The 72,089-nt window shown below is 40.9% G+C and overlaps 1 protein-coding gene, 1 non-coding gene and 1 pseudogene across 2 annotated transcripts; 2 read left to right on the top strand and 1 right to left on the bottom strand.

Annotated features, from left to right (window-relative positions):
* Positions 1 to 26,981: 26,981 nt before the first annotated feature.
* LOC129497456 (G2/mitotic-specific cyclin-B1-like) lies at positions 26,982 to 28,222 on the bottom strand. The gene has a single exon (XM_055306355.1). The coding sequence runs from the start codon at positions 28,165 to 28,167 to the stop codon at positions 27,067 to 27,069; it is 1,101 nt and encodes a 366-aa protein (XP_055162330.1). The 5' UTR covers positions 28,168 to 28,222; the 3' UTR covers positions 26,982 to 27,066.
* Positions 28,223 to 34,384: 6,162 nt separating this feature from the next.
* On the top strand, positions 34,385 to 35,249 carry LOC129497840 (40S ribosomal protein S2-like; annotated as a pseudogene).
* A 9,753-nt stretch (positions 35,250 to 45,002) lies between these two features.
* Positions 45,003 to 45,150, top strand: LOC129498007 (U4 spliceosomal RNA). The gene has a single exon (XR_008662046.1). It is a non-coding gene; the product is annotated as a U4 spliceosomal RNA (small nuclear RNA).
* Positions 45,151 to 72,089: the final 26,939 nt, after the last annotated feature.

Below are 72,089 nucleotides of genomic sequence, written 5' to 3'. Positions count from 1 at the left end.
TCTCTTCCTGTGATATGCCAACTGGTGGATCAAAGCCTGTCTCTATTCTGTTTGGCAAGCTCCCTAAAGGGGAGGGTTGGGCTCTGGTCTTGGCACCTATAGACTTGACTGGGAAACGGAAGGATGAGTTTTGGTCCCTTGGAAGTGAAAGGGAATGAGGCTGGGGATGGTGGGTGCTCTCAAGTGGGCTTCATCTGGTTTTTCCTCAGGTACCTGAAAATCAAGTGCAACCATGAGGATAATTTCCTTCCAAAGACTGCTCTGCAGTCCATTATAAATTGGTATTTATTTAAAACATGTACATATTTAAAAACTCATGTTTTTATTTCTATCCATTTATTCATTTAACAAATATTAATCAAGCACTTACTCTATGTCCAGAATTTTCACTGGGCTCTGTGTGAATTCAATGGTGAATCCAAACTGACACAGTCCCTGGTGTAATGGAGCTTAAAATATCATGAGGAATAAAAATAATAACTCACATATAAAAATTAAATCATTACCATAGTTAAGTGTGATAAGGAGATGTATATGTAAATATGGGACAAGGAGCTGCTCACCTAATCTTGGGACTCAGGAAAGGCTTTCCTGAGGACACTATGTCTTGAGAAATACTAACCTTGCCTTCTCCACCCTCCCTGACCTCACTGCATTTCTTCTGGGTGCAGAGGGGGTTGTGGGTGCAAAAGGCTCTAGGCATGTCTAAATGGAAAATAAAGGTGAACTCGTTTTCTTTCTCTCTTCTCTGACTCTGAAAATGTCGAATTATCACAAAGATTCCAAAGGAACTTTTGTCACTAAACACATAGACTATCTTCCATAGCATGGGTGCTAGAGACTGTAGGCTTCTTTATTGCTTTAGGATATGTGTGAGAGCAGAGATGGGGCTGCACGTGCACAGGACTAGACAAACCAGAAAGTCCCATGGCTCCTCCCAGGAAAGAAGGGTGGAGAAACATCCTGAGGAAAGAAGAGAGGAAGGATCCCAGAGTGAGAACATAGGAAAAGACACAGAGACAGAGACACAGACCAAAGGCCTGATGCTGGTGGCCACCAATAAGACCAGGGAGACATCAAAGGGGAACTTGGGAGACAGAACAGCTGCTTCCTTCTCCAGTTTCTACTACAAAATCTTAAGTATGATCTATATTTCCCAAATACCTTGTGGAGAAAATTTATGAGGAAGAGTTAAGGTTACCTTAATGATCATTTAGAAAAATAGAAGCTGCACACAGCTGCTGCTGGCAGACTAGGGTGAGAATTGAAGGGACCCAAAGTGGTCACTCAGCCCTCCCACAGGAATCTCCTCCCCTGGTTCTTCAGAGAGACAACTGGCTACTGTTCGAACACAAAGTATCTGGGAGATCACCCCTTCCTAAGGCATCGGTCCTAACACTAAGTATTTCCTTGCACTGAGAGCAAATCTGCCTACAACAACTATCCAATGCCACAGATGAGATTGGCTACTTACTGTTTGAGAGCCCATTAGATACATGAAGACCTGCTTTATGGCACTGTCCTCATTCATTCGTGTGTTCGTTCCATCTCCAAATGCTAACTACAAGCCTGCTCTGGTCCAGTGATTGGACCTTGGCAAGAGAAGCTAGCCTTGGAGGCGCCTGGGAGGCTCAGTCAGTTAAGCATCTGACTCTTGATTTCAGCTCAGGTCATGATCTCAGGGTCATGAGATGAAATCCTGCATCAGGCTCCGTACTCAGCATTCAGTGTGGAGTCTGCTTGAGATTCTCTCTCCCTCCTTCTCCTCCTCCCTGCCACTCCCACTTTCTAAAAAATAAAATCTTTTTTTTTAAATAATAAAGCTAGCCTTGCCCTCAGCAGCCCAAAATTTTCTGTAAGAAATGCAGAGTAGGTGGACAGTTTCCAATCAGGGAGGTCAGAAACTGAGAGGAGAGCCTAGGCTTCTACAGAATTTTAAGAACCCACGAAATAAAATTAGCTGTATTTTTAGGGAGATTTTTTTTTCATGTACAAGATTCTAATTGTAGATTTTCCAGCCCAAGCCATGATCCTGAGAGACCTTAGTAAATGTGAGTGAGGGTGTCTGGCTGATTGGAATGAGAAGCACCAAGCTGCTGGGTAGACTCTACCTCTCAGATCCAGCCTTCCCACACAGCCAGTAAGAGACAATTCTTTGTATTTAAAAGAAACCTGAGCTATTACCTCAGGAGATTTACTCCATCAAAAGGAGTTGGAAAGAAGTGGTGGAAAATAGCTCCCTGGCCCTCTGGCCAAGTCAAGAAGGCAAAGGGCATCTGCTCAGTGTGTATGCCCTGAATTCTCTAGTCCCTCAGAGCCTTGGATTCTTTACCACAGAAACATCCCACTAAGCTCCATGAAGCACAGCACAACAGCTGGGATTTTTCTATACTGGAGACCCTTTGGATTTTGAACTGGTTCTCTCTCAGGTCTACCTCCAGACTTTGAGGTACATGTTTCTTGGCTGGCTGGGAAGCAGAGATGGGTGTTAGATGAGAGATAAGAAATTAGCCTGGAAACTGAATTTGATTAGACATAGGCTTACTAAACTCTTCTAAAGGGGTTCAAACCTTCCTCAGTTTGTCCCATGGGCAGTGTTCTAAGGGCCCTCAGCCTTCAACCTTGTGGAGGCGGCATGAGGGTGATACAGGCAGAAGGGCCAAGCATGGACCATTCTGGCTGTAGTGCAGATATGCATTGCCCAGGGAGCCTAGACTACGGCCCACAACCACTGCCACTCTTTGGCGTCTTGGAGGTTGGGATCTAAAATACCAAAACACTCAAATATTACAGTTAACTCCACTATTTGTTCTGGTATTGAGAATCAGCCATTGAATCAGAGTTGGGGGACCAAAAATAGTTTTGAGATAGTATCTTGTCTTTCCTCTACCTCCCTACTAAACTGTCTTAAACAAGGGAATATCTGTCCTCTGCTAGCATAAAAACAAACATAAGAATGTAAAATGGTGCAGTCATTTGGAGAACCTTTTGGCAGTTCCTCACAATGACAAACACAGAGTTTTGACCCATCAATGATACTCCTAGATATCAACACAAGAGAAATGAAAATTCACACAAAAACGTAGACATGACTGTTCATAGCAACATTACTCATAACAGCCAAAAATGGAAACAACCCAAATATCCATCATCTGATAAATGGATAAACAAAATGTGGTATACCTATCTAAACAATGGAATATTATTCATTTATAAAAGGAATGAAGTACTGATGCATGCTATAACCTTGATAAATTTTGGAAAGATGCTAAGCAAAAGAAGCTTGTGACAAAAGGCCACATACTGTATGATTTCATTTATGTGAAATGCCCAGAAAAGACAAATCTATAAAGAAAGAAAATAGATTGCCTATGGCTGGGGACAAGGAGAGTAAGGGTGAGGTAGGGGGTAGGTTCTACTGGATATAAGTGTTCATTGGGGAATAAAATATTCTAAAATTGGATTATGGTAAGGATCATAAAACCCTGTAAACTAAAAACCATTGAACTTTATACTTTAAATAGGTTGACTTTATGATATGTAAATAATATATCAAGAAAACTGATAGAGGAAGGAGAAGGAGGAGAAGAGGCATATTATAGAGCCACAGAGGATAGTTTTCTGGTGCCAAGAGTAACATGCTCTGGTTCCCCAGATAGTGCATACTTGTGTGTGTGTGTGTGTGTGTGTGTGTGTGTGTGTATACTTCCTAGGTTCAATTGGGAACACTCCTAGTAAAGAATTATTTTGGTGGCCACCAGCAAGCTATGCTTCCTTGTAATCATATCCTTTTTACATAGTCCTCTCTCATAGTGACGCTGGGCATGGCCATTGACTTGCTTTGGTCACTGTGACATTACAAAGCTTGACTCAAACACTCTAGATTAGTGCTTGCACTTGCACTGAGGTTTTTCCTCTTGGAATGCTCTCTCTCGTGTTCATAAGCCACTATGACAAAAGGCCCAGCAACATGGAAAGAGGGAAAAAGAAGGAGAATGTCCTGGCCATCCCAGCTGAGGCGACTCCATCATGTTCTGGCTCCAGCTGCCATTCATGGCACAAAAGAACCGCCCAGCTGAACCTCACCCCAAGTGCAGAATCATGAAAAATAAAATGTCACTATTGGTTAAGCCATGAAATTTTGCAGCAGCCTGTCATGCAGTACATACTGAAACCCCCCTGAAAGGCCTGGCAGCTTCCCCCCTGTCACTCACTGACCTGAGGATGGACTTTACTCTGATGCCCTTGAGTTCTAAGAGGGATCTAGGAAGAAACATGATTTTAATGTGTGTGTAACATGCCATTTGTCAGTGTTGTTTGGTGCAATTTAACACAATATTTATCTGATTGGCATATCAGTTAGCTCACTTCACTTGGAGCTGCTATATTCTGTGCTTGGCAATGAGAAGATTGATTATGGTTATTATACTAACGCTGGAAAAATGAATTTCATCAGGAAAGTTGTTTTGAAGCTGCAGTGACAGGCTTGGGTGTTGACTCATGGACATCATAGTGCATACAGAGTGCCAGTCCTAGAGCACCCCAGCAGTGAGATGTTGGAGCTGGCAGGACACACCCCATACCCAAAAAAGTACCACCAAGAGACACAAACACTATTTATTTAAATGTTTCCCCTAGAGTTGTATTGCTTTTCCCATTGACTGGGTCATCCTCCACAAGCAAAGTGTTTTGGAAAAAAATTCATGTATCTCTACTAATGGGCTGATCCACCCTCAGAAGATGACACGGGTGGGAACTTTCAGGAACACTTGACTTTACTAATGGCTCTGAAGCATCTGCTTGCATGTCCTCTGGTTGCTGCAGTGAGTATTCTGTTTCAAAAATATTAGCAGTACACGTGTTTTCTTGTGTAATGAAACATTTTGACAGCTAAGATTACGTCAAATAAAGGGTTTTGTGTGGAGTCTATGTGAAGGGTTGGAATTTAGTTGTGTATTTTAAAAGATAAACCTGAAAATCTGGAGGCTAAAAACAATGGTTTCTCTCTCTGTAGCAGGTCCTCACGAATTCAATTAATCGTCTTGTTTTCCCACTTTGTCTCATCACAGTTACAGGTTTGTACCTGAAGCACAGGGTCCTGGCAGAAGGGAAATCATCCTTTGACTCACGGAAGGCTTGTTTGAAATTCCTGACAGCAGTCAGAGGGACTGTGCACAACCACTGGTCTCCTCTCTGGACCCAGCTTCTCAATGCCCTCATTAGACTCACAGAGACCTCCCCAGACCTTTACCACACGAGAGAGAAAACGAGATTTGCCAGATGGTTTTTAGCAAGGGGCTGAGCTCTCACAATAACACAGCATTAATGAAATTCACCTTCTGAACCCTCTAATTGCTTCTAGTAGCACTTCACTTACAATCAGCATTCTTCTGTCCCTACTGCAATTTTCTTGTTTTGAAAAATAATCATGTGACACACGCTGTGATTAGAAGACACAGGACTGGCCACACTCCTTAGCACCCAGTGGATTGGCCCCACCTGAAAATGCTCACCAACCAGTGGTAAACAAATGGAAAGGACATAAAAGTTGAGAGGGAGTCTCTGTAATTGAGCTGCATAATGAGAGGAAACAGAAGAAGAGCTTCTATTAATAATGACACAGTAATTGGAGGTCACCCAAAGAGAGCCCTGGTACACTCAACATTCACATTAGCTTCACACAAAAACCATTGTAGATCTTTCTAAAGGACTAATGTGGGCAATAGTGAGGTTGTTTATCAGATTTATCTGGTACCAGCAGAACATTCTTCCACCTAGGGGGAATTGGGCCAGCCTAAAGCACTTCACGGAGAGAGAAAAAAATTTTGACTAGAGTCAGGGAGCAATTAATGTGAAGTTCAACTGAACATCAGAACAGACCCCATGAAGTCTAGAGCCATTTTCTCCTATACAAATTATGTGATTTCTTCCTAAGGAACAGGGGACATCATATATGTGCCAAGGGCAGAACTGATGGGCGCTGGGAGTTGGTTGGAGGCAGGTGGCAGATTGCAGGGAGTGTATCCAATCGGATGTTTGAGTCTCATCAATTCTATTTGAAAAACTAATTCCCAGCTCTTTCCTTCTGCCTATACCCCCACCCTCTGGGCTAGAGCGAGGGAAATTCATTATTGTATGATGAGTCAATATCAAATTCTAATAAAGAGGTAATTTTTTAAAATCCCATTGTGTGGATGGCTCATTATAACATCCAGATAACTCTTGGGTATATTAAAATTTTTCATTGCTGTAAATTATAATGGTATCAAAATAGATTTCCTTTGTAAAGGGACTTCCATTAGTCTGATTTCTATAGCTACCCAAAAAATGACATTTGTACAGGGATAATCTGGAAGTTATGAACACCTTGTCTGGGTCAGATTTTAAAGCTCCTTTAAGCATCTAAGGTAAGAAGACATCGTTCCAGCTAAGGGTTTGCTACAGGTGGGGCTCTGCCCACTGTAGGTGTGTTCCCTGAGCTCCTTGGCTCCACCACTCAGATTTCCTCCCTTATGTGCCTGTCTAAACTCCATAAATATGGAAGACAAGTGGGTTCTTGACTTACTCTCACCTCCCCCCCAAAAAACTGAAATTCATACATAGCCACAGGAGAGACTGCAAGGAGCTTAATTAAGGTCAAGGGCGGTGTCTATTCATCTTTATGCCACCCCTCCCCCCAGTGCCAACTACAGCTTCAGCATGTAAGTTGTGGACAAACTTTCTAAAATAAGCTAAGAAAATAGATGAAAATATAAGATCTATAGTTCTACTTGCATTAAACCAATAGGTGAGAGGCACTAAGTCAGGGACTGCTGACATGTCCTCCGCCTGCCCTCCAAATCCATGCCTAACTAGAACCTGTGACTAGGGTCTCTGCGGATGTAACAAAGTCAAGAGAAAGCCAAACTGGTTGAGAGTAAGCCCTAACTCCAATATGCCTGGTGTCCTTATTAAAAAGAGGGATATTTGGACACAGACTCAGGTGAAAAAGCCAGAAAGTAAAAGCGGAGATTGGAGTGCTGCACCTACAAGCCAAGGAATGCCAAGGATTGCCAGCCGCCAGAAGCTGGAAGAGGCAAGGAAGAATGCTTACCTGAAGTCTTCAGAGGAAGCAAGGCCCTACCTATCAACATCCTGATTTGGGACTTCTAGAATCCAAAATTCTAAGAGAATAAGTTTCTGTTGTTTGAAGGCATCTAATTTTTGGTACCTTGTTACAGTAGCCCTAGCAAACTAATAAAGGACTGTGGGGGGAAGACCTCAGGGTCTATAGGCAATCCCACTGAGAACTCAGTGAGAAAGTAGAGACAAGTTTAGAGTACCTTCTAAGACACTTGGGTATGAAGAAGGATCAATGTTAGTACCATCTGCTGGTTCTGCCCTCATCTCTTTTCTTCCTATCAAAAGAAAGGCAGAGGCACAAATCATGCATGGTGATTCACCGCTCTTGCTTTGCAGAGTTTGACCTCGTAATCCCTATAATCTTTATCTCCAGATCACACCAGCCTTTCACACCCTAGCTCCACGCTTCCCACCCAAAAATCTTAAAGCCCAATACCAGGGTTTCATCCTCCATCTGTAACCCTGATAGCCATCTTCTCCAGTAACCACAGGTATTCAGTCATTTGTTCAATTCATCAACCCAGAATCATGCCCCAAAACAATTCAAATATGACTTGGCATCCCAAATTTATCCCTTCTAAAGTCAACCTCTAAGTGAGCTGCTATTTGTTCTTCTAAGGGTCATGAGCAATGCTGTCCATACTACTCTCTGTAAGGATGAAATGTTCTCTATCTGTGCTGTCCAATACTATAGCCACTAGTCACTAATGTGACTAAGAAACTGAATTTTTAATTGTATTTAATTTTAACTTTAATTAATTTAAATTTAAATAGTAATATGTGGCTCATGGCTACTGTACTAGATAGTTCAAGTCTAGAAGTAATTTTTTAATCAAACATAAAGAGCCTCAAAGACATCTCTCTCTCTCTCTCTCTCTCTCTCTCTCTCTCTCACACACACACACACACACACACACACACACACACACACACCTCCCAAGGATGAGAATTCAGAGCATAAGGAGGAAAAGAAACCTTACCTATTCCATAATTGGCAAGTCCATCTTAGCTCACAATAGAGTTAATAGCCTACATCACTATGCAAATCAGTATTAGTTTAATTTCTCTCTCCCAAACCCCTTTCAAATTGTACCCCTTTGGGCCACTGAGAATAAAAAATGGGCCCATTACTGAACCTCCCACTCCTTAATGGCTGTTCCTCTAGCTACATAAAGACCCTGCTGGTGATTTGAAATCACCACTTACAAGAGCTTGATTAAGTAAATTCTTAAGCAAGGTACCATTCTTTTTCTCAGTCTGGGGGAGAGAGAATTGGAGGCAGGAGACTGTTCTTCCAGTTACTGTTATTCCATCAATAAGCCCTTGGCTCTATCTCCAGTTCTGCCAGAACTCCCCACCCCCACTTACCCCAACAACATAAAGTGGTCAGTTTAGAGCTCACCTCTGCTATTTGCCCAGATCTAATTCCAACCCTTATTTCTTACAAGTGTGTGACCTTGCATACATTCTAAGAGCATTTATAACATGGGTCAAATTCATAACTATCTATGCAGTGTATATGCAGTAAGGAATAGAAAATGCCTACTGCATATCCCTATTTCTCTCCTTTTCTAAACAGGCCTTTTTAAAAAAAGAAACCTACATGGGATCCCTGGGTGGCGCAGCGGTTTGGCGCCTGCCTTGGGCCTAGGGCGCGATCCTGGAGACCCGGGATCGAATCCCACATCAGGCTCCCAGTGCATGGAGCCTGCTTCTCCCTCTGCCTGTGTCTCTGCCTCTCTCTCTCTCTCTCTCTCTCTCTCTGTGTGTGTGTGTAACTATCATAAATAAATAAATAAATTTAAAAAAAAAGAAACCTACATACTCCTTATGAACAGATATTGAGAAGTTGGAAGACATTGTCTTTAAAATACATGCAGGAACAATAGCCCCATGCTGGCTCAGTGAGGACTCTGTCTACACAGTGCCAAACACCTAAATATTGACAACCATCCAAATGGCTGAAGTTTTTCCATGTTAACCCAGATATTGCTGAAAAAGAACACATGGTCTGGGAAGTGTATGTATGGTTTGCTCTGATCATCATAATGGCAGCATTACAGTGTGGGATTGTAGCTATGGAGCTCCTGACCTAGGGCAGTCAGATATAAGGGATTTTTTTTCAGGATCTATCTTGACACAGGTAGGCCTCTGGTTCTGAAATAAGTACAGGGCTTGTTTCTCTGACTTGAATCATAGCAGTCTGAGTTAGCTGAGAAAGCTTTTTAAGATTTTTCTCATCTCAGGGTGGCTCTCAGTAGAACCCTGTTTGATCAATAATAAAATAGCTATCCAGCCACTTTGGCTGAGCACAAAATGAAGTTTGATTTTGGCAGGGACACCAATGTGGAGGACAACTCCCAAGGGCACTGTGCATTGTGCAGATTCAAGGCTAAGATCTGGCCTGATGAGACCTCAGCTGAGTCCCCTAATGGAGGCACACGTGTCTGAGGCAATGGAAATGTCCATGTTGTCTGATGGTGATTGCACCCTTTGTGTGGTTTATCAGCTCCTGCCAAGAATGGCAGGAGTCTTCATACCTTCTGCATGTGCACAGGGCAAAGTTGGAGTGTCAGAACATACAAGGCTGCGTTCAGTGGTGCCCCCTTCCATCCTCCACCACCCTCAGCCTCCCTTGCTCCCTTCCCCTAACCCAAGAGAATATTAGTTTTTTAAAAAAACCCACAAACTATTTCATTTTCAATGCATATAAAAACTAAATAACAAAAAGGCCAGACTATGTCTCCTTTTTAAAATGCTTATTAGTTTATTCAATAAACATTTATTGAGTTTACTAAATGCCAGAATCTGTACCTGACCCAAGGATACAAGGAGGGAGATAAACATCAAAACAAGTCTTTGCACCAAGTGTTAAAATAGCTGCCTGATAGTTGAGTGTGATCTTCGGGGTCAGACAGACATGGGTGTGAATGTCAGCACTCCAGGACACCAGTCCACAGGGCTCCCTTCCTGTCTTACTAGCTGTTCTTTTTTTGGTATTTTGTGCTAGTTCCTCATCATCTTCCTCACCCTGAAGCAGAGAAGGATGCTGCCTTCTCTTTTCCATCTATACTCACCCTCTGGGTGATACCTAGGGCTTTAGATATTTTCTCTATGCTGTGACTCTCATTTGTTCCTTGAGCCTTGAGAAATTTATTTCTCAAGCCCTGGGCTATTCTCAAAACCCATACTCATTTATCCTACTGCCTGTCTTCCATCTCCCCTTTCAGTCTATGAGAGATCTCACACTTAGCTGCCCCCAAACTGAATCCTGATCTTCCCTAAGCCCAATCCCTCCAGCCTTCCAATCTCAGTTGAGAGCAACTACATCCCTCTAATGGCTTGGGCCAAGACCCATGGAGTCATCCAGGGCTCCTGCCCTGTTCTGAAATCCACATCCAATCCATCAGTGAATCCTTTTAGGTCTACCCTCAACATTCTTCCCTATGGCAGGAGTCATTTTAGTCCCAAGCTCCCCCCCATACTTGCCCCCTCTAGCCCTGCTGTACATTTTCAAAACTGGTTCCAGGTGCTCTCCCAAAACAGACCTGTACAAACCTTGCTAACACTGTGCTCCCTGCCCCTATGTTCTTCTATGGACCTGCTATCCCCACTAGGTCCCTGGCCAAAGCCCATTCAAAGTGGTGGCACAAGACTGGCATTGTGCACACAGCCCTGACAGGAGCTAGCATCAGTCCAGAATGACTCCTTCCCTGGGGAAGAGTGGAAGATAAACACACGTAACAGTTCAACTGTGACCAGAAGAGAGGGCTGGAAAAGACATCTGGTCTGACTACAAGCCATGTCTACCCATGAACACTTCTTAGAAGATGACACAGGAAGACCACCCTGTAGTGCTACTGAAGCTCTAGTGAATGCCTGGTCTGAGTCAACTCAACCCCAATGCAGCCCCATACTGGCCTACTAGTAACACAGAGATAAAATCCTGCCCACAATAGGCAAAGAGAGCCATCACAGATGACTGGACTGGAGGCAAAAGTGGCTTAGCCATGACAATATGGTTACATGTGCAACATACACCTGAAATGCCAGGTTCTATGAACAGGGGACAATGAACTGCAGAGCTCTATAAAACCTCTTAAGAAGGCCAGTACTTTCAAGACTAGGAGAAGGAGCCGACTTACTTAACATATACAGACAGACAAAGAGACAAAATGAGGAGACAGACGAAAATGCCCCAAAGTACAAAATTACAGTAAGAGAATTAAATGAAACAGATATAAGTAATATGCCTGATAAAGAATTTAAAGTAATGATCAAAAAGATACCACTGAACTTGAGCAAAGAGTGAAAGGCATCACTGAGACTCTCAACAAAGAGTGAGAAAACATAAAAAGAACCAATCAGAGATGAAGAACTCAATAACTGAAATTTAAAATAAACGAGATGGGATAAATAGAAGACTACAGAAAGCAGAAGAATGGATCTGTTACCTATAGGACAGAGTAATGGAAAGCAATAAAGCTGAGAGGAGAGAGAAAAAATAATAATAAAAAATGAAAATAGACTTAGGGAACTCAGAGACACCATCAAATGTAATAACATTTGCATTATAGGAAAACTGGAAGGATAAGAGAGATAAAAGAGGGAAGAAAATGTATTTGAAGAAATAAAGCTCAAAATAACCCAAATCTGGGAAAGGAAACAAAAATTTAGATCCAAGAGGCACAGAGTCCCCAACAAAATCAACCCAAAGATGTCCATACCAAGTTCCATACCATTCCATACATAGTAATTAAAATGGCAAAAAGTAGCAATAAAGACAGAATTTTAAAAGCAACAAGAGAAAAGAAAAATAGCTATATACAAGAGAAACCTCATAGGCTGTGAGCTGATTTTTCAGCAAAAACTCTGCAGCCAAAAGGAAGTCACAGGATATATTCAAAGTGCTAAAGGAAAAGAAAAAAAACATGCAGCCAAGAATATTCTATCCAGTAAGGCTATCATTCAGAATAGAAGGAGAAATAGTTTCCCAAACAAAATATGAAGGAATTCATTACCACTAAACCAGCCCTAAAAGGAATATTAAAAGGGGCTCTTTGAAGGGAAAGGAAAGATCATAAGTAGATGTAAAAAAAGTAGGAAGTACAAGGCAGTAAAACTAAGCCTATCTATAAAAATCAGTCAAGGGATTCACAGAATAAAAGCATGTAAAAGTATGACACCATATACCTAAACGTGGTGGGGGAAGGAGTAGGAATGGGTTCAAACTTAAATGACCATCAACTTAATATAGACTGCTATATGCATAAGATGTTATACACAAACCTAATGGTAACCACAAATCAAAAAGCAGTAACACAGTAACAGATATGCAAAAAATAGAGAGAAATCCAAGTACATCACTAAAGAAATCCAGCAAACTGTGAGAGAAGAGCACAAGAGAAAAAAGAGACAGAAAAGAACTACAAAAACAACCATAAAACAAGTAGCAAAATGGCAATAAATGCATACCTATTAATAATTACTATGTATGTAAATGGCCTGAACACTCCAAAAGACCCAGGTGACAGAATGGATAAAAAAGAAAGACCCATCTATATGTTGCCTACAAGAGATTTATTTCAGATGTAAAGACACATGAAGATTAAAAGTGAAGGGATTAAAAAGCAGTTATCATGCAAATAGAAATGAAAAGAGCACCTAGGTAGCAATATTTATATATGATAAAATATACTTTCAAACAAACACCATAATAAGAGACAAAGAAAGACACTATATAATCATGAAAGGAACAATCCCTAAGAATTTTTAACAATTGTAAATATTTATACACTCAGTGGGAGCACCCAAATACATAAATCAGCTAATATCAAACATAAAGTGATTGAGAGTAATACAATAATAGTAGGGGACTTAACACCCTACTTGTATCAATGGATCAACCATCCAGAAGAAACTCAACAAGGAATCATTGGCTTTGAATGACACGTTGAACAAGAAGGATCTAACAGATATATTCAGAACATGTCATCCTAAAATAGCAAAATACACATGCTTTTCAAGTACACATGGAACATTCTCCAGAACAGGCCACATGTTAGGCCACAAAACAAGTCTCAACAAACTTAAAAAAACTGAAGTCACACCATGCATCTTTCCTGACTACAATATATGAAACTAGAAATTGACTATAAGAAAAAATCTGGAAAGAACACAAATACGTGGTGGTTAAATAACATGATACTAAACAATGAATGGGTCAGCCAATACATGAAAAAGAAAAATTTTTAAATACATGAAGACAAATTATTATGAAAACATAACAGTCCAAAACCTTTGGGATGCAGCAAAAGCTCTTCTAAGAGGGAAGTCCATAGCAATAGGGGCCTATGTCAAAAAGCAAGAAACATCTCAAATATATAACCTAACCTTACACCTAAAGGAGCTATAAAAAGAAAAACAAAACCCAAAGCCAGTAGGAGGAAGGAAAGAATGAAGATGACACCAGAAATAAATGAAATAGAAAAAAAAAGAACAGATTAATGAAACCATGAGCTGATTTCTTGAAAAGATCAACAAAATGAATAAAACATTAGACTCATTACAAAAAAAAAGAGAGGACTTAAAATCAGAAAGGAAAGAGAAGTAACAACCTACATCACAAAAATACAGAGTAATAAGAATATTATGAAAAATTATATGCCAACAAATAAGACAACCTAGAAGAAATGGATACATTTCTCCAAACATATAACTTCCCAAAATCGAATCATAAAGAAATAGAAAATCTTAAAAGATCAATTGCCAGCAATAGAATTTAATCAGTAATCAAAGACTTCTGAACAAACAAAAGTCCAGGATCTAATGGCTTCACAGGTGAATTCTAACATTTAAAGAAGAGTTAATAGTTATTCTTCTCAAACTATTCCAAAAAATAGTCAAAAAAAACTTTCCAATTCATTGCAAAATGTCCATCAATAGATGAATGAACAAGGAAGAAATGGTATATATACAATGGAATATTAGTCATAAAAAAGAATAAAATCTTACCATTTGCAACAACAAAGAGCCAGAGAGTATTATGCTAAGTGAAAAAAGAGAAAAACAAATACCACATGATTTCATCCATATGTGGAATTTAAGAAACAAATGAGGGGCACTTGGTTTGCTCAGTGGGTTAAGCTTCTGCCTTTGGCTCAGGTGATGATCCCAGAGTTCTGGGATCGAGCTCTGCATGGGGCTCTCTGCTTAGCAGGGAGCCTGCTCTCCCCCTTCCTCTGCCCTCCCCTCCCCACCCCCATAACTCCTGTTCACTATCTTACATGCTCTGTCTCAAATAAATATTTTTAAAAAATAAATGAACAAAGGAGGAAAAGAGAGAGAGAAACCAAAACACAGACTCTTAACTATAGAGAACAAAAAGATGGTCACCAGAAGGGAGTTGGGTGGGGAGATGGGTGAAATAGGTGAACAGTATTAAGGGTACACTTACCTTGAGGGGCACTGGTAGTCATGTATAGAATTTTGAAATCACTATATTGTACCCCTGAAACTAATATAACACTATAGGTTAACTATACTGGAATTAAATTGAAAAATAAAATTCATACTTAACAGATAAATGCTATGTATGTTCTGACTACTCCACCAATCAGCTGCTTTCTCATCTCTCTCCCTCTTCTCATGCTTCCCTATTCCCTGATAGACAATATTGAAATTAGGACAATTAATAACTCCTACAATGGCCTCTAAGTCTTCAAGTTAAAGTAACTTGTCACAAGTCTCTCACTCTAAATCAGAAGCTAGAAATCATTAAGCTTAGTGAGGAGGGCATGTGGAAAGCTGAGATAGGCTGAAAACTAGGTCTCTTGCTGCCTTGTTTTGTGGCCTAACATGTGGCCTGTTCTGGAGAATGTTCCATGTGTACTTGAAAAGCATGTGTATTTTTCTGTTTTTGGATGAAATGTTTTGAATATATCTGTTAGATCCTTCTTGTTCGATGTGTCATTCAAAGCCAATGACTCCTTGTTGAGTTTCCTCTGATGATGGATCCACTGATATAAGTGGGGTGTTAAATACCCTACTAGCCAAGTTTTGAATGCAAAAGAAAACTCTTGAAGGAATTGTAAATTGCTATTCCAGTGAGCACAAAAATTATAAGAAAACAAAATAGTCTTATTGCTGATGTGAAGAAAGTTTCAGTGGTCCAGATAGAAAATTGAACCAACCACAACATTTCCTTAAACCAGAGCTTAATGCAGAATGGCCCTAACATTCTTCAATTCTATGAAAGCTGAGGGAGGTGAAGAAGCAGCAGAAGAAATGTCTGAAGCTGGCAGATGTGGGTTCATGAGGTTTAAGGAAATAAGTCATCTCTATAACATAAAAGTACAAGGCAAAGCAGCAAGTCTGATGTAGAGGCTACAGCAAGTTATCCAGAAAATCTAGCTAAGATAATTTAATGCAAGCACCTAAGCTAAAAAAAGATTTTTGAGGTAAATGAAATAGCCTTATATTGGAAGATGCTATCTAGGACTTTCATAGCTACAGATGGTAAGTCAGTGCCTGACCTCAAAACTTCAAAGGATAGGCTGACTCTCTTGTCAAGGGCTAATTCAGCTGGTGACTTTAAGTGGAAGTCAATGTTCATTTACCATTCCAAAAGTCCTAGGGCCTTTAAGAATCAGAATTATGCTAAACCTACTCTGCCTGTGCTCTATAAATGGAACAGCAAAGCCTGGATGACAGCACATCTGGTTTACTGAATGTTTTAAAGGCCACCGTCTAGATTTACTGCTCAGAAAAAAAATCCTTTCAAAATACTACTTCTCATTAAAAATGCACCTGGCCACCCAAGAGCTCTGATAGAGATAAGTAATGAGATTAATATCATTTTTCATGCCTGCTGACCGAACAACATTCATTCTGCAGCCTATGAATCAATGGGTAATTTCGACTTTCAAGTCTCATTATTTAAGAAATATATTTTGTGATTCCTCTGATGGATCTAGGAAAAGTAAATTGAAAATCTCCTGGAAAGGATCTACCAATCTAGATGCCATTAACAGCACTGTGATTCATAAGAAAAGGTCAAAATATCAGCTTTGACACGAGTTTGGAAGAAGTTGATTGCAACCCTCAGGGATGACTTTGAAGGCTTCAGGACTTCAATAGAGGAAATATCTGCAGATGTGGTGGAGACAGGAGGAGAACTAGAATCAGAAATGGAGCCTGAAGATGGGACTGAATTGCTGCAATCTTGTGATAAAACTTGAATGGATGAGGAGTTGCTTCTTACAGATGAGCAAGGAAAGTGGTTTACTGAGATGGAATCTACTCCTGGTGAAGACGCTGTGAAGATAGTTGAAATGACAACAAAGAATTCAGAATATTACTTAAACTCAGTTGATAAAGCAGTGGCAGGGTTTGAGAGGACTGACTTTAATTTTGAATGAAGTTCTACGGAAGGTAAAATACTATTAAACAGCAGCACATACTAAAGAGAATCATTTGTGAAAGGAAAACTCAATTAATGCAGCAAACTTCATTACTGTCTTAAGAAACTGCCACAGCCACCCCAGCCTTCAGCAACCACCATCTGATCTGCAGCCATTAGCATCGAGGCAGGACTTTCCACTAGCAAAAAGATTATGACTCACTGAAAGCCCAGGTGATGGTTAGCATTTTTTAGCCAGAGTACTTTCTAGTTAAAGTATATATATTGTTTTTTTAATATAATGCTATTTCAGACTAGAGTGTAAACATAACTTTTTATGCAATAGGAAACCAAAAAATTCATTTGACTTGCTTTGTTGCAGTATCTACTTTATTGCAGTGGTCTGGAGTCAAACCTGCAAATCTATCTCTAAGGTGCATCTGTAGTTGGTTCAATAAGCAGATCTGGCCTTTCAGGTGATACTGGATGTTTCCTATCCAGCAGGCCCATGTCCCTGAGTCAGGTCTGGCCTCCCTTCTCCACCTGAAACTGAGAAGATAGGGTTGGAGAAAAGGCAAAGAGATGGAAACCTCACTGAACTCTCCCACCTGAAGCCACATTTTCCAAGGCAATTTTTACCATTGTGTGTAGACAAAGTGATGCTTAATAAAAATAGTGCTTTGTTTTCCATTGGGCTCTTTTTCCTTCTAGTTGATCCTCTCAACAGGGAGTAGGAGGTGGAGAAGTAATCAATGTGTTGGATTCAGGCACCAAAACCCCATCTGCAAACCCAAACAGATTTCTGACTTAAAACACACACAATTTAGCAAGAAGATAAGGTTGAAAGAAGGTTCCATTCTGTGTGTTGTCTTTAATGACCCAAGGGTGTCCTCTGAGGTAGGTTGTAGAGAAGGGAGAAGTAGACATAGCCCAGGCAGAAAATAGAAAGCAGGATCCATGGGTTTTGAAGTTATGAGTGAAGAGCAGCCCAAGGAGGGGGAAAAGCTGAGACAGGGGAAGGACATCATAAGCTTTGAAGGAATAAGCTGCTGAAAAGAATGCAGAAGCCAAACCATAGGAAAAAGGGTGACTGAGTGGCTGCTGATTCTGGACAGCATCCCCAGTCTGCAGGAGGACTGCCTATAGCATTTTCTGTACTTCCTCACTTGCAATATGTCACCATCAGCTGAGGCACCCTGAATGTGCCCCTATTATTTACCACCCAGAATGGTTTACTCCTCCTTTTCCCCACAAACTTGTATATGACTCCGATATTCCTTGACCTCATTCTATTCCCAAACATCTCAGCTATTCAGGAAAATAGCCTTCCAGAGCCCCACTCTCTCCTTGTCTTCAAAAATATATGGACAGGCTGGAATGCTAGAGATGGACACACTTTCAGGCTGAGAACCTGTTTCAAATACTGGTAAGTATAGGGATAGAAATGAACAGCAAAAAAAAAAAAAAAACAACTCTGGCCTGTTGAGATTGCTCCACACTGCTTCCTTATTGCCCAACAGGATCCTGGACCAGGTCTCTCAGACTCCACTGCCAGATAGTGCCCTTCATAGTCAATTAATTAGCAGCACTTGGCTCCTCAGACAGATCTCACTCTGCAAAACTCATTATGGAACACTCATTAAGCATTTGCTTCTTAAAGTTTTGTACTAGGTGCTGTAACAGGAAGTTATGTGGATGTGGTTCTTTGCCCTCTGGGAGCTTGAAATTTTACTGTGAAGAGAAAATAAGAACATTCCATGTGGGAAGGAGGAGATAACATCATTCCCCATGGTTTAGACTTTGGTCTTGGAGGGCCTCTGTTGCATTTTCTTCCTAACACCATAATTGCTGCCATTGGAGTACACTCTACATTGCCAACACTTTCCTTGTGGATAATCTGTGCTAAGCCATCCTTTAAAGTTCTCTCTGCCATCATCACCTTCTCTACTTAATTAATTCCTTTAACACCCATGCAGTATTATCAACATGCTTAGTTCTATTCCCAAATGCAGAAAGGGTTGGAGAAAAAGAAAACAAAACACCTAATTGTCTTAAAGAGTTTTTCAGTTTCTTCTTCAGCACTTCAAGCCCTTCTACCTCTTTATCACCTTCACCCCAGCACTCACCCCTGATAAAGAGAAGAAAAAGAAAGATCTCCACAGGAAGGCAGCTCTCTTCTGTTCACAATATGGCCTATGTGAGACCTATGTCATCCATTCCCATGCCAGAGGCAAAGGGCAATAGTAAGAGGTGAGCAGTAATATTGGAAGTATGCCAAGAAGGGGGATCTAGATATTTGGCTACCACAAGTTGAGGACTCACCAGGTCTTATTTTGTTTTTCAGAATTTTTCAAATGTTGATACAAAATAAAAGTAATGAAAAGCAAAAAGTACTTTTAAGATTCTAGTTTCTATTTTCATGCTTCAGTTTCTACCTCCACTCCATATCACTATCATTAATGAATGGATGTAATATGCTCTAATGTGACCCTGCTCTTTGCTATAGCCAGAGCAAGGAGAGAATAATATGTTAGGGAATCTCCTAGTTTCTCCAAGTGTACTGTGAAAGTCTTTTTAAAAATCTATGCCAATCGGAGAAGGACAAACATTATATGGTCTCATTCATTTGGGGAATATAAAAAAAAGTGAAAGGGAATAAAGGGGAAAGCAGAAAAAATGAGTGGGAAATATCAGAAAGGGAGATAAAACATGAAAGACTCCTAACTTTGGGAAACGTACTAGGGGTGGTGGAAGGGGAGGTGGGTGGGGGTGGGGGTGACTGGATGACAGGCACTGAGGTGGGCATTTGACGGAATGAGCATTGGGTGTTATTCTATATATTGGCAAATTGAACACCAATAAAAAATAAATTTATAAAAAAATCTATGCCCAATCCATTTTAGTGATTTTGTTACAAAATTATCCATCTCTCAGTTCTTTTTGGAGAACAGAGAGTGATGGGAATTCTGAAATCAGCAAACAATAGCCATGCTGCTAGACTCAGTCTGGTGGCAAACACAATAATCATGATGATAATAATAATATGTGCTAGAATGTGTTCAGCTGCTCAAAACAGAGATCAGACCATGGTGGCTTGGCATCTAAGAGTTTATTCATGTCAAAGAAATATGGAAGCTGGTATGGTGCCTCCTTCCTTATCAAAGACCCAGAATCGTTTTCTCTTTCTCCTCAATCATCTTTGCTTCATGGCTTCCATTCTCAAAGTCCCAAGATGCTTACTGGAGCACCAACCATATGTCTATATTCTAAAGAGGAAGAAGGAAGGGGAAAGGGGCAAAAAATGCACTTGTCAGCCATACATACCATCTCCAAGGAGCTGTTCCAAATGTATTGCTTTATTTGTCTCCCTGCATCCACCCACCAAGTCATTTCTCATCCCATCTACCTTATACAGGTGCTGAAATTTCTAGTATATTCATCTTAACCAGAAAAGTCCCCATAGAGACTAAGGTTGTCTTTGTTGTTGGCTGTCCAACATCCGGTCTCCTTTTGGATACCTTCCTTTTTATGTCTCATCCTATGGGGAATAGGCCCCTGCTTCCCAATACAAAACTCAAAAGGATAATATCCTTTCCTCCCTGCCTTCTGGAAGTTGTGAAAACAGGGCACCCACCCAATCAGTCGTGATAATCAGAAACTACTCTAGCTTCAGTCCTTCAGAGATGACACATGAAAAAGGAATCAAGACAATTACAATGACAAAGCAGCAGCATCTAGCAGTGGAGTCCAGTGGTGGTGGTGGTAAAGTATCCAGCAACAAGACTAGAAGTGTTGTTGTCAGAGTCCCTCTAACTAAAAATAACTAAAAAATAGTGAAAAGGAATAAAGGGGAAAGGAGAGAAAATGAGTGGGAAATATCAGTGAGGGTGACAGAACATGAGAGACTCCTAACTCTGGGAAACGAACAAGGGGTAGTGGAAGGGGAGGTGGGCGGGGGGTTGGGGTGACTGGGTGATGGGCACTGAGGGGGCACTTGACAGGAAGAGCACTGGGTGTTATGCTATATGTTGGCAAATCGAACTCCACTAAAAAAAATACAAAAAAAAAAAAAAAAGAAAGAAAAGCTGACCCTTTGAGGCCACAAGGATTCTCTGTCTCTGCATAAATTACTTTCTTATCTCTGCTTTACTAATCAACTTCCTTTGGTTACTTAGTTTCTTCACCTCCATAACTTTTACTTCCTCTTCATGGACACTTACATAGAATCTACATGACCTTTCTATAGATATGATATTATTAAAACATTTCAAGCTCCATATATCTTAATTAAAAATCTTGATAAATGAAATGATTAGTGACTATATGAGGGGTACGCCCCAATTAAATCAGCTACAATAATAGATGAGGCTCATGGCCAGGCATATGCCTTCAGCAGGAGTGCCCAGATTAGGGATCTGTGGAAAAGACAAGCAGAACCTTTCTAATTCAGGGATGCAATGTAATGTAACATAAAACTGTGATATGAAGTGATATGGAGGCCAGGTATGGCACAATTTTTGAACAGCACACCTGAGATAGTCAATCTCATATATTTTGAATACCTACCATGTGCCAGGTAAGGGGATAGGAGCTGAGATTATAATGATGATAATGTGTATCTTCCTGCAGAACTTTACAATACACATACACAAATGTTGTTAACATATACCTGGTTAATGATTAAACCTGTATTTTCCACAAACTGATAGAAGAATTCAAAAGAAGGAAAGACCAGGGATCCCTGGGTGGCGCAGCGGTTTGGCGCCTGCCTTTGGCCCGGGGCGCGATCCTGGAGACCCGGGATCGAATCCCACGTCGGGCTCCCGGTGCATGGAGCCTGCTTCTCCCTCTGCCTGTGTCTCTGCCTTTCTCTCTCTCTGTATGACTATCGTAAATTAAAAAAAAATTTTTTTAAAAAAAAGAAGGAAAGACCATGTTGAACTACAGTGATCAAAGAAACCTGTACAAGAAGAGGGATTTTGTCATCTTGAGGAAAAAATAAGAGGTAGAGTGATATTAAGGTTGGACAAGAGGTAGAATGATATTAAAAGTCAGAATCCCAAGTTGATACCAGAGGTGGTACAGAGGTGGGGCATCTGAATCAAAGGATGAACACTGAGGTGCTGAGAGACGAAATTTGAAGAAGTCAGACCCATAAAATAAAGATCCATTTAAAAATGTTTACTTGTTACAATCATAATGCTATAGCAACCTGTAGTTTTATTAATGTAAACAAGGGGGAAAGGGAATAATATGTACATTTGAACTTGGGTAATGGAGATGGAAGATTTAAGATTCTGATAATGGCAAACTACATCATTAGACCAAACATGGTACTGAAAATCTGGGTAATATATAAGGACCTCTGTATGAAACATGAGAATGATACCAAAATAGGGGGAAATTACCACCCCATGACTGGGAAATAACAGAACCCTTGGAAAGTGAGCCTGGCATTTAGGGCTGCTTTTCCCATGGGGATGTTTACTAATTCCTGTGGAGGTGAACTAAAGGCTGATAAATTCCTCTGACAATCTTATGGGACAAAGATGAGAGACAGAGAATTAATTGTAGTCCAGAAACTGACAGGAAAAAGCCTAATGAATTGTTGTGGGTTGTTCCTCAGAAGTATATAGGCCATCTTAAGGGCCTATGGCTCAACGTCAAGCAATTTCATACCCTAAAATTCAATTAAAATGATCTCAAATCATTGGTATCTCCAAGCATCTAGCAATAACAAATATAAATCTTCTCTGGAAGGAGATAGTATTTTGAACCTAAAGAAATCCTGCAAATGCAATATCTAGCATACACTCAAAAATAAGGCACAAGAGGAAATAAAACTACATGGCAACATCAGCAAGAAAATCAAGCAATAAGATCAGGCCCACATGGGCTCCAGATACTAGTTGTATCACACTTAACCTTAAAACAACTTTGTTTCCCATGTTCACGAATATAAAAAAGAAGGGATGCCTGGGTGGCTCAGCGGCTAAGCATCTGCCTTCGGTTCAGGGCATGATCCTGGAGTCACAGGATTGAGTCCCATATCGGGCTCCCTGCGAGGAGCCTGCTTCTCTCTCTGCCTATGTCTCTGCCTCTCTCTCTCTCTCTGTATCTCTCATGAATAAATAAATAAAATCTTTAAAAAAAAAGAATATAAAAAAGAAGCCAAAAATACTGCAAAGAACTAAATATTTAACATGGAATTTATGAAAGTAAATTATAATTGAAAGTTAAAATTGAATAGGTGGGTTAAACAATGCTAGCAAAGATAATGAATAATAATGAAAATTTACATAAAGGAATAGAGACAAAGGGTTAAAAAGTACAAAAGAGGGGATAAGAGATATAGAGAATGAGAAGGTCTAATATGAACTTAAAGTCTCAAAAGAAGACAGAAAATAGGATAAAAGCAATAAGGGAGACAGAACATGGAAGACTCCTAACTCGGGGAAACGAACTAGGGGTGGTGGAAGGGGAGGTGGGTAGGGGGTGGGGGTGACTGGTTGGCGGGCACTGAGGGGGACACTTGACGGGATGAGCACTGGGTGTTACTCTGTATGTTGGCAAATTGAACACCAATAAAAAATAAATTTATTATTTTTAAAAAAGCAATAGTTGAAAAGAAAATGACTAAGAATTTTCCCAAACTAATGAAGATATCAAATCATGGATTTAAAATTCACATTAGGGGATCCCTGGGTGGCTCAGCAGTTTAACACCTGCCTTTGGCCCAAGGCATGATCCTGGAGTGCTAGGATCAAGTCCCACATCGGGCTCCCTGCATGGAGCCTGCTTCTCCTTCTGCCTGTGTCTCTGTCTCTGTCTCTCTCTCTCATGAATAAATAAAATCTTAAAAAAATAAATAAAATAAATAAAATTCACATTAAGGATTAATGAAAAGATACAACTAGGAATGCCATTATCAAACTGTTGAAAACTAAACACACAAAAAAATCTTAATACCAGCCAGAGAAAATATCAAGTTACTCCCGAAGAGTCTCTTACTCTTAATATCTGAAGAATATCTACACATCAGAAAATGCCTGGCTGGCCCAGTCATAAGAGCATATGACTCTTGATCAGCGATGTGAGTTTGAGCCCCACAATGGGTGTAGAGATTACTTGAATAAAAATCTAATAAGTAAAAGTTCATTGTACTGTACATAAGAATATCTACAAAACAACTGAAATTTAAAAGTAAAAAAACTCAATACAAGACAAAAAGTTCTTACAAGCAATTTATAAAACAGTGTCTTCAAATGACCATAAACTTACAAAACATGCTCAATTTTACTAATAATCGAGAAAATATGAATTGGTAGAGACAAAGAAGGCTATTACATAATGATAAAGGGAACAATTCAACAAGAAGATGTAATAATTCTAAATATCTATGCACCAAGTATAGGAGCACTTAAATATAACAAGCAAATATTAATATACACAATGGTAGAGACTGACAATAATGTAAAAATAGTAGGGGACTTTAAAACTTCACTATGCTGAGTGAAGTAAGTCAATCGGAGAAGGACAAACAGTGTATGTTCTCACTTATTTGGGGAATATGAATAATAGTGAAGGGGAATATAAGGGAAGGGAGAATAAATGTGTGGGAGATATCAGAAAGGGACACAGAACATAAAGACTTCTAACTCTGGGAAATGAACTAGGGGTGGTGGAAGGGGAGGAGGGCGGGGGGTGGGGGTGAATGGGTGACGGGCACGGAGGGGGACACTTGACGGGATGAGCACTGGGTGTTATTCTGTATGTTGGTAAATTGAACACCAATAAAAATTAATTTATAATAAAAAAAAAAAAAAAAAAACTTCACTTACATCAATGGGTATCATATAGACAAAAAAGTCAATTAGGAAACAGTGGCCTTAAACACCTTAGACCAGATGGACTGAATACTAGATATAGAACATCCATCCAACAGCAAAATACATATTCCTTAAGCAAAAATGGAACATTCTCCAGGATAGATCACATGTTTGGACACAGTACAAGCCTCAATAAATTTAAGAAGATTGAACCCATGTCAAAGCATGTTTTCTAACCACAATGTCTTAAACTAGAACTCAATTACAAGGGGAAAAAATGAAAAAAAAAAACAAAACACAAAAACATGGAAGCCAAACAACATACTACTAAACAACTAGTGGGTCAATGAAGGGATTAAAGAAGAATTTTTTTAAAAAACCTCAAGATAAATGAAACTGAAAATGAAATGTTCCAAAATCTATGGGATATCTCAAAAGCAAATCTAAGAGGGAAATTCACAGTGATACAAGCCTATATCAAGAAACAAGAAAAATCTTCAATAAACAATTTAGCCTTATTCCTAAAGGAACTAGAAGAGCAATGCCCCAAATTAGAATAAAGATCAGAGCACAAATAAATGTGAGACTTAAAAAAAACAACTAAAATTGGTTCTTTGAAAGGATAAACAAAATTGATAAATCTTTAGCCAGACTTCTTAAGAGAGAAGACCCAAATAAAGAAATTCAGAAAAAAACAAGAACTTATAACCAATGCCACAGAAATGCAAAGACTTATGAGACACTATTACAAGAATTACATGCCAGCAAATGTGATAATCTCAAAGAAATGGATAAGTTTCTAGAAATATACAATCTTCCAAGCCTGAATCAGAAAGAAAAAGCTTAATAGACCAATTACAAGTAATGAAATTAAATCTGTAATCCAAAAATTTCCTAGAGGGAAATTTATACCATTAAGTGCATTTATTTAAAAAAAAAAAAGATCTAAAACTGTTACCTATGATTTCACCTTAGGAAACTACGAAAAAAAAAAAAGAGCAAATGGAGCCTAAAGCAAGCAGAATTGAAATTATAAAATTTAGAGTAGAAGTCAATAAAATTGAAAAAAATGTAGTTCTTTCAAAAGATTCTTAAATCAGTAAGCCTCTAGCCAGATTAATAAGAGGGGAGAAAGAGTACACAAATTGCCATGATCAGAAATGAAAAGAAAAAAAAAAGAATACTAAGAACAATTCTATGCCCACAGATTTAATAATGACTTAAATGAAATGCATCAGTTCTTTAGCGGATCCAAACTACCAAACTCATAGAACAGAAAACCTGAATAGATCTATTATCTATTAAAGAAATCAAATCACTATTTAATAACCTTACAAAAAGAATTAGGGACACCTGGGTGGCTCAGCGGTTAAGCGTCTACCTTTAGTCCAGGATCGGGTCCCACATTGGGCTCTCTGCATGGAGCCTGCTTCTCTCTCTGCCTATGTCTCTGCCTCTATCTCCCTGTGTCTCCCATGAATAAATAAATTAATTTTTTAAAAAAAGAATTAAAAAGCACCAGGCCCAGGCTATTTCACTGGTTAATCCCACTAGACATTTAAAAAAGAAATAATATCAATTCTCCACAATCTTTTCCAGCAAAGAGAAGCAAAGGGAACACTTTCCTACTTGTTTTATGAGATCAATATTACTCTAACACTAAAACCAGTTTAAAGACATTAAAAGAAAATTACAGCCCAATGTCTCCAATTAACATAGATGCAAAAAAACCTCAACGAAATAGTAGCAAATCGAATTCCAGACCAAAGAATTATACTTCCAGACCAAAGAGCATCTATTTCATGCATGCAAGGCTAGTTCAACATTTAAAAATCAATCAGTGTTGGGATGCTGGGTGGCTCAGTCAGTTATGTGTCTGCCTTCAGTTTAGGTCATGATCCCAGGGTCCTGGGATAGAACCCCACATTGGGCTCGCTGCTCAGCGGGGAGTCTGCTTCTCCCTCTCCTCCCAGCTTGTGCTCTCTGTCACTATCTCTGCCTCTATCTCTCTCAAATAAATAAATAAAATCTTTAAAAAAATAAAAAATAAAAATCAATCAATGTAATCCAGTACATCAACAGGCTGAAGAAGAAAACTCATATCATCACATCAATTGATGTAGACAAAGCGCTGGACAAAATCCAACACCCAAAAATAAAAAATCTCTTCGCAAACTGGAATTAGGGCAAATTTCCTCAACTTGATAGAAAACATCTATAAAAACCTAGAGTTACCACCATACTTAACGGTAAAAGGCTAGATGTGTCCCCTCTAAGATGAGCAACAAGTCACGGATGTCCTTTGCTACCACTCCTGTTCAATATCATACTGGAAATCCTGGCCAATGCAGTAAGATAAAAAAAAGAAACAGAAGGTATAGAGATGTGGAAGGAAGGAAAGATAAAAAAGCAAATTATCTTTATTTACTAACATGATATGCTGTAAATACCAGATAACCTAAAATAAATAAGTAAATAATTCCTAGAACTTGTGAGCACAGCAAAGTCTTAGAACACAAGTTCACATGCTTTCCTATATACTAGCAATGAACTACTGGAATTTCAAATTTTTTATTTTTATTTTTATTTTTATTTTTTTAAAAAGGACCACAAGCTTTATTAAAAGTAAGTAAAGGTAACATATAATATATACAGATGGCACATGGTGCCAATTTTATTTGCAGATATTACAATACTCCAATGCATGTTTACAAGTTACACCTTTGCCACAGCCTTGGCTAAATCTTGAACTAGTGCAGAATTTAGCTGTGCCAGAGTGCTGATCTTAGCATGCTTAGAGGCGGCATACTTGTTCTTGATAGTCATGTGCTTTGTAAGCCCACGATTCACCATGACTATATTCTTAGCCAGGTGTTGCGTAAGGTTTAGAAGGGATTCTTCAGTGTAGGACAGATAATGCTGTAGAGTTGGTGTCCATTCACCATTATCGAGAATTTTCAGTGCTAAGCAAAAAGCTCCTGCTGCAATCTGAGAAGGAGGAAAGTGTACCATATCGTAGTCCAACATAGATAGCTCCATCAGGTATTTGGCCAAAGTATGTTGCTCAACATCAACCTCTCCAATCTTAGACGCTCTCCGAAGGAAATGCAGGGGTAGAGGGCGGCCCAGACCAAAATTTAAAGATCTTAGAATCTTCATTTCCATCTGTGTGATTTGGTGTTTAGTGTAAGTATTGTCAGTCACAAAGGCAAAGTCACCAATTTCTGGAGGGTACATTTCCTCATATTTGCTTGCAATAAACATGGCAGTGACACCAACCAGCTGCAGCATCTTCTTGGGCACACAGTTATTCTGCATGAACCGATCAATAATGGAAACAGTCATGTACATGGTCTCCTGCAGTAACCTGAATTTCATTTGAACCTGTACTAGCCAGTCAATTAGGATGGCTCTCATGTTTCCAGTGACTTCACGACCCAGTAGGTATTTTGGTTTGACTGCTTGTTCTTCCAAAATAGGCTCGGGCGAAAGTTTTTCTTCTTTAACCGGCTCAGGTTCCAGCTCTGGTTCCGGCACAGGGACAGGGACAGGCTCAGGTGCCTTCTCCAGAGGCTTTGGTATTTTTTTAGCAATGACTTTTCCAGGAACCGCAGTTTTTGCTTCCTTTTTCAGAGGCAGTTTGGCCTGTGGTTGTTCACTGACTTTGTTACCAATGTCTCCCAGAGCAGTTCTTGGCCTCAGGCCGGGCTTGGAGGCTGCAGCAGAGGCCAGAGGCACCCGCTTCGCCCCTGCCATACCGATCTTCGCCTTGTTTTCAACATTCACTTTTGTGTTCCTGGTGACCCGGAGCGCCATGGCCGTGTCTTCACGGGGGGGAGAGGAGAGAGCGGGAGCCGCCGACGAGCCGGGAGCCGGGAGCGAAGGCCCGCGGGTCAACAGCCGTTCCTCCGCAGCACGCCCCAAATTTTTTAAAAGATCATAAGAGCAGCAAAAATAAAAAAAAAAAGAAGAAAAAAAAGTACCTAAATATAAATCTAACAAGACACATACAGGATCTATATGTGGACTACAAAACACTAATGAAATAAATGAAAGATCTAAATAAATGGAGAAATAGTATTGTTAAGATATCAATTCTTTCCAACTTGACCTATAGATTCACTGAATTCCAGTCAAAATCCCAGCAAACTATTCTGTATATCAACAACCTATAAAATTTATGTGATGCCATGAACCATACTGAGTCCCTAACAAAATTCATCTGTCACGACCTTAACCCCAGTGTGGCTATATGTGAAGAAAGGACCTTTATGGATGTAATTAAGGTTAAATAAGGTCTTACATTAGAGTAGGGCCCTGGTCCAAAAGGACTAGTGTCCTTATAAGGAGAGACAACTGGGAACTTGCTCTCTGCCATCTGAAGACACAGTGAGAAGGCAGCTGCCTGTAAACCAGGAAGAGTGCTCTCACCAGATCCCAATCATGCTGGCACACCAATCTTGGACTCCCAGCCTCCAGAGCTGTGATAAGATAAATTTCTGTGTTTAAGCCACCAGGTTTATGGTATTTTCTTATGGTACCCAAGCTGATGAATAAATATGGAGAGGCAAACACAAAAGCAAAAAAACTCTAAAATAACAAATACAATCCTGAAAAAAAGTTGGGAGAACTCACTCTACCTGATTTTAAGACTTACCATAAATCTACAGGAATCAACACAGCATAATACTGATGAAAGAACATATCAGTGGAACAAAAGCAAGAGCCCAGAAATAAAGCCACACAATTAGAGTCAACTGTTTCTTCACAAAGTTGCAAAGGAATTCAAATGGAGAAAGAGAGCGAAATATAGATCCAGACACAGATCTTACACCTTACCCATAAATTAACTCAAAATGAATCATAAACCGAAATGGAATATGCAAAATTATAAAACTTGGGTTTGATGAGTATTTAGACACATCAAAAGCACAATCTATGAAAGAAAAAAACTGGTAAGCTGGACTTGCTTAAAATAAAAACTACTCTATGAAGGACACTATTCAGAAAATGAAAAAACAAGCCATAGACCTGGAAAAATATTTGCAAAACAAATCTGATAAATGACTTGTGTCCAAAATAGACAAAGAACTCTTCAAACTCAACGATAAGAAAACAAACAACCTAATTAAAACTAAAGCAAAAAGCCCAATAACAAAAGCTGGAATAATTTGAGCAGAAAAATAAATAATGTAGCATTGGATTATAACCTAAAATAAAATATCCATGAGTCCACACCGATATAAAGAAATAGGAAGAAAAGATAAATCCTAGTGCAGAAGAATCTCAAATAATTTATATAGATATATGGGAACTTTGCCCTCAAGGAGGTGAAGCTAACTCTCTGATTCTTAAGTGTAGGTTACACACAGTGACTTCCTTCCCAAGAGCTCAGTATGGAAAGGGAGCAAAGAGTATGATACAACTTCTTTCCACAGAAGCAACCTAGCATTAGTCAAGTAATCAAAGTCAACATCAACCGTGATCAGTCAGGGTAATAGTATGTACCCTTGCTATGACATGACGAAAATGTCATTTCATCTCTCTGGTCCTCCTCCCCAAACAACCCCACACTAATCATGAGTAAAACACCAGACAAATCTCAACTGAGGAACACTCCGCAAAATACCTCACCAGTCATCAAAAACAAAAACAAACCTGAACAACTATCACAGACAAGAAGAGATACAACTAAGTAAAATACAGGATCGGAAATATGAATGGAAAAAGGAACTTAGATAAAAACTAAAGAAATCTAAAGTATATCCCTGTCTCGTTCCCGATCTTAGGGGAAAGGCTCCCAGTGCTTCCCCATTGAGAATGATATTTGCTGTGGGGTTTTCGTAGATGGCTTTTAAGATGTTGAGGAATGTTCCCTCTATCCCTACACTCTGAAGAGTTTTGATCAGGAATGGATGCTGTATTTTGTCAAATGCTTTCTCTGCATCTATTGTGAGGATCATATGGTTCTTGTTTTTTCTCTTGCTATGAAAGACTCCTAACTCTGGGAAACGAACTAGGGGTGGTGGAAGGGGAGGTGGGCGGGGGGTGGGGGTGACTGGGTGACGGGCACTAAGGTGGGCACTTGACGGGATGAGCACTGGGTGTTATTCTATATGTTGGCAAATTGAACACCAATAAAAAATAAATTTATAAAAAAAAGGAAGAAAAAAGAAATCTAAAGTATGAGTTATAGCTAATAATATATCACTATTGGTTCACTGGTGACAAATGTATCATATCAGATATTAAGAGGAAAAACTGGGTGTTCAGATATATGGGTACTCTCTGTGCTACCTTACCAACTTTTCTGTAAACCGAAATCCATCCGAACATAAAAAGTTTGTTTTTAAAACCCTGGACATGGTTTTTATTCTTTTCCTCATTTTAAGATCAGGAAATAGACTCTGAAAATTTGAGTGACCGACTCAAGGCCACAGGGCTACCAAGATGGGCCTGGAAGCCAGCCAGGTCTGTTGGAATTCCAGATTCTATGCTTTACTTCTCCCTTGGGCTACCAAAAGTTTCTTATGTAACCATAACCAAAAGAAAGCAGTGCTGGAGAGTGCACAGGGCTTGAAGGTTACTAAAAAAATTCCCCAGGGGGAAATGGTGCTGTCCCACCTCTTCTACAACAGGTGACCAGTCCTGCAGCTATGTCCCAGCTGTGCTAGGGAGTCCCGACACACACACCTGCCAGGAACCATCTGCGTCGCCTCCAACTTGTGCTGTGTAGGGGCTACCACCAGGGGCGGGGTGGACTTGGTCAGTTGGGTCCTGGGTGTCTTCCCCTGGTGGCCCCCTCAGAGACCCGCTGCACACCCACGTGCTGGCTGCTGCCTCGGCCTCCCCAGTGAGGTGCAGGGGCGCCTGCTATTATCTCCAGCTGTGTCGGCTCCCTTTTGTCCTCCCCTAGCAGCGGGACCGCACAATAGGCTGTGTTTAAATCTCTGCGCAGGCTGATTGCTCTGTAATTGCGTCTTCCCTGGCTGGATAGCTTGTCAGAGCTCTTCTAATTTGCCGACCTTTTTTTTTTTTTTTTTTCTCTAAACTTAAAAAAATGCTCCCTCCCTTGCTGGCTCCCTTTTTGAGGTTTATCCAAGGTGTCTAAATGAAAACATTTCATGATCTCATGCTGATGTACCTACCAATTTCCCCATGCACTTCCCAGGGGCTAACTCTGGGCCTGAAAGCTGGTCTCCTGGATCATCTACAGGGCTGGCAGCCCCTGTGGCCACACAGACTCTGCTTTACCACCTGGAGCCACTCTACTGCTCCAGGGTGGGGGAACATAATGGGTTTGCTTGAGACCAGGCTGCCACTGGGCTTTCTTTGAAAGTTGAAGTGGGTTTGCTGGCCCTTTTCACTACTTCCTGAGGTGACTCTGAGCTGACACCTGCCCTGCCTTTTCTTGGTGCTGTCTGGAATGCTGACCAGTCTCTACTTTTGGCCTGAGAGACACCTTTCTATCCTTCAAGTCAGCTCTCTTGTCCTCTTCCCTGAGCAGCCTTCACTGCCCTGGCACCTTAATAGCTTCCCACATCACAGGGTTTATTCCAAGGATGTGTGAGTAACCCAGTATATTTCCCACAACCACGCAGGAAGATCACAAAGCAACCTTTGTGGCTCATTATCCATGTGCCTGCATAAGATCTCAAAATCTTGAGTTTACTCCCATCCAGTTGTGTGTGTGTTTGGATGGGCAGGGGTAGGGGATAGGATACAACACTACCAGTGGTTGGGAGGGAGTCGTGGAGCCTCCCAGACTGATTTCTAGTGTTTTCCATCTTCCACCAGCCTGCTCTGCCTGGCTGCGGTGATGTCTCTTATGGATGGCAATATCCCCAAGGCTGTAAAACAACAGCACCTGTCATCCTCCCACACTTCTTCTCTGGTCCAGCCTGTTGCCTTCCCCATCAGGCAGGGCCCACATGGACGCAGGTCAGGGCTGCAGACCAGCACAAGGAAGGCATACTCTTCCCTGTGGCAAAGCATGGAGTTGGGGCCCAGAGACTTGGAAGTCATGTGCTAGCAGAATGCTGAAGGTCAAAAGTAGGGCCATGTCCATCCAGGAGGGCTGGATAGAGACAGGAGATGAGGCCTGGGAGAAAAGGTAAGCAAGGGTGTGGTAGAGATAGATTTAGCAGGAGGCTATGAAGGTACACTTTAGGGCCTCCTCACTTGCACCACTCCTTCCCATGCTCTGCACCTAATTTTTTTTTCATATTTTCACTTTTTTATTTTTATTTTTTATTATTTTTTTGTAAATTTATTTTTTATTGGTGTTCATTTTACCAACATACAGCATAACACCCAGTGCTCATCCCATCAAGTGCCCCCCTCGGTGCCCGTCACCCAGTCACCCCACTCCCCACCCTCCTCCCTTTCCACCACCCCTTGTTCGTTTCCCAGAGTTAGGAGTCTCTCATGTTCTGTCTCCCTTTCTGATATTTCCCACTCATTTTTTTCTCTTTTCCCCTTTATTCCCTGTCACTATTTTTTATATTCCCCAAATGAATGAGACCATATAATGTTTGTCCTTCTCCGATTGACTTATTTCACTCAGCATAATACTCTCCAGTTCCATCCATGTAGAAGCAAATGGTGGAGGGTATTTGTCGTTTCTAATGGCTGAGGAATATTCCATTGTATACATAGACCACATCTTCTTTATCCATTCATCTTTCGATGGACACCGAGGCTCCTTCCACAGTTTAGCTATTGTGGACATTGCTGCTATAAACATCGGGGGGCAGGTGTCCCAGTGTTTCATTTCTGCACCTAATTTGGTATTCAGAATTTTATATACTTTTTTTTGGAAAGAGGTCTAAAATTTCATAAGCTCCAGGTTCCACAAAACCTGAAATCTATTCCAGGTAGAGAAAGTAAGAAAACTAAAGATGCTGAATAGCGGAGGGGCAGATAGAGCAAACCAGAGCAATTCAGATCTGGAGCAAAGATGCCCACAGCAGGGCACCATGAACCAATAAAGTCAGGTAAAGAGCCTGGATCAGAAGAGATATACCCAGATAAACCTGAAAGAACTGCCTGGGGCACTGTTCTTTCCCTGTTCCAGCATCTACTCCACATGAAGAAAACACCAACAACCCCTTTTTGTGCTGCCCTCTGAGTCCAGGCTGCAATCCACCCACCTGTCACCACTGTAGGAACTGAAGAAAGGTACCCCTTCACTCTAACACATGTAGCCCCTCACCAAGGTGCCCTTGGCGAGTACAGCCGAATCTGGATTTTAGCCCCTTGTTGTCCCCTCAGCTGAGTAAACAACCTAGTAAACATCCTAAAGAACTGTAGTAGGCAAACTCACCATGGGACCATGGGTTTACAAAGCAGGTTGAGTCAAGCAGGGATGCCCCAGAGACTTCATCCAATAAACTCTTAGAGTTCTTACTCCCTCACTAGCAGAGCCTTCTCCCCAAGAACTCTGGCAAAAGCCCATATGAGCTAAGTCAGAGAATAATCAGAACAAAGCATGCTAGTAATGACAGTAGACAAACAAACAGCAGTTCAAATCCCAATTCTGCCATTTACTACTTGGTTAGCCTTGGGCAAGTTCTCTACCTCATTGAACCTTTGTTTTCTTATCTGTGAAATAAAGCCCACAATGCATTCCTTTGAGAGTTGTGGAAAGGATTACAGAAGATAATACTGACATATCTCAAGTATCTGGTCCATTACAAGAATTCAGTTAGTGGTAGCTGCAATTGCCAAGTGATGGACAGCTAAAATTACCCCTCACCTGCCTGTGATCAAGTCAGGTATCTCAACTCTTGCCTCAGGGTGAGTCCCCCGGCCTCATTAGTGCCTCACAGATTCCCAAGGGTTTGTTCAGCAGGTGCTCCAAAACAGCATAAATGAACTGAGACACCTGCAAAACAAATTCTGGCTAGGTATATGAACTTTTATCTCACATATGAGACCATTTATTCCTCAATGACAGGAAATGGTCTTATTTATCTTTGTGCAATGTTGAATTAAAGATCACCTATTCACTTCTTCTCCGAGAGAACACCAAATGGTGGATGACGCCGGTGCTGCGGGAGGCCCCGGAGCCCCGGAATGGGAGGCTGCGGAGGCTTCTGCGGAGGCTTCGGCAGCGGCATCTGGGGCTGTGGCCGGGGCCGTGGTCGGGGTCCGGGCCGCGGAGCTCGCGGAGGCAAGGCAGGGGACAAGGCGTGGATCCCTGTCACCGAGCTGGGCCGCCTAGTCAAGGACATGAAGATCAAGTCCCTGGAGGAGATCTATCTCTTTCTCTACCCATCAAGGAATCTGAGATCACTGACTTCTTCTTGGGGGCATCCCTCACGGATGAGGTCTTGAAAATCATGCCCGTGCAAAAGCAGACCCGTGCCGGCCAGCAGACCAGGTTCAAGGCATTTGTTGCCATCGGAGATTACAACAGACACGTGGGTCTGGGCGTCAAGTGCTCCAAGGAGGTAGCCACTGCCATCCGTGGGGCCATCATCCTGGCTAAGCTTTCCATCGTCCCCCTGCGATGAGGCTACTGGGGGAACAAGATCGGCAAGCCCCACACGGTCCCATGCAAGGTGACTGGCCGCTGTGGTTCTGTGCTGGTGCATCTCATCCCTGCCCCCAGAGGCACTGGCATTGTCTCAGCCACTGTGCCCAAGAAGCTACTGATGATGGCTGGTTTTGATGACTGCTACACTTCGGCCAGGGGCTGCACTGCCACCCTGGGGAACTTTGCCAAGGCTACTTTTGATGCAATCTCCCAGACCTACAGCTATCTCACCCCTGATCTCTGGAAAGAGACTTTGTTCACCAAGTCTCCCTATCAGGAATTCACTGACCATCTTGTAAAGACCCATACCAGAGTCTCCATGCAAAGGACCCAGGCTCCAGCTGTGGCTACCACATAGTTTTATACAAGAAAAATAAAAAATTAAAGCTTGTTTTTTTTTTAAAAAAAAGAACATCTATTCAATTATCTGAGCTTAACTGCCTTCTCCTGAGAGGTGGTCTTCCTAGTCTACTTCATTTCCTCAACTTCTGTCTCCAGTCAAAAGACAAGTCCTCATGGAAAAGAGGATACTGCTCTATGACCTGCCAGGCATGCTTTAATGTAAATAAATTTATCAGACTTAGATTATTTATAGAGTACTAGTTTTAATGAAGGAAAAAAGGCTGAAGAGCTTGGAGACTGGTTCTTAAACATCCAAAGATCTAGGAAATATAAATTTTTGTAGTTACTCCTGCTAAAATTGTCCATGACTATTTGCTCTGACAATATTAACTGACATTTTTTAGAGCTTTCCATATGCCAATGACAGAACTAAGCACTTTTATGCATCTGGACTCATTTAGTACTCAACACATCCTATGTGGTGGATCCTATGATTTTATAGATGAGAAACTGAGCCACAGAGAAATTAAAACTTGTCCAAGGTCACACAGTTGATAAATGGTGGCGATGAGATGTGAATCCCGCAATTTGAAGCCAGAGTCCTTGCTGATTACTCCTTCACTCTACTACCTCTTATCACAGGTTCAGAGGTCAAAGCTCCTGACCAACCTCCAACTCAGGCTTGAAAAACATGTCAAAATAAGACTCCATACCTTTTTGAACTCGGCCACAGTAACTTCTTGCAAGATACATCCACGAAGGCAAAAGAAACAAAAGCAATAATGAACTATTGGGACTTCATCAAGATAAGAAGCTTTTGCACAGCAAAGGATACAGTCAACAAAACTAAAAGACAACCTACAAAATGGGAGAAAATATTTGCAAATGACGTATCAGATAAAGGGCTAGTTTCCAAGATCTATAAAGAACTTCTTAAACTCAACACCAAAGAAACAAACAATCCCATCATGAAATAGGCAAAAGACATGAAGAGAAATCTCACAGAGGAAGACACAGACATGGCCAACATGCACATGAGAAAATGCTCGGCATCACTTGCCATCAGGGAAATACAAATCAAAACCACAATGAGATACCACCTCACACCAGTGAGAATGGGGAAAATTAACAAGGCAGGAAACCACAAATGTTGGAGAGGATATGGAGAGAGGGGAACCTTCCTGCGCTGTTGGTGGGAATGTAAACTGGTGCAGCCACTCTGGAAAACTGTGTGGAGGTTCCTCAAAGAGTTAAAAATAGATCTGCCCTACGACCCAGCAATTGCACTGTTGGGGATTTACCCCAAAGATACAGATGCAATGAAATGCCGGGACACCTGCACCCCGATGTTTCTAGCAGCAATGTCCACAGTAGCCAAACTGTGGAAGGAGCCTCGGTGTCCATCAAAAGATGAATGGATAAAGAAGGTGTGGTTTATGTATACAATGGAATATTCCTCAGCCATTAGAAACAACAAATACCCACCATTTGCTTCAATGTGGATGGAACTGGAGGGTATTATGCTGAGTGAAGTAAGTCAATTGGAGAAGGACAAACAGCGTATGTTCTCATTCATTTGGGGAATATAAATAATAGTGAAAGGGAATATAAGGGAAGGGAGAAGAAATGTGTGGGAGATATCAGAAAGGGAGACAGAACATAAAGACTCCTAACTCTGGGAAACGAACTAGGGGTGGTGGAAGGGGAGGAGGGCGGGGGGTGGGGGTGAATGGGTGATGGGCACTGAGGGGGGCACTTGACAGGATGAGCACTGGGTGTTATTCTGTATGTTGGCAAATTGAACACCAATAAAAAATAAATTTATTATTTAAAAGAATATTTTTCCAGATATATACTCATAATGTCTATACAACAAAATAGAATCAACTGAAAAAGTACTCCAAACAATAAGATTGAGATAACCGTTTACAAAATTAATGTAAAAAAAAATCAACAGCTTTTCTAGAAACAACAACCAACCAGAAATGGAATGGAAGAAAAGATACCTTTTAGAATTGTAATACTACAGTATTACAGGTAAACTAGCATAAAAAAATTACTAAAAAGACAAAACAACTAGGAAAAACTCAAGCAATATGTAACATATATATAAAGTGACTGTAATAATCATCTAATAGAAAATAAAAGATTCGAATAGAAAGATATTCCCTTTTCTTCAATAGAAGGAATCCTTACAAAGATGTATATCTTCCTTGCATTAAATCTATAAATTTAACATGATCAATACCAAAAGGAGGGGCACCTGGGTGGCTCAGTCAGTTAAGCACTCAACTCTTGGTTTTGGCTCAGGTCATGATCTCAAGATCATGAGATCAAGCCCCATTTATTTGAGCTCCTCACTTAGCATGGAGTCTGCTTATCCCTCTCTCTCTGCTCCTCCTCCAACTTGCATACTCTCTGTCTCAAATAAATAAATAAATAAATAAATAAATTTTTAAAGGAAATAATTGCTGGGAAGGGTAGGAGAGTATGCTCCTTAGATGGACTCTAAAATTTATACCAAAAAAGAAAACACAAGGAAAGCCACAGTATATATGATAAAAAAGAGTAGGGGAGAAGTAGTAGCCCTAGCAGATATAAGACTGTATTATAAAGTTATAGTAATTAAAATATTCTTGTACTGGCTCAATAATTGATAGTCAAATGAATGGAAGTGAATAGAAAAACCAGAAGTAGACCCAAAAGTCTGGTTTATGTAGAAACAGCTATTTAATTTAATGGAGAAAATATGTATTATTCAATAAATAGTTTAGGATAACTGGCTAGGCCATCCAAAAAAGAATGAATCCCTTCTCATTTCTTTATACCAAAATAAATTCCAGATAGATAAAATATTTAAATGTAAAAACCTAAACAATAAATGTACTCGACACAGGATAGTTTTTTTTATTTTTTTTACATAATTTGATGGGAAGAACTTCCTTAGGCATAACATTAAACCCAGAACACATAAAAAAGTGCATAAAGCTGACTACATAAAATTTAAAAGGTCTTCATTTAGAATGGAAGAAGAGATAAAGAGGGGGAGGGGCAAGATGGCGGAAGAGCAGGGTCCCCAAATCACCTCTCCCCACCAAATTACCTAGATAACCTTCAAACCATCCTGAAAATTTACGAATTCGGCCTGAGATGTAAAGAGAGACCAGCTGGAACGCTACAGGGAGAAGAGTTCGCGCTTCTATCGAGGTAGGAAGACGGGGAAAAAGAAATAAAGGAACAAAAGGCCTCCGAGGGGGAGGGGCCCCGCGAGGAGCCGGGCTGAGGCCGGGGCGAGTGTCCCCAGGACAGGAGAGCCCCGTCCCGGAGGAGCAGGAGCTGCACCAACCTTCCCGGGCGGGCGGAAAGGGGCTCGCAGGGAGGTGGAGCAGGACCCAGGAGAGCGGGGATGCCCTCGGGCTCCCGGGGACACTAACAGACACCTGCGCCCCCGGAGAGTGCTCCGAGCTCCCTAAGGGCTGCAGCGCGCACGGCGGGACCGACCGGAGCAGCTCGGAGGGGCTCGGGAGCGGCTCCAGGGAGGGAGCTGCGGGGCGGGAGCGCGAATCCACCAGCGCAGGCCCCGGAGCACAGGGCGCCGGGACACAGCCCAGGATCCGGCCTCCCCCGGGACAGGCAGAGGCCGGGAGGGCCCAGGACAGCAAGGACGCTCCTGCCCGGAGCTGAGCAGATCAGCGGCCCCGCCCCGGAGCCTCCAGGCCCTGCGGACAGAGAACCGAGAGCCCGAGCCCCGTAGTTCCTGCGGAGGCTAAATCCAGGCTTCCAGAGTTGCCATAGCAACTGCGGCTGTTCCTCCTGGGGCCCCACGGGGTAAACAACCCCCGCTGAGCCCGGCAGCAGGCAGGGGCAGAGCAGCTCCCCCAAGTGCTAACACCTGAAAATCAGCACAGCAGGCCCCTCCCCCAGAAGACCAGCTAGACGGATCAGTGATACTCCCCCGTGTTCCAATACAACTTGTTTTTGGCCACTCTGCACTGAGCAAAATGACTAGAAGGAAAACCTCACCTCAAAAGAAAGAATCAGAAACAGTCCTCTCTCCCACAGAGTTACAAAATCTGGATTACACTTCAATGTCAGAAAGCCAATTCAGAAGCACTATTCTACAGCTACTGGTGGCTCTAGAAAAAAGCATTAAGGCCTCACGAGACTTCATGACTGCAGAATTTAGATCCAATCAGGCAGAAATTAAAAATCAATTGAATGAGATGCAATCCAAACTAGAAGTCCTAACGACGAGGGTTAACGAGGTGGAAGAACGAGTGAGTGACATAGAAGACAAGTTAATGGCAAAGAGGGAAACTGAGGAAAAAAGAGACAAACAATTAAGGGACCATGAAGACAGATTAAGGCAAATAAATGACACTCTAAGGAAGAAAAACCTACGTTTAATTGGGGTTCCCGAGGGCGTCGAAAGGGCCAGAGGGCCAGAATATGTATTTGAACAAATCCTAGCTGAAAACTTTCCCAAGCTGGGAAGGGAAACAGGCATTCAGATCCAGGAAATAGAGAGATCCCCCCCTAAAATCAATAAAAACCGTTCAACACCTCGACATTTAATAGTGAAGCTTGCAAATTCCAAAGATAAAGAGAAGATCCTTAAAGCAGCAAGAGACAAGAAGTCCCTGACTTTCATGGGGAGGAATATTAGGGTAACAGCAGACCTCTCCACAGAGACGTGCCAGGCCAGAAAGGGCTGGCAGGATATATTCAGGGTCCTAAATGAGAAGAACATGCAACCAAGAATACTTTATCCAGCAAGGCTCTCATTCAAAATGGAAGGAGAGATAAAGAGCTTCCAAGACAGGCAGGAACTGAAAGAATATGTGACCTCCAAACCAGCTCTGCAAGAAATTTTAAGGGGGACTCTTAAAACTCCCCTTTACGAAGAAGTTCAGTGGAACAATCCACAAAAACAAGGACTAAATAGATATCATGATGACACTAAACTCATATCTGTCAATAGTAACTCTGAACGTGAATGGGCTTAATGACCCCATCAAAAGGCGCAGGGTTTCAGACTGGATAAAAAAGCAGGACCCATCTATTTGCTGTCTACAAGAGACTCATTTTAGACAGAAGGACACCTACAACCTGAAAATAAAAGGCTGGAGAACCATTTACCATTCAAATAGTTCTCAAAATATACCCTAAAAACTATAGAACACTTCTGAAAGAAATTGAGGAAGACACAAAGAGATGGAAAAATATTCCATGCTCATGGATTGGCAGAATTAATATTGTGAAAATGTCAATGTTACCCAGGGCAATTTACACGTATAATGCAATCCCTATCAAAATACCATGGACTTTCTTCAGAGACTTAGAACAAATTATTTTAAGATTTGTGTGGAATCAGAAAAGACCCCAAACAGCCAGGGGAATTTTAAAAAAGAAAACCATAGCTGGGGGCATCACAATGCCAGATTTCAGGTTGTACTACAAAGCTGTGTTCATCAAGACAGTGTGGTACTGGCACAAAAACAGACATATAGATCAATGGAACAGAACAGAGAACCCAGAAGTGGACCCTGAACTTTATGCTCAACTAATATACGATAAAGGAGGAAAGACGATCCACTGGAAGAAAGACACTCTCTTCAATAAATGGTGCTGGGAAAATTGGACATCCACATGCAGAAGAATGAAACTGGACCACTCTCTTGCACCATACACAAAGATAAACTCAAAATAGATGAAAGATCTAAATGTGAGACAAGATTCCATCAAAATCCCAGAGGAGAACTCAGGCAACACCCTTTTTGAACTTGGCCACAGTAACCGGAGAAGGACAAACAGTGTATGTTCTCATTCATTTGGGGAATATGAATAATAGTGAAAGGGAATATAAGGGAAGGGAGAAGAAATGTGTGAGAAATATCAGAAAGGGAGACAGAACATAAAGACTTCTAACTCTGGGAAATGAACTAGGGGTGGTGGAGGGGGAGGAGGGCGGGGGGTGGGGGTGAATGGGTGACGGGCACTGAGGGGTACACTTGACGGGATGAGCACTGGGTGTTATTCTGTATGTTGGTAAATTGAACACCAATAAAAATTAATTTATAAAAAAAAGAAGAGATAAAGAATTTCTTTTTTTAAGATTTATTTATTTGTTCATGAGAGACACACACAGAGAAAAAGGCAGAGACATAGGCAGAGGGAGAAGCAGGATCCTCACAGGGAGACCATTGTGGGACTCAATCCCAGATCCTGGGATCACGCCCTGAGCTGAAGGCAGATACTCAACCACTGAGCCACCCAGGCGTCCCAATAAAGAGTTTCTTCGACAAAAACTAAAGGAGTTCATGACAACTGAACCATATATACAAGAAATATTAAAGGGGATGCTGAGTAAAAAGGAAAGTGAGGATATGAAAAGTAAAAAAAAAAACACAAAAGCAATAAATATTTCTATAAAAACCAGTCAAGAGATTCATAACATGAAAGGATGTAGAATAGGGCACTATATACCTAAAACATGGGAGGAGGAGTAAAGAATGGGTTTAAACTTAGGTGAACATAAACTTAATATAGATTGCTATATGCAGAAGAGGTTATATACAAACTGAATGATAACCACAAATCAAAAACCAGTAACAGAATTGCAAAGAATAAAGAGAAAGTAATCCGAATATATCACTAAAGAAAACCACCAACCATGAAAGAGCAAGGAAAGAATCAAAGAAAATCTATAGAAACAACCACAAAACAAGTGACAAAATGGCAATAAATATATATCAATAATTATTTTGAATGTAAATGGACCAAATGCTCCAATCAAAAGACAAAGGGTGACAGAGTGGATAAAAACACAAGACCATCTATATGCTGCCTCCAAGAGACTCATTTCAGCCCGAAAGACACATGCTGATTGAAAGTAAGGGAATAGGGAGACAGAACATGAAAGACTCCTAACTCTGGGAAACAAACTAAGGGTGGTGGAAGGGGAGGTGGGTGGGGGGTGGGGGTGACTGGGTGATGGGCACTGAGGTGGGCACTTGACGGGATGAGCACTGGGTGTTATTCTATATGTTGGCAAATTGAGCACCAATAAAAAATAAATTTATAATAAAAAAAAGAAAGTAAGAGGATAAAGAAACATTTATCATGCAAACGCATGTCAAAAGAAAGCCAGGATAGCAATACTTATGTTGGAGAAAACAGACTTTCAAAGACTGTAACAAGAGACAAAGAAAAGTACCACATAATAATAAAGGGGACAGTGCAATATGAAGGTACAATAATTGTAAATATGCACCCACCATGGGAAAACCCAAATACATAAGACAGTTAATGACAAACAAATAAAATAATTGATAGTAACACAGTAACAGTAGGGGACTTCAACACTCCACTTACATCAATGGACAAAGTATGCAAACAAAAAAATCAACAGGGAAAAAGTGGTTGTGGATGACATACTGGACCAGAGGTATTTAATAGATCTATTCAGAACATTCTATCCTATAACAGCAGAATACACATTCTTTTCAAGTGCACATGGGACATTCTTCAAAATAGATCACATATTAGGCCACAAAACAAGTCTCAAAAAATTCATAATATTCCATGCATCTTTTTTTTTTTACTACAATGCTATGAAATGGGAAATCAACCACAAGAAAATATCTGGAAAGAACATAAGTACTTGGAAGTTAAATAACATGTTACTAAACAATGAATGGGCCAACCAAGAAATCAGAGATAAAATCAAATGAAAATGGAAAGATAATAATCCAAAACCCTTGGGATACAGCAAAAGCTGTTCTAAGAGCAATATAGACCTACATCAAGAAAAAATAAAAATCTCAAATTAACAACCTAATCTTACATCTAAAGGAGCTCTAAAAAGAACAAGTAGAACCCAAACTCAACAAAAGGAAGGTAATCATAAAGATTAGAACACAAATAAATGGTATAGAAACAAACAAAAAACCCAGTAGATCAATGAAACCAGGAGCTGATTCCTTGCAAAGATCAATAAAATTGATAAACCTCTAGCAAGACTCATCAAAAGAGAGAGAGAAAGAGAGAGACCAGAGACATAGAGAGAGGAACCCAAATAAAATCACTAATGAAAGAGAAAAAAACAATCAACACTGCAAAAAAAAAGCAACACTACAGAAACACAAACAATGGTAGCAGAATAATACGTTACTTCTATGCCAACAAATTGGACAGCCTAGAAAAAATGGACAAATTCCTTAGACAAAAACTAAAGGAGTTCATGACAACTGAACCATATATACAAGAAATATTAAAGGGGATGCTGAGTAAAAAGGAAAGTGAGGATATGAAAAGTAAAAAAAAAAGCAATGAAACATATAGAAAACATATAACCTACCAAAACTAAAGCAGGAAGAAACTGAAAATTTTAAGACCAATTACCATCAAAAAACTTGAATCAGTAACAAAAAACTCCCAAAAATAAAAGTCCAGGACCAGGGATCCCTGGGTGGCGCAGCGGTTTGGCGCCTGCCTTTGGCCCAGGGCGCGATCCTGGAGACCCGGGATCGAATCCCACGTCGGGCTCTCGGTGCATGGAGCCTGCTTCTCCCTCTACCTATGTCTCTGCCTCTCTCTCTCTCTCTCACTGTGTGCCTATCATAAATAATAAATAAAATTTAAAAAAAAAAAAAAAGTCCAGGACCAGACAGCTTCACAGGTAAATTCCATAAAACATTTATTTTTTTTTAAGATTTCATTTATTTCTTCATGAGAGAGAGAGAGGCACAGAGACATAGGCAGAGGAAGAAGCAGGCTCCATACAGGGAGCCCAACATGAGACTTGATCCCAGGTCTCCAGAATCACGCCCTGGGCTGAAGGCGGTGCTAAACCGCTGAGCCACGAGGGCTGTGCCCTCCATCAAACATTTAAAGAAGAATTAGTACCTATTCTTCTCAAACTATTCCAAAAAATACAAGAGGAAGGAAAACTTCCAATTTCATTCTATGAAGCCAGTATTACCCTGATACCAAAACCAGATGAAGACACATTAAAAAGGAGAACTACTATAGGCCAATACTTTTCATGAATATAGATACAAAAGTCCACAACCCGTTTTTAACAAAATGAATCCAACAATACATTTAAAAAATCATATACCCCTCAAAAAAATCATATGCCCTGATCAAGTGGGATTTATTCCCAGGATGCAAAGGTGGTTTAAAATTGCAAATAATCAACATGCTACATGAATAAGAGAAAGGATCAAAACCATAATGATCATTTCAATAGATGTAGAAAAAGCATTTGGCAAAGTATAACATCCATGCATGATACAAAAAAAAAAAAAACCTCTGCAAACATACCTCAACATAATAAAGGCTTTATGTGAAAAATCCATAGGAGACATCATACTCAATGGGGAAAAACTGAAAGCTTTTCCCCCAAGATCAGCAATAAGACAAGGATCTCTCTTCTCACCACTTTTATCCAACATAGTATTGGAAATCCTACCCATAACAATCAAACAGTCAAAGTACAAATCCATCCAAATTGGTTAGTAAGAAGTAAAACTCATTTGCAGATGACATGATACTATATTTAGAAAACCCTACAGGTGCTTGGCTGGTGCAGTCAGTATAGCATGAGACTCTTGATCTCAGAGTTGTGAGTTTGAGCCCCATGGACGACATGGAGTTTACTTAAAATTTTAAAAAGAAAAACAAAAACTCTAAAGACTCCAATAAAAAAATTAGAACTGATAATTCAGTAAAGTTGCAAGATAGAAAAATAATGTACAGAAATCTGAGCTTTGCACAGTGGCAGTATCATAGCCAATGAGGTTTATCCGAGGCGCAATTATTGCTAATTGAAAACAGAAAATCTGTTGCTTTCCTATACACTAATAATGAAGCAGCAGAAAGTGAAATTAAGAAAACAATACCATTTACAATTGCACCAAAAACAATAAAATATCTAGGAATAAAGTTAACCAAAAAGGTGAAAGACCTGTAGTCTGAAAACTATAAAATATTGATGAAAGAAATTCAAGATGACACAAAGAAATGGAAAGACACTGCATGTTCATGGATTGGAAGAATATTGGTAAAATGTCTATACTACCCAAAGCAATCTATACATTTAATGCAATCCCTATCAACATACAATCCTAAAATTTGTATGGAACCACAAAGGACTCCAAATAGTCAAAGCCATCTTGAAAAAGTAAAACAAAACTGAAGGTATCACAAGTCCAGATTTCAAGTTATATTACAAAGTGGTAATTTAATTACTACAATATGGTACAGGGGCATCTGGGTGGTTTAGGTGGTTAAGCATCTGCCTTTGGCTCAGGTTATGATCCTGGAGTTGAGCCCCACATCGGGTTCCCCACTCAGTGTGGAGTCTGCTTCTCCCTCTGCCTCTGCCTCTACCCTTCCCCCTGCTCATGCTCATACTCATTCTCATGTTCTCATTCTCTCACAAATAAAATATTTTTTTAAAAAGCAGTATGGTACTGGCATAAAAATAGGCACATAGATCAATGGAATAGAATAGGAAAGCCATAAATAAACCCACAATCAAATGGTCAGTCTTTGACAAAGGAGGTGTTGGGGAAACTGAATAGCCATGTGGAAAAGAATGAAACTGAACCACTTTCTTACATCATACACAAAAATATACTCAAAACATATTAAAAACCTAAATGTGAGACTGGAAACCATTAAAAACCCTAAAGACAGCACAGGTATTAATCTCTCTAACATTGGCTGTAACAACATTTTTCTAGATATGTCACCTGAGGCAAGGGAAACAAAAGCAAAAATAAAATATTGGGACTACATAAAAATAAAAAGCTTCTGAGATGCCTGGGTGGCTCCTCGATTGAGTGTCTGCCTTTGGCTCAGGGCCTGATCCTGGGGTCCTGGGATCGAGTTCCACATCGATCTCCCTGCAAGGAGTCTGCTTCTCCCTCTGCCTATGTCTCTGACTGTCTCTCTGTGTCTCTCATGAATAAATAAATAAAATCTTTTTTAAAAAAAAAAAAAAGCTTCTGAACAGCAAAGGAAATAATCAACAAAACTAAAAGGCAACCTACGGAATGAGAGGAGATACTTGCAAATGACATATTCAATGAAGGGTTAGTATCCAAAATATATAAAGAACTGATCAAGTCAATACCTAAAAAACAAATACAGTACAACTTCTTTGGAGGGAAATTTGACAGTATTTACCAAAATTTTAAATTCCACTTCTAAAAATATATCTGAGAGACAGCATACATAAGGATGTTCATTGCAGGGTGCCTGGGTAACTCAGTCGGTTAAGCATTTGCCTTGGCTCAGGTCTTGATCCCAGGGTCCTGGGATCAAGTCCCACTGAACAGGGAGCCTCCTTCTCCCCCTCCCTTTGCCTCTCCTCCCTGCTCATGCTCTCTTACTCTCTCTCAAATAAATAAATAAAATATTTTTTTTTTAAATTTTTTTTTTTTAATTTTTATTTATTTATGATAGTCACACAGAAGGAGAGAGAGAGAGAGAGAGAGAGAGAGAGAGAGAGAAAGAGAGAGAGAGAGGCAGAAGCAGGCTCCATGCACCGGGAGCTCGACGTGGGATTCGATCCCGGGTCTCCAGGATCGCGCCCTGGGCCAAAGGCAGGCGCCAAACCGCTGCGCCACCCAGGGATCCCAATAAAATATTTTTTTAAACGAGGTTTATTGCAGTACTATTTATTATAGCAAATAGAATAATGAATCTAAAGGCACATAAATGGGAAACTTATTATGTAACTTACAGTATATCCATACAGTGGACTATAATGTAGCCATTAAAAAGAATAGGCAGACCTATAAGTACGAACACAGGATAATCTCATAGTCTCCCAATATTTCAAGTGCAAATGGAAGAATGCAGTACAATTTATATAATATTCCACTGTTTTAAAACATGAGAGACACCTAACTCTGGGAAATGAACAAGGGGTAGTGGAAGGGGAGGTGGGCAGGGTATTGGGGTGACTGGGTGATGGGCACTGAGGGGGGCACTTGGTGGGATGAGCACTGGGTGTTACGCTATATGTTGGCAAATTGAACTCCAATAAAAAAATTTTAATTAAAAAATATTCTACTGTTTGTGTTTTTTAAAAACTGGAATATGTAAATCTATATATTAGAGATCAATGTAGAGATCAATGTTTTACTAACTGGGTGACAACCACTGGTAGGTTACAAAATCAACTTAGCAGATTGTAATCAATATTCTTTAATGCTTGCATTTTTAATTTTTGGATTATTCTATGTTTTACTTAAATATTGATGAAATCATTTAATATCAACTTTATGTTTTCCTTACCATATATGGTAAAGGTAAATATTGTTTTATGTAATTTTGTTACAGTCATAATTGCATAATGGGTTGTAATGGGAGTCCATTTCTGGGTTATAGACAAAAAATGTTCAAAAAACATCAGTACCAACCATCTCTGGAAACACAACAAAATTGGTAAATGACCTTTGGAGACTGACACTGCAGATGGTGGAGTCAGAAGTGCAAAGGAGACTGAAGTTGGCCACATATCTTTATAATATTTAAATTATGTATTCAATTTGTTGAAAAAGAAAGAGAATGAGATAAAAGCCAAAAGCAAAAAAAAAAAAAAGAGTTTTTAAATTATGTTTTTTGTAGTACAGAGCACTGACTTATACTTCTATTGAGTACATGTCAGGAAAAATACAGAATTTTTAAACTATTTTTACCCTACCTTTTGACCTACAGTTTTACCCCTGACTATAGAGACATCTTTCTCCTTGTTATCAAATTGTATATTTTACTCAGAATTATACCAACATTGATGTACTTCCTTCCAGAGGGTGGGAGGGGGCAAATATTTTCAGTTTTGAACTCTACTGAGTTTATTTAAGTCCTCAGTTTTACAGATTATCATTATTAAACCATTCCCATTTTTCCATAACTATTTCCTATCAACAAATTAATTTTTATAAGAATTATTTTCCATATAACTTTTTAAACAAATATTGTATTGACTGATCTAGTTTTGTCCATAGCAAATAATGACTAGTTATTATTTCTGCCATCAGGAAGTTTCCTTTGCCACCATTTTGAACAAGTCAGTTTTCTTGAATCCAATGTTGCACATCTAAATGATACCATGTGAATCTCCACCAATAAACCATGGGTAGTTTTAGTTGCTGTCAGTTTTATTTTGTATTGATCATTTCAATTGCAGATATTCATTATGATTTGGCTGGAACACTTTATAGCTAAACCATGGGAAAATTACAAACATTCTTTCTAAACAAGTCCAGGCTCACTCTATGGTCCATGATCAGTCTGTTAGATTTAGAAGCCAATTCTTTGGTGTCCTTCTGAGCACTTTGAAAAATGTCTACCATTTCTGCAATCCACTGAAAAAGCCAAAAACAAACTTCTTATCACATAGTGGTATTGAAAGCCCTCAATTTGGCTGATGGTATCAGAATATATCATGTGACACCTGATAATGTACCATTACTGTGGGGTCAAAGTTGTAGAGACATAACACCCTTGAGCGGGCACTGTCCTAGTGGTGTAGGTTGCAAAGATCAAAACAACTCCTTTTCTGAAAAGGAAAAAAAAAAGTATTGTCTTATGAGAAACCCAGATACTCCCAAAATAAAGATAATACGTAAATGCTCATTTGCAGGAATTCTGTGTGATTGGTCCTATGAACAGGAATGAATTTTTCCACAGTGAGTCGACGGAGTTTGAAACAGATGAGTCTCACTGGGAACTTTGCTCTAATGTCACAGGTGTGCAGGATGGGGGCAGGTGGAAATGAAATGAAGAATGTAAAGCCATGATGCAGGGAATCCTATGTGGACAATTAAAGTTATGTTTCCCTCTATCTAGTTCCTCTCTGCCCACTTATTTCTCTCTCTTCTCCCCCTAGGAAACCAGGTTTGGAACCAGAGCTCTTAGAGATTCTAGATCTGATTTTCCTTTCTGTCTCCTTCCATGACCTATGCCCCATCAGGACTTGAGCACAGAACTCTAGAGCACCAAGTAACAGGCTCAAGACCTCCTGAGAGGAGACTGGCAATCTGCCCTGTATCAAGGCCACAAATGAACACCTGATTTAAATTCCACATCTTCCTTCCTCCAGGGCAGCTTGGGTTGGCTTGACTCTTAAACCAAATTTCTTATAATGAATTTATGACCTTTGCAAATATTAATGCTAATCACAGCATTAATTCCAAGGTTTATTTAAATGCATAGTTTGGGGCCTTGGCCAAAATGTGCTTTTGTCTGCAAAGTTACCATGTTAATTTTCTTCATTGGACAGAATGTTTGATAAGACAGTGTAATTATTTTAGCAGCCCACTCAGAAACCAACTGAAATGCCTATGACTGAGGTTCATAGACTTGCCAGTCCTCTGGTTCTCCTTAGAATTGCTTTTGCTGCCTGTAGCCAATTACCCATACAAATTAGGAAGCACAGTGGCCTAGATGAGGGTGGGAGGAGAGCCACACAGCAAGCTTCTCCACCCCTTCACCCTCTTGGGCCTGACTGAAGGTCTCATTCTTCAGCAGTGAAAAGGCAATACAGAAGGAGCCCACACCTCAGGCACTCAGTGATCACAAACCTGGTATTCTCCCCACCCTAGTAGGCCACACCTGAGGAGGGCAGGCTGGGGAAGCAAACAACACTCTGCAAGGAGCTGATTGCAGGCAGGAATTAATGCTTTGGAACATAGTATTATTGGATTGATCTTAAATAGATGTTTCACTTCTCTTTAGTAACGAACTGTGGGCTCTGAAGGGAGCCAAAAGAAATCAAAAGAAGAAATAACAAGAAAAACCACCCCCCAAAAGTCTTCCCGGTTATTGCTCTAAAAGGATCTTTAAAATTCAGTTTTGAATTGCTGGGTCTCTGACAGTGCAATTGTGATAAACTGATGAATGTCTATTTATACCAAAACATAAAACATATGGATGGTTATTTAGAGGACAAATGCATTTTGACAGATATCTAATTTCATTCCACTGATAGGATGTATTTTGTCAGACTCTTCATTTCATCTGAGACACAATCGCTTTTGGTTTCCAGTTCCTTGCCATGGTAGAAATGCATTTGTCAGGCCCTCCAAACCAAAGATGGGCTTAAAATATTGCCATTACAACTCTGCTTAAAACCAAGGAAAACTATAAACATCTCCTATTCCCCACTCATACAAGAAATATTACCAAGTAAATGCTTTTTACATACCAAACTGGGTAGCAACAAGAATTATTCAAAAGTCTTCAATATAGATTGTTGGCAATTCCCGACCTACCATGATATACTGAATTCTTGAATTACATATAAGCAGAAAAGGAAAGGAGGTTAATTCCTAACAGGCTTAACCAAGAGGCAGAAGAAGAGGCTCAAGACTGTGCTAGAAAAGTTCTACTCCTCATGTTTTTTTGACTCAGCTATCCAGCCAGACTTAAGCTTTCCTCCATAGGCTCCCATTCTACCTATCCATACTTCCATTAGATTCTTTTTATCACTCTGCATTTTAATTTTTCTAGTAGAGAACTTGACTTTTCATTTTTGTATTCTCAGTGTCTAGAACACCTAGTACATAGCAGGAATTCAATAAGTATTTGTCAACTAAAAAATAAATTATCTCTATTACACATTTATCACTTGGAATTACTAATTTGTCTGCCATTTCCTTCCACCAGATCATGAGTTTCTTGAGAATGAGGACTATTTTACATTCATAGCAATTTCCTCAAGGTATGAACACTGTCTGGTATATAGCAGACACTCAGTAAATGTCTTGGATGGATGGATGGATGGATGGATGGATAGTTGGATTGACAGATAGATGGACAAATGGGTAGATGTACAAGTGATTATTGGAAGCTTCTGCCCACTTATTATGTAGTCATCAGCTACATACACACCAAAAACATTCCCTTCCCTCAGCCACTAGTCACTGGATTTCAAACTCTGAAATTCATTTTTCCAAAGATAGGTAACATCTGTTTTTAATATGTTGGCAAATTGAACACCAATAAAAAATAAATTTCTAAAAAAATAAATAAATTATGAACTTAAAAAATAAAATAAAATAAAATAAAATATTTCCTGAATACTTCAAGAACAAGTGGGGAGCCCTTAAAAGAAATCTAGAAAGGAGTGCCTGGGTGGCTCAGTGGGTTAAATGTCTGACTCTTGATCTCAGCTCAAGTCTTGATCTCAGGGCTGTAAGTTCCATCCTGTCTTGGGCTCCATATCCAGTGTGGAGCCTACTTTAAAAAGCAAAAAATAAAAAAAGGGATGCCTGGGTGGCTCAGGGGTTGAGTGTCTGCCTTCAGCTCAGGGCATGATCCTGGATCCTGGGCTAGAGTCCCTCATCAGGCTCCTTGCGGGGTGTCTGCTTCTCCCTCGCCTGTGTCTCTGCCTCCGTATCTCTCATGAATAAATTAATTTTTTAAAAAAAGTCTAGAGAAGATAGCTTGCATGTCTTTAGTTAGAGCTTATTAGATGTCCCATTCCTCCATATTAGTAAAAACCTCCAAAATTTAGCTCTACACAAGATGCCTGGAATAACATTTTCCAGCCTCCCTTGCAGATAAGAGTGATCATATGACTAAATTTTGTGAATGGGATTTAAGTGGAAGAGTCAAATGCAACTTGTTGGAGATTTCCCTTAAAGGGACAGGGCCTCCTTTTCTTCTTCTACTAGAATACAGATAAGATGGCTGAGTCAGTCTCAAGGAGCTATACTGAACCAAGAGTTGAAAGCCACATGCTGAGGGTATGGGAGAAGCAGATGTCAACCTAAGTACCCGACAATTTTGTGGGCTGCCCAATGAGCCCTGGACTCTGTCTATCTCTTTCACATGAAAGAAATTTTGAGTTTCCTCTCACTGCAGATTAACTAATCCTAATGAATACAGATATCCAGCTGGATACAACATGAGAAATATCCAGAATCTTCTTTCAAATTGGTTTGAATTGGATTAGGTTGAAATGAACTGAACTGACACCAGGTTCACTATACCTCTGTCCTTCTAAGTAAGAGAAACTTCCCTGGAAACTCAAGGTAAGAGATATTTGAACTTGATGGCACATCCCTGAAAGTAGTTCATCTCACACCCCTTTCTTCTCTGCTCTGGGCAGGTTCCCAACTGAAGCTCATTTTATTCATGTAAGACAAGAAAAACTGCTGCTGTTAAAAGATTCCCCTAGCATCCATCAGTCCCAGTCTGGAACTTTGGGTCAACCAACAACCTCCCTAACAGGAGAAACTCCACCAAGAAGAGAATTTTAACTTGGGGTGGAAAGTCCCCAATCTCAGCCAATAACTATGACACATCTTGATTCAAATAGGCCAGAGCTCAATTTCCATCTACATTTAGAATACTTTGACTGTGGTCATTTTTCTGATAATCTCCGGGAATTTCATGGCTTTTTAAGCAAGATGAGGTTGAATGGTTGGATTTACTGTGGGTGAAATGCTGGCAGAAGAAACTTCAATTTAGCCACAGTTATCATGGACTACAAATTGAGGACTCCTCGGAAGAGTGATGCCACTGAAAACAGTTATTACTCAATGTTAATAAAAAAATTATGGATCTAATAAAAGTTAATGGGGAAGTATCATGTGTCATAAAAACTGCAGTCAAAGCAAAGAATGCTGGGTTGGGGGAGAAGATTCCACTATAATTCTGTACTGTCTGTGAGCCAGAATTGGCCATGTCCATAACACTTCTAAAGTGCAAATGGTTACACAAATCAAATTAAGCCACGGAATGCTTAGTAATAGGATTATCTCCTTTTGTAAAAATAGAAAGGAGCAAATGAGAAATTACCCAGCAAACCTAATTCATTAACTGTAAGCAAGGTCCTGACTCATGGTTGGCTACTTCCAGTAAATATCAGTAAACTTCTCAGAAACTCTACATATTTTCCCATCTACATAGAGACCTTGGTTCCTTTAAAGGGCAGCTTTTGTCTGTATCTAAGCAGAGTGGCTATGGTTCTTTGGAATTTAAGCTTCATATAGCACCAATGATCCCTATTGAGATATATGAAATCAGAGGAATCAAAAACCTTCTTTTCTCCATTCCTTCTATTGCCATCCTAGTCTATTAGGCCACCATCATTTTCCATTCTAGCCTAACTTACGTCCCTACTTCCACTCTGGATTTCTTTTTTCTTCATCCATTCAGATCCCCTTCCCACATGGCAGTCAGAATGATCCTTTTAATTTATGAATAAGATTTTATTACTCTTCTATTTAAATCCTTCCAAGACTTCCCTTGGCTCTTAGGATAAAAACCAAAATCCTTTCAAGGTTCAAAAGGCTTTCCACAATTTGGATCCTACCCATTATTTAGTATAATTGTGAGCTACTTGCTTCCCAGAGCCAGCCATATAGATGGGAGTGCACCTCCTCTTCTTGCACTCTCACTTCTCAGAGTTTGAAGCTTACTGCTCCCACCTCATCTACTATCTGCTGAGATCATTTGGACTCATCTTTAATTTCATATCCTCAGAAAGGGGTTCCCCTACCTCCAAGATTGGGTTAGCTTCTGATAATGCATGCTCACAAGGCACTGTATGCTTTTCTCTTGTGTAAAATTTAGTATCTGCACAATGCTAGTTTTCCCCACTAGACTTTAAGCCTCTTCATGGTATGCTCTGTGCCTGTCTTGTTTCCCATCTTCCCCCAGCACCTAGTATAGTGCGTGATAATCACAGGCACTCAAATCCTTGTTAACTGTCTGAATGATTAATAAAAAAATGTCCGCAAAACCAGAAATATTTGTGATAATGCCACTGATTACGATATGAAATAACTCTTGTAACCCTTTATAAAATAGAGATTAAAACACAGGTCCTACACAAGAGGTTTACAACCCAAACTGGGAGAGTGCAGCACCCTCGGGAGGAAGAAAAACTTTAGAGGCAAGCAGTGTGCATGGCCCCTTTTAGAGACAGAGAAACAGGGGGGCCTTTTCAGCAGCCTTGAGTGGTCTCCCAAGGTGAGAAGTAAATCCTACCAGGAAACCCCTTTCAAATCTTCTAAAAAGAGTCCTCAGAGTGCCATTAGGTGGGAAATCATCATTTTGAAACTCTCAGAATAAAGATTGGCTAGGCAAGAATTATCAATAGGATGCTAAGTCTCTGAGGAAATTCTGATCCCTGCATGGACTTAAAATGTTTCCCTACAACATGTAAAGGAATAAAACTGGACCACTGTATCTTACACCACATACACAAATTAACCCCATATGGATTAAAGACCTGAATATAACACCAGAAACCATAAAATTCCTAGAAGGGAATGTAGGTGGTAAGCTCCTTGACATAGCTTTTGCAATATGTTTTTAGAGCTGACTCCAAAGGTAAGTGCAATAAAAGCAAAATAAACAAAAGGAACTACATCAAACTAAAAAGCTTCTGCACAGTGAAGGAAACCAACAACAAAATAAAAAGACCACCTACCGAATGGGAGAAGATATTTGCAAATCATTTATCTGATAGGGGTTAATATCCAAGATACATAAAGAACTTACACAACTCAATAACAAAGAAAACAATCTAATTTTAAAATGGGCATAAGATTTGAATAGACATTTTCCCAAAGACATGCAGATGGCCATCAAGCACATGAAAAGATGTTCAACATCACTAATCATCAGGGAAATGCAAATTAAAACCACAATGAGATATCCTCTCACACCTGTCAGAAGAGTTATTATCAAAAAGACAAAAAATAACAAGTGTTGGTGAGGATGTGGAGAAAAGAGAACCCTTGTGCACTGCTGCTGAGCATGTAAATTGGCGCAGCTGCTATGGAGAACAGTATGGAGGTTTCTGAAAGAAGTTTGAAATATAAATACCATATGATCCATCAATTCTACTTCCAGATATTTATCTGAAGGAAACAAAAACAGTAATTCTGAAAGACTCTGTGTTCACTGCCCCATTATTTATAATAGCCAACATGTGGAAACAACCCTTCCACTGATGAAAGAATGGATAAAAATGGGGTATGTATGTGTACACACACACACAGAGGAATACTACTCAGTCATAAAAAATGAAATCCGGGGGTTCCTGGATGGCTCTGTCAGTTAAGCGTCCAACTCTTGATTTTGGCTTAGGTCATGATCTCAGGGTTGTGAGATCCAGCCTTGCATTAGGCTCATGCTGGGCATGCAGCCTGCTTAAGATTCTCTTTCCCTCTCCCTCTGCCCCTACCTGCACCAAAAAAAAAAAAGAGAGAGAGAAAGAAAAGAAAATTTTAATGAAATCCTGCCACTTGCAACAATATGAATGGACCTTGAGAATATAATGCTAAATGAAATAAGACAGAGAAAGATAAATGTCATATGATTTCACTTATATATGGAATGTAAAAAGCAAAAACAAATAAAACCCATAGATACAGAAAATGGTAGTTGGGCAGGGGGAGAGGAGCTTTTGAATGTGGGAGGTCAAGAGGTACAAACTTTAAGTTATAAAAATAAGTAAGTCATGGGGATTTAATGTACAGCATGATAACCGTAATCAATAATACTTTACTGCATATTTGCAAGTTATTAGGAGAGTGGATCTTGAAAGTTCTCAGGAGAAAAAATATTTTTTTGGAACTTTGTATGAGGATGGATGGTAGTTAGACTTACTACTTCACGAGGTATGCAAGTATCAAATCACTGTTTTAACACCTGAATATGTGGTATATGTCCATTGCACTCAAAAAATGTTTCCCCACACATTGCCTAGTTGCAAAGGATAAAACAGTAACTATACAATGGAGAAACTGAACAATGTTTTAATGAATTAATAAAAATTGGGAAGGGGGAAAGACAGATATTGTATGACTCCAGATGTGGTATCCGGAGAAGGACACAGCATCATTGGAGGAGTATATTGGCCTGGAATGCATAGCCTAAATCTAATGAATGAGGAAGCATCAGATAAACCCAACTTGAGAAATATTCTTTAAAGAAAGGGAGAGGAGGAGGTTCTACATTCAAAACTGTCAACGCTATAAAAGACAAAGTCTATGGAAATGTTCTAGACTAAAGAAGACTAAACAGACAAGACAATAAAATGTAATACATTATCCTAGATTGGATCCTTCACTAAAAGGAAAAGAAAAATGTTCTAAAGGTCATCATTGGGTTAAGTGACAAAATTGGAATAAAGGCAATGAATGAGATAAAGCTATTGTATTAATATGAAACTTACTGAAGTTGATAAGTATCTTGTGGTTCTGTAAGAGAAAGAGCAACCAAAAAGTCCCTGTTTGGGGGAAATATACACTGAAATATTTTGGGGCTAAAGGGCTACGATATACCTATTCTATACAGTGGGAAAAAATATTACACATACATACAGAGATGACAGATAATAAAGCAAACAGATTAAATGTTAAAAATGAAGGAATCTGGGTGTACTTTATCTTTCCACTATTCTTATTCTTATAACTTCTCTATAAATTTCAAATTATTTCCAAATAAAAAAAATTTTAAAGGGGCCCTTTAAGATAAGCTTCTGACCAAGAGGCAGAAGAAACAAAGCCTGGTTCTCTTAATGGCAAATGTTATGAGGCATCAGCATATTTGTCTGATGTGGAACAGGTAAGCAGGGCAGGAGCAGGAGGGCAACATCTGCACCCTCACACACACAGCTCCCATCCTTTGCTCCTAAGAACTCTTGACGCTCTTCAGAAAACACCCCAGGAACCTTAACATGCAAAGCACTACCACAAAGCAGTGTGTTGCCTGAGAATGTCTGGTTGCTTAGCAACCCAGACTCCTACTTGACAAGATAAAGATGAAGCCCTCCCTCTTGGTCCCAGGGTTAGTACACTCTGGAGAGAGAATATCTGTTGGTCAAGCTCCAAGTGAGACTGGCCAGAGCGGAGTTTAGGTACTGAGCCCCATAAAGCAACAGCCATGGCTCTGAGGGCTTAAATCAGGCACAAAGCCTGGGGATCCAGGAATGTAGTCTAGTAAAATGTAAAGTGAACAGACCTTCTACCAAGTCACTTCAATGCCCTGAGCCTCAGTTTCCTCACAGATAGGAGACAACAGAGATAGATCAGTGATTCTCAAGTTTAGCTGCATATTACGATAGCCTAATGTGCTGGCAACCAACTCCATTTTGCTATCAGTGAGATCAGAATCACTGGGGATAGAGGACCCAGACACTGGTATTTCTTGAAATCTTTTCAGATGATTCAAACATGCAGGCAGTGTTGAGAATCAAGGACAAATGATCTATGTATGATCTCAGGTATCTCTTTTAGAACTAATTAGCTGGGATGTTTTGACTCCTAGTCTCCTCTTCCAATTTCCCTCCAAATGGAGCCCTTGACCACCACATTATAGACTCACCCCTAAGACCATCCTTAACTAAGACCATCCCTGCAACCTTTGCAGCAGGTCCAGCCACTGCCCAGCTTTGTTATTTCTCAGACTCAGACATTGTGCTTGCCAAGAACCATGATAAGGGAAGAAGTTAGCCTGCTGAATTTTCATGTATTATGAAAGCATGGTATTCCTTGCTCAGAGACAAGAGACAGTTTATCACTAATATCAATAGCAGCATATCATTTTTACACTACTTCCCCAAGTACCAATATCCACAGGACAACATGAAGAGGACCAGACAGCCCCTGCCCACAAAGTGGGTAGTGTTATAGGGTAAGGAAGCGTGAGTTCGTGGAACCCAAATATTTTGTAATGGGCACTTTGCTATTGGCTCCAGAAAGAGACACAATTTCTATCTTCCAAGCTGTTCACTATTCAAACATCCCTGAAAAGACAGTCTAGTGCCCTGCCTGCAAGATGTACAGAAATGCAAGACCCACAGAGAATTGCCTCCCATCAACACCCCAGCTCTAATACCCTGTGCTAGAGCCCCTCACTTGCTCCATCTCCTTAAGATCATGGCCACAGGGCTGTCCTTGTCCTTGTTAATTCTCTCAGAGCTAGTGCCCTACCTCTGAACACCAGTTCTGCAGGTGGGATCTCCTTCCCTAATGCCAACCAACTGCCTATAGCCACCCACCTGAACTACCAATCACCACAATCCGCCAGATTATTTCTCTCCAAACTTTCTTTCCAGGCAAAGTGTCCCCAAGACTCCAAGCCATGGTAGGGATTCTCTGAACTACAACAGAACATTAGAACAGGTAGCACTGGCCTGCAGCTATAGAGCAAGGAGCCAGGGAAGATTGCAAGAGCAGCTCCCAGGGAGGGCTGCAAACCAACCATGCAGTCTAAAGCGGTGGTTCTCAAACTTCAGTGTGTATCAGTCACCTGGAGGGCTTGTGAAAACACAGATTTCTAGGTCTACCACAAATGTCTGATTGATGATATCTGAGGTGGGGCCTGCAAATATGCATTTCCAGCAGGTTCCCAAGTAGGTGGTGATGCTGCCCTGGTCAAACCACATCAATCCAAAGCACCTGAGCTGAGAAAGGACAAACAGATTGAAAGTAAGGGAGTGCCAGAAAGGGAGGCAGCAGTAGGAAAGAAGTTTTAGGGGAACCTGAAAGGATATTCTACAGAATCCTCTACTTTCCAGAGGCAGGAAAGTTTTTTGAAACTCCCCCAACTTTGCCCACAGGACAGGAAAGGTGCTGTTGGGATCATTTAGGACAGCGTTTTGGGCATCCTGAAGTTGACTGCTTGTTATCTCAAATGCCATGCCTGTGAAACATGCTTTCTGGCAGTGTCTGCAGCAGTGTCTGCTCTCTGGGTCACAGCCTAGACCACAGGTAGGTCTAGTCGGGAGTTTGTGATCCTCCTGGCCTGCCTGGTTCCATTAGAGTTAACCCAGTCACACTAGTCTGTTTCCCATTTCTCCCACCCAGTCCCCTCCATTTATCATTTGTACAACCTGCCAAATCCATTCTTCCCTGGTTCCCCACTCTGTGCCCCTGAGGCTGATGCCCTCACAGACTGCAACACCTGGGCTACTAAATTTCCAGTTATGTCTGCCTAATAGTAGGCTATGGCAGGAGACCAAGCGGAGGAGAGGAGCTCCTGACATTTCTCTCACACCCTCCTTCCTCCTCAGGGCTGCATCCTACTACCCTTCTACCACTACCCCTGGTGGCTCCTCCATCACAGCTCTGGATCCTCCAAACAGATTCCCACAACTGGGAAACTGTTTCTACAAAACTACTTCCTCTGTTGTCCCTTCAGCACTCAGGGTAGACATGGCCTCTGGCTGCTGTTTCCAGTGCATCATGATCCTGTACCTGTTCCCTTAGCCCTGCCCACATCCCTCTGTGAGCTGTCTCTTCAGTCTCTGAGCTGGATTCTGTTTGGTGCTGATCCCCCTGCTTGCCTGACCACAACCCAAATGTTCCAGAGCACCTCTGTGGGATACATCGAAATGGGCCTTTCTCAGGAACAGAGTGGAGAAATTGCTCCCTACGTCTTCTCAGACATCTGTCCTGAACTCCACCCACTCCACACAGCTCCACAGTGATGTGGAGACAGCAGCAAGATGCAGCACCACAGATATGACCAGAGGCCTTGTCAGCTGGGCATTGGAGAGGACCTCTCCCCGGGCAGCTTCCCTCAGGCAGGGACAGAGCTTTCTGATAGGACCAAACACAGCAAGGCTGTGCCTGAGAGCAAATGTGCTCCTCAGGCCCTGCTGACCTGGTTTCCCAAAGCTACGTCAAGAACAACAAACTGGTACCAGCCGCGCTCTAGAGTCTCGGATGATGTTACCATGGTAACACTAGGGTCACTGCTTAGCAACAGGCCAGAGCTGCAGGAAGTTGCTAAGGTATTTTCACATGTGTTAAAGCAAATGGATGTTTATCTCAATCTTGAGTGTAAATACACGGTGGGGGGAAAAGAAAACATATACACACAAACCACCTACTGACGTGTAGAGTTGCATGTCTGCTAACATTTGAGGCCTGGAGAATATGCCTTCTCTCTGGAGGAGGCAGACAGACCCTATGACCCAACAAAGCACAACCTCCTTCCCCTTAAAACAGTTCTCTGCCTGACTTTGCACTCACCTCCTCTTAAAACCTTCACCACCACCTGTTTTCTGAAAAAAGTCTCCAAATCCTTCTCCTTAATGATTTCTGAGAGGCCATGTAATATAAGGATTATATGTGTGGATTGTCAAGTCAGACCGCCTGTGTCTAAAACCTGGCTCTGGTCTATTATTATTCTAATACATTGAACAAATAACACCTCTGCCCTCTACTTCTTCATCTGTAAAATGGGAAAGTGCCTATATCACTTTCCCATTTCCCAGTGTTCCAATTTAATAATCTATTCTGTGCAGTTAAAACAAATGCCTGGAGGGACACCTGGGTGACTCAGCAGTTGAGCGTCTACCTTTGGCTCAGGGCATGATCCCGGTCTAGGGATTGAGCCCCGCATCAGGCTCCCTGTGAGGAGCCTGCTTCTCCCTCTGCCTATGTCTCTACCTCTCTCTGTCTCATGAATAAATAAAGCCTTTTTAAAAATAAATAAAATCTTTAAAAAAAAACACCAATGCCTGGAATATAATGAGTGCTTTATTTAGGATAGCTGTTTTTAATATCTAGTGAAATCATGTAAACCTTCCCATGTGCCAGGGAATTAAGAACATAAATGTTAGCAGGAAGTTGGTCTTAACTCATGGGACCCACATCTATGCCAGTGTGTCAAGGGTAAAAGCCCAACTCCTCAGTTGGTCGGTCATTCAAGGTACCTCAAAATCTAGCTCCAGCCTGGCCTTGCCTACTTAGCTATGAGAATTAAATAAGGTAATACAACTGAGAGCTTACAATGGGACCTAGCATATACTAAGTGCTCAAAAAAAATCACCTATTATTACTCGCCAACAACATACACACATCCCAGCTCAAACTGGTCTGTGTTCTGATCCCTAGTAAACCTCCTGCACTCCCACATCTGGGCCCTTGTTTACACTGGTTTTGACTATATGGAATACCTTCCCCTTTCCTTGCCACCAGTCTCATGTCTGTGTGACCTCTGAGAGCAGGTCAGTCATACTTGTTCCTGAAAACCCCCATGGTTATTCCCTCTACCTTGACCATATCCAAACTCCCAGAGTGTTCACTATCTCTTCTGCTGTGTGTTTATAGGTGTTTGCATCTGGCATTCTGAACCAGAGAATGAGCCTTCTCTATCAGATACTCCTTATGCATCTTCTCAGAGTCTCCTGGCCTTACCTGTCTCAGGCCCTTGACCGCTGATTCAGCCCCATGGTTACTATGGTGACCAGCCATACATGGACTCCACCCAACTGCCATCCAGTCACCATGCTAGTTCTTGGGGCTCCAGGAAAGGAGACAAGGGGGTGCATGATCATGAGGTCCACTGGTCTTACAACATTCCCCATCATCCAGAAGCAGTAGTCTGAAAGCCTGGTAAAATTAACAAAGATACCAGCTCAGTGACAACATGTCAGAGGGCTAGGGGACTGTCATCTGGAAAGTGAGATATGCCCTAATCCAATATCCTATATGGTACCATGTCCCCAACAACCATGACGGAGTCTGGGAAGAACCCAAAAATGGACAGAACACTTGCCTCTCCCCCCTACTTGCAGAATTTGTGCTCTGTCTACAAAATAGGCTCTACCAAGTTAGGGTTCCACTGAACTGGACGCTGAGGTCATAACTAAGTCACCTGGAACTCCCTGTGCCAGCTGACAAACAGACCATGACAGGTGTTACTTTACTAGGACTGGTAACCTTCATTTCCAGAAGGACCTAAGTGGTTGCCAGACAATGGACACAGAGAGGATTACTGCTGTAACCCAGGGGTTTCACTGAGGCTTTTTTTGGTGCTTGAAACCCAATAAAAACTTACCACAACCATTAGGGGATTTGTATCCATGTTAACGTGGAGAAGCCTACTAGGCACCAACTAGGCAAGCAACCTAGGACTTTTAGCTGAAGAGGAGAGAAATCTAGAAGGAGGGGGCTGGGGTGAGGAGTATCAATTATACCCTCAAACCTTAAAGTGGCAGAGGTAGGCACTGTAGATTCTTTCAGTTATCCTTTTTTCAGAGAGAGTGGCAGGTTACAGCCTTGATGGAGAATTTGTGAATACTAGAATTTGTATTTCTACCTCAGGGAAAAAGTGAGGGTATCTTACAAAACAAACAAACAAACAAAAAACAAAAACAAAAACCCCACACCACAAAGACTTGTATTCTAGTGTGGGGGCTGGATATGATGGGAGAGCTTTAGCAGAGCTGAGCAATGGCAGTCAGAACTGTCTCGAAACCTCCCATGAGACCCTCAGATCCTGTTGGCCCCCCCTGTCTCAAGGCCCTTGCTCACTTGCTCCACATGAGTGGTGGACTCTGTGTGAATCCTGCCAAGCAGCACCCAGCCAGCTCAAGTAAGCACCATACCACAGCGTGCAGCATGATTTGGTTTCAATGGCGGCCTCAGGAGGACCATGTCATGCAAACTACGTAACTCCTCAGGGCAAAACAGGGTGAAAGGGAAGGAGAGAAAAGTGCCCCCCTCCTTGCCCGTCTGTTCCTTTGAAAAAATGTCCTGAGATTCAGCAGCTTGTCCCTGAAATGAGGTCACAAAACTGAGCAATTTTTGGTGCTTCCTACCAAGCAGTGGCCAGCCCTTGTGTTTCATCTTCCATCTTCCCTGCCTGGCACCCTCTTTGTTCCTTGCTCCCACTCCTGGTTTTCTCTGGCCAATAAGATGTTAGCAGACTTGTGTCTCAGGCTCTGCTTTCTAGGGATCCTAATCAAGGTTACCTTTAAGGGAAAAGACCATGTTTTATCCTTGTTCACACAATATCTTGCCTGGTGGCTTACACAGGTGAGAACTAAATATTTAATGCTGGGAGAGACCTACTAGAGAGGAGGAAATGAACAACTGACAAGGATGTGGGGATAGTCCCACTTTGCAGGGTTTGTTAGGAACTTCAACACTACTAGTTATAGGACTGACAGGAGAAAATGATGCTAGGAAGCTGTTGTGCTGCCTGGCTTTGTTTTAACACAATCTTAACAAATAAGTATCTAATATTTACCAGCCTTGAAACCACATGGGCAGTTGTTTTCCAAATTCTATACTCATGGTAATGGGGTAATTTTTCCTCAGCGTGGGTCTAGGCACCTGGAAAACACCTTGCCCAGTTTAAGCAGTGGCCTACCAGCCAATGGCAACAGCAAAACTCTCATCGGGAACCTGATTTTTCCCTTGCTTCAAGTTCCCAGCACTAACTGGAGATGATACCCCTCAAGTGAACTGCCTTCTTAGGCCCTATTTTAAAACACATCAGATGAGCACCAGGCCCCTGACTTCTTTATGCCAAGGCCTGATTCCATAGGGTCTACAAAATGTCCACTGCCTTTGTGGCCTCAGACTTGCATGCTGACCCCAGACTTGCAGGCCGACCAAGCTACATCCACAGCAGCAGCAGGGGCAAACAGGCCAGGTTCAGTGGCAGCTGCTGTTCCTCTTCCCCACCCTTCCCCAGCCTGCACAGCACTAGAAGCCAGGCTGACAAGTAAGAAATTTCCAAGAAAGAGCAGCCATTATGACCCTGGTTTTTGTTATTATCCTGCCCTTTGCCAGAAGGCTTCTGCCTAAAACTAAGATTCCAGAGGTGTTTCATATCAGAGGCAGGCGTCCAGGAAAAAGCAAGATTATGTAACAAAGGCTCTTGTCCACACACAGAAAAAAAAATAGCAAAACAACTAATATGTATTGGGTTTAATGTGTTTCACACCCTGTGTTAAGTGATTTCCATTTATTATTTCACTTAATCCTAATCTAAGGTGTAGATACCAGTATTATCTCAAGTTTAAAATGAGACTTTGTTTTTTTACACAGTTTTGTTTTTGTACATATTTGCCCGTATTTTTTAATTCAGTATTTTTATTAATTATTTTCTATTGGAGTTCAATTTGCCAACATATAGCATAACACCCAGTGCTCATCCCAACAAGTGCCCCGCTTAGTGCCCATCACCCAGTCACCCCATCCCCTCACCAACCTCCCCTTCCACTACCCCTTGTTCATTTCCCAGAGTTATGAGTCTCTCATGTTCTGTCTCCCTCTCTGATATTTCCCACTCATTTTCTCTCCTTTCCCCTTTATTCCCTTTCACTATTTTTTATATTCCCCAAATGAATGAGACCATATCATGTTTGTCCTTCTCCAATTGACTGACTTCACTCAGCATAATACCCTCCAGTTCCATCCACGTCGAAGCAAATGGTGGGTATTTGTCATTTCTAATGGCTGAGTAATATTTCGTTGTATACATAGACCACATCTTCTTTATCCATTCATCTTTCGATGGACACTGAGGCTCCTTCCACAGTTTGGCTATTGTGGACATGGCTGCTAGAAACATCGGGGTGCAGGTGTCCTGGCATTTCACTGCATCTGTATCTTTGGGGTAAATCCCCAGCAGGGCAATTGCTGGGTTGTAGGGTAGATCTATTTTTAACGCTTTGAGGAACCTCCACACAGTTTTCCAGAGTGGCTCCACCAGTTCACATTCCCACCAACAGTGCAAGAGGGTTCCCCTTTCTCCACATCCTCTCCAGCATTTGTTGTTTCCTGTCTTGTTAATCCTCTCCATTCTCAGTGGTGTGAGGTGGGATCTCATTGTGGTTTTGATTTGTATTTCCCTGATGGCAAGTGATGTGGGGCATTTTCTCATGTGCTTGTTGGCCATGTCTATGTCTTCCTCTGTGAGATTTCTGTTCATGTCTTTTGCCCATTTCATGATTGGATTGTTTGTTTCTTTGGTGTTGAGTTTAATAAGTTCTTTATAGATCTTGGAAACTAGCCCTTTATCTGATAGGTCATTTGCAAATATCTTCTCCCATTCTGTAGGTTGTCTTTTAGTTTTGTTGACTGTTTCTTTTGCTGTACAGAAGCTTTTTTAAGATTTTATTTATTTATTCATGACAGAGAGAGAGAAAGAGGCAGAGACACAGGCAGAGGGAGAAGCAGGCTCCATGCAGGAAGCCTGATGTGGGACTCGATCCTGGGACTCCAGGATCATGCCCCAGGCTAAAGGCGGCACTAAACCGCTGGGCCACTGGGGCTGCCCTGTGCAGAAGCTTTTTATCTTGATTAAGTCCATGGACTTTCTTCAGAGAGTTGGAACAAATCATCTTAAGATTTGTGTGGAATCAGGAAAGACCCCCAAATAGCCAGGGGAATATTAAAATAGAAAACCATAGCTGGCTGCAATCATCAAGACAGTGTGGTACTGGCACAAAAACAGACACATAGATCAATGGGTCAGAATAGAGAATCCAGAAGTCATGCCCTCAACTCTATGGTCAACTAATATTCGACAAAGCAGGAAAGACTACCCACTGGAAAAAAGACAGTCTCTTCAATAAGTAGTGCTGGGAAAATTGGACATCCACATGCAGAAGAATGAAACTAGACCATTCTCTTATACCATACACAAAGATAAACTCAAAATGGATGAAAGATCTAAATCTGAGACAAGAATCCATTAAAATCCTAGAGGAGAACACAGGCAACACCCTTTTTGAACTTGGCCACAGCAACTTCTTGCAAGATACATCTATGAAGGCAAAGGAAACAAAAGCAAAAATGAATTATTGGGACTTAAGATAAATTCAGTATTTTTATCCAAATTTATTTAAATTCAATTTGACAACATAGAGCATTAATATCCAGTGCTCATCCCATCACGTGCCCTCCTTAATACTCATCACCCAGTTACTCCATCCCCACTTCCCCTCTCACCCCTCCGACCTCCCCTTCAGCAACTCTGTTTCCCAGAGTCAAGAGTTTCTTCTGGTTTATCTTCTCTAACTTTTCCCCATTCAGTTTCCCCTCCTTCCCTTATGGTCCCTTTCACTATTTCTTATATTCCATATATGAGTGAAATCATATGATAATGGTCTTTGTCCAACTGACTTATTTTACTCAGCATAATACCCTCTAGTTCCATCCATATTGATTTAAATAGCAAGTATTCATCCTTCCTGATGGCTGAGTAACATTTCATTGTGTATACACACACACACACACATCACATCTTTATCCATTCATTTGTCAAAGGATATTGTGGCTCCTTCCACAGTTTGGCTATTGTGGACATTGCTGCTGTGAACATTGGTGTGCAGGTGTCCCATCCTTTCACTACATCTGAATCTTTGGGGTAAATACCCAGTAGTGCAATTGCTGGGTCTTAGGGTAACTCTAGCTAGGTTCCTCAAAACTTTTAACTCCTTGAGGAACCTCCATACTGTTTTTCTTTTTTTTTTTTTTCATACTTTTTTTCTAGAGTGGCTGCACCAGCTTGTGTTCCCACCAACAATGTAAGAGGGTTCCCCTTTCTCCACATCCTCTCCAACCTTTGTTATTTCCTGTCTTGTTAATTTTAGCCATTCTCACTGGTATAAAGTGATTTGTATTTCCCTGATGGGAAGTTATGTGGAGCATTTTTTCATGTGCCTGTTGGCCATGTGTAGGTCTTCTTTGGAGAAATGTCTGTTCATGTCTTCTGCCCATTTCTTAACTGGATTATTTGTTTTTTTTTGGGCGTTGAGTTTGATAAGTTCTTTATAGATCTTAGATACTAGCCGTTTATCTGACATGTTATTTGCAAATATCTTCTAAGATGAGAAGAAGTTCGAAACCTTATCCAATCCACAAAATTGGAGGAAGTATAGGCAAATCACAGATCTGGTAAGAAACTTTGTATCTAAAATACATAAACTTAATACAACTCAGTCAAAAAGACAATTCAATTTTAAAATGGGCAAAGGATCTGAATAGGAATTTTTCCAGAGAATATACACAAATGTCCAATATGCATATGAAAAGATGCTCAATGTCATTAGTCATCAAGGAAATGCAAAGTAAAACCAAATGAGATACCACTCTGTACTCACTAGGATGAGTATAACAAAGTCAGACAAGTGTTGGCAATGATATAGAAAAAGTAGAGCTCTCAGATATCACTGAGAAGTGTGAAAGTATGAAATGATGCAGCTACTTTGGAGACCAGTCTGGTAGTTCAACAAGACAGACTTACCCTATGACCCTGCAATTCCACTCCTAGATATACACCCAAGAGAAATAAAATCCTATGTCCTCATAAAAGCTTCTACTCGAATATTCATAGCAGCCTTGTTGATAATAGTCAAAAAGTAAATACAATCCAAATGTCCTCAAACTGACGAATGGATCAAAACTTGCCTCAAGTCACACATCCTCTCCTGAGTTAATGGAAATTAGACAGGACCTTTGATTTCAAATCAAGACTAGTACAATGCAGAAGTGAACAGAAGTTGGTGGGAGGAAAGAAGCATAAGCTCATAAGGCAATGGGTAGTATGGTTCTGCTGAAACATAAGGGCATTCTCCCAACATTTCCATTAATTCATAGGGGAAATCTTCAAGGATCTAAGACGAAAATCCTAATAGCAATATAGTCTCCAGGTGGAAGTCCTCTTCACTGAGCAGGAAAGCAGCAGGCTTGGGGAAGAAGGACACTAAACATGAAAACATGTAACTCAGTCTGACCTGCAGGTACACTGTGTGTACCTTTCAAGGGGTGTCTAGGTTTCCTGTAACCCCAGGGCCTGATCCCTTGCAAATACTCCACAAGCCCTTGATGCCTCTAATTGAATTCTGTCTGTGCAGGAGCTGAAGAGTGTCTTGGGAAACCCATGCCCAGCACAGTCCCAGCACCTAAAGCACTTTGCACATAATGAACATACAATAACTATTTGTGCAAAGGATGGATGGTTGAGTGAATAAGTACCTTTTAGCCTAGAGAACAAGCTACTATGTATTTGTGAGACACATCAGAGTGAGGAAAATAAAGTACCAAGTTTAACTCTTACGGGGAAAAAATAAACTAAATTGATCATGATTTGGCCCCAAAGTCATCTCATCCACCGTCACTACAACCAATGAAGCAAGACATATAGAATTTGGGACATAGGTTTTAAAGAATCCCCCAATCTTTGACTGATATTTTGGTAAATGGCAACACAAATTTCTAGCTAGAAGACACCTTAGAGATCGATTCCTAGGCTATTGAAGAAAAAGCAGCCTAGAAGAACTGTCATTTTGTGGGAGTGTGACAACTGGCTGTGTAATTTCCCAAGGATAAGTTGAGCCAGGCAGGAAGTTCATGCATTGACAGCAGGGCCTGTAATAACCAAAGTTTAGGAAATTGACACCATGTCTATTGTGCAATATCTGAACTGATTACTGGTTCTGGATAATTCACTGCCCCCAAAAAGTGTGACTATATGACTATGGTTTTGCTGGAAGGCATTACAAAGGAAAAAAGAAACCTTTCCAAAATAGCCGGATTTGTAGATTTCACACGCGTGAGTCAAGAAGAAGGGACAGCTGGAGACATAGACCTAGCCCCTTCCCTAGAACCACCCCTAGAGAAACATTCCCAGACCAGAACTTCAGAAACCTATTCACCTGACAGCAAGCACCTGAATGATAAGGACAAAACTGTTCCCCAAGGAGAACTGCGTCCTTGAACAGAGCAGCAGTGGGGCGAGCTAATTTCTAATAATGAAGCTGTAAGCTACAGTATTTGCTACAAAACAGGCTTATTCATGAAGAGTAAATATGTCAACCAATTCAAGAGGCATGCTAAATCTCCATTGTTTTCTGAAGTTCAGGTTTCCTGGCTCTATAAAATGTGATGCACGCCTTCAATGTGTGCAGCAGAATCTGTGAGATTGCAGAATGCCACATTAAACTCAGAGCTCCTGGGCTAATGAGGGTAAGTCCATTTTGCAGAAATGAATTGTTAGTAATAGCCCATCATGGAACAGATGTCTCATCCGTCACTGTACTGAGAATCCCACGCTCCAGAGTACTTAGAAAACATGGGGAGGCAGCACAGCCTGGAGAGGAATCCTCCTCTCCGGACTCCTGAGTGGAGCCAACCCCATGAATAGAATCAGTGGGTACCTACACAGTATGACTGGAGGCCCCCTAAACACTCTCTAACTCAAAATATGTCTCCATCCACCTGCCACAGGGCTTAAAATATCCTCTCTTGAATTGTGTCCTATTAAAATGTAAATGTGTAACACACTGAATTAGCATCCATTATCACTCATTTTCACATTAGGGAGAGCTGGGCCCTCAGGGAATGGAAGGAGGACAGGTAGACCAGCAGGTCTCAGGTTGGAGGGGAAGGGCCAGGGTGTGCCCACAGTGTACTTACCAGCCTAGCAAATTCTTGCTCATCCCATCCTACTGATGCTGCGTGTTTCCTAAATATGTTTCCCCAATGTCAATGTCCAGAGCAACTCAAAGGAGGGGCTGTAATTTATTTATCTTTGTAAATTCCTAGAACTTGGAGCATAAATATATAGAAAATCTATAATCAAGTACCTCTCCAACAAATGTTTGTTGAATAAATGAATTTTATCTTCACAATCACCTAAGGAAATCAGAGGAGAAATTATTACTTTTTTATAGGTCAAGAAGGTCTCATGGAGACCCATTTACTTACCCAAGAACATGGAATTGAGGAGGTACAAGCTTTTCATACACAAAAAGGTAGACAAAGCATGTGCCCTTTGTCTAAGGAGAAGAGTACCTATGAGAGGTAAGAGTGGAATAGATTAGGGCCAAATTTGGGGTGCCTCTGACCATCAACCTGAGAGTTTGGGATGCTAATCTGGGATGCTCTGCAAGTTTGTTTAGTGATTGGGAACACACTAAGCAAAAGAATACAGTTAAGTGTGCAAAGTAATACTTTTAGAAAGATATTGGCATAGAGGAAATTAGGATGGGTTGGAGGATCAAGAAATTAAAGGCTAGTTAAGGGATAATTTGTGTGTCACAGCTGAGATAGCAGCAGTGGAAACAGAGAGAGGCTATACATTTGAGAGACTTTATGAGGAACAAATAGAGCAGTTTACTGACTGATGAATGAGGAGTAGCTAAGGGACAAGGAGGAATGAGGGACATCAATTAGGTTTCAAATCCACTTTAAGTGAATGACAGCAAATGGACAGCAACAGGAAATCTGGGTGGGAAATCTTGGCCAAAAGTCTGCTTTTGGCCAAGAATGGCAAATTTCACTACAACCAGGCTGAATGAGGTGGCAATGGTATTCCATTCCCAAGGCAGTTAGAAATTTGTGTCGAAATCTCAAAGAGATTTAGTGGAAGCCATGAGATTAGATGCGATCTCTGACAAAGAGTAAAAAATGAGTCAAAGTTAGAATATCCCAAGGTGAAGGAGACAGCGTTGGACAGTGAAGTGACAATTGAAGCCAAATAAGAGTGTTTTAGAAAGGTAGAAGTGACAGTGCCAGGCGCTGCCGAAAGGTCAAGGAAAATGAGAAGAAACAGCTATTGGATTTCAAGAATAGGCTATCTCTGGTTATCTTTAAGAGGACAATTGCAAAGTATGAAAAAGGGCAGGGAAATTTAAATGGTGTAGGAGCAGTCAGGAGAGGAAGCAATGGGAAGGGAAGAAAATTTTATCCTCTGTATTAGGGACAGCAGAGCCAAGGTTTGTTTATTTGTCCCTTTCAGTACAGGGAGAGCTGAGCCTGTGTTTTATGTGAAAAGGAAGGAGCCAGCACAGAGACTGAAATACGACAGAGATAAAGGGAAGACACTAGATGAGGCACGACAGAACAGCATCAGGAAGGGAGGGACTGGGAATACCAGGGGGCAGCTGGGCGGAGGCTGCGTGGGAGGAGGACACCACACACAAAAGCATGAAGGAAGAGAAAGAAGTCAGCATGGAGGCAAGTCCAAGAGATCATTTTAATGAAAAAAAAATAAGTTCCCAGGGTTCAGTCTGATAAAAAAGAAAGCAGGCTCCCCAGGGTACAGGACTGGCAAAGGACTAGACTGAGATGTTGCCAAGATTTGCCCAAAGCAGGAAAGGAGCAAAATCACATCTAAAGTTAGAATCTCATCTATATACTGGTGACAGTCCAAATAATGAAGTCTGCACCTAGAATTTCAAGGTCATTGAACACCAGTGCCAGAGAGGTCCTGAAATATCATCTGACCCACCTCTCTCACTTCATCTAAGGAAATAAGTCCCAGAGGTGCAGTAAATTAACCGAGATCACACAGCTAGTTAAAGCTAAAACTGAATCAGAATTAAGACTCTTCATAGCTCCTGGTCAAGTATAATTCCCACCAAACAGCAACTTGTGTGCTGGGTTACCTGGGATAATCCCAGGCATAGAATTATTCTTTCCAATGGTAATTTTATTAAATATATAGCAAAATAAGATTTCATTTTGGTAACTCCAAATGGCTTTTTGTAATAGAATTTTGAAAAACAATCAGGGAAAGCAAATCATTTGTCGGAAAATATCTCCCAATCTTTGGTTCTGCAAATATAGTCACTGCAGTTACATAGCAAAGTTATTTATGAGCATGGCTGTGGAGTCAGAGTGGCCTAGCTGTGAATCCAGGTAACACTTGTGTGACACTGAGTGAGACACTTGACCTCTGCTGAGGGAAGGCCCTTGGCCCTCCCAGAATGGCAGAGCAGTCAGAGGCACTATCATCATCACCCTTAGCATGGGAGAAAAGTAGTGGGTGAAACCCAGAGAGGGAAGCAGGCAAAGCTGCAACTAATAACATTTTCCCTCTGGAATAATCCCTGTGTTTCAGCCAAAGATGATTTGGAGGCTTTCTAAGAGGAAAACCTGAAGAGAAAAGGTAATTACTTTTATCTCCCCACACTTGAATTTCAAGGTGGTGTCCTTTCAAAATAAAAAGACACTCGAGGGGTGGAAGGGAGGCAGCAGGGAGAGAAGTGAAGGATGGAGAACGATCATTCGTGCTGAAGCCTGTGACATTTCACCAAAGTGACTCTCTTTGGGAGCAG

Source organism: Nyctereutes procyonoides, unplaced genomic scaffold, assembly GCF_905146905.1.
Source record: "Nyctereutes procyonoides isolate TBG_1078 unplaced genomic scaffold, NYPRO_anot_genome, whole genome shotgun sequence".
Taxonomy (NCBI): Eukaryota; Metazoa; Chordata; class Mammalia; order Carnivora; family Canidae; genus Nyctereutes; species Nyctereutes procyonoides.
Note: the sequence above shows the minus strand (reverse complement) of the source record. Positions and strands in the feature narration are given on the sequence as shown.

Coding starts and splice junctions, on each gene's coding strand:
- LOC129497456 (XM_055306355.1), bottom strand. CDS start 28,167: ATGGCGCTCCGGGTCACCAGGAACACAAAAGTGAATGTTGAAAACAAG.